The sequence below is a fragment of the Bactrocera tryoni genome, chromosome 5, assembly GCF_016617805.1.
Source record: "Bactrocera tryoni isolate S06 chromosome 5, CSIRO_BtryS06_freeze2, whole genome shotgun sequence".
Classification (NCBI taxonomy): Eukaryota; Metazoa; Arthropoda; class Insecta; order Diptera; family Tephritidae; genus Bactrocera; species Bactrocera tryoni.
In genome coordinates, this window is record NC_052503.1 from 33,476,004 (window position 1) to 33,548,092 (window position 72,089).

At 36.0% G+C, this 72,089-nt stretch overlaps 1 protein-coding gene and 2 non-coding genes across 3 annotated transcripts; 2 read left to right on the forward strand and 1 right to left on the reverse strand.

The window, feature by feature from the left end:
• Window positions 1-764: 764 nt before the first annotated feature.
• Window positions 765-33,392, reverse strand: LOC120777117. Its single transcript, XM_040108255.1, has 5 exons — window positions 33,108-33,392; window positions 9,412-9,518; window positions 1,187-1,296; window positions 990-1,068; window positions 765-870 (listed from the first exon to the last, which is right to left on the reverse strand). The coding sequence occupies exons 1-5, from the start codon at window positions 33,390-33,392 to the stop codon at window positions 765-767; spliced, it is 687 nt and encodes a 228-aa protein (XP_039964189.1).
• Trnam-cau lies at window positions 6,867-6,938 on the forward strand. The gene has a single exon. It is a non-coding gene; the product is annotated as a tRNA-Met (tRNA).
• On the forward strand, window positions 20,150-20,221 carry Trnam-cau. Its single transcript has one exon. It is a non-coding gene; the product is annotated as a tRNA-Met (tRNA).
• Window positions 33,393-72,089: the final 38,697 nt, after the last annotated feature.

Consider the following 72,089-nt stretch of genomic DNA (forward strand, 5'->3'; position numbering starts at 1 on the left):
GGAAAATATCCGTGAAAAGAAAATCGACATATACCACCTCTCCGTCGTTTCTAAAGCTGCTTTTGACAGCACGAAAAGGAGCTGCCTTTATGCCGCGTTGTCTGAATTTGGTATCCCCGCAAAACTAATACGGCTGTGTAAACTGGCGCTGAGCAACACTAAAAGCTCCGTCAGGATCGGGAAGTACATCTCCGAGCCGTTCGATACCAAACGAGGTTCAGACAAGGCGACTCCTTATCGTGCGACTTCTTCAACCTGCTGCTGGAGAAAATAATTCGAGTTGCAGTGCTGAATAGAGAAGGTACAATCTTCTTTAAGAGTCCTGTCTTCTGTCATCAAACAAACAGTTGTCGCACTCACTCCCACGCCACTGTTGACAGTCATAGTTTCGAAGTTGGAAATAATTTCGTCTATCTTAGAACCAGCATTAACACCAACCGCAACGTCAGTCTCGATATTCAACGCAGAATAACTTTTGCCAAAAGGTGCTGACCAACAGGTGCTGGACTAAGCGACTGATTAGGCAATTGAGAACTGAAGTTCTCTCTAGACGAACAAAGACCAAATTCTACAAGTATTGTCTAGTAGACTCTGAACCGACATATCGGTTAATCTGCGCGTCGTCTTCCCAAAAACATTAACTTAATGTTAATACAATCAGTCTATACCTTCTCCTGGCCTTAAAACCCCTATATATATATGTATCATATATTACTTTACTTTAATTAATTTTATTTTATTCTGCTTTATATATATTTTTCACTTTACTGACCTTCTGGGAACTTGAACATGGACTTGAGTGTTGCTTCAGCGCTGTGTCCATCCGCGCTTGGCACGAAACGGGAAATGATGTTATCATCCTTCGGGCAGCTGTGGGCGAATTAAACACAAATTATCAGCATTTAATCACAACTTTTTACAAAGCAGCTAAAGTCATTAAGAAATTAGCAAAAGTAAACGTAAAAACAATAAAAACTCGTACAACTCACCCTCTCTCATCGATCAACTGAATGGTAACATTCTTCTTGTCAAACGCAAAGCAGTTGGCCACGCGTACGCCATAGGTGCCTATACAGAAATGTACACAAGTAAGAAAGAAAATTATAGATTTACGCATTGAAAGTACTATAATAGCAATAACCGTTATGTGTAGAGTAGAGTAAAGTGAAATGACGAAATTAATTACCATTTGGCTTCGTTAATTCTGCGCGTATTTTATACTCGTGTCCATAAACCGTTTCGCGTACGCGGCGCTCATTGTCGAAGAACTTCAAAATGACATGAGAGTTATCATCGCTGTTGAAAAAAAGAAATGGGAGAAAGGAAAAAATTAAATAAAGAAATGTTAAAGATCATATTGAAGATGTGATTAAATATATAATTATATGCCTAAATTTTACTAGCGATATACATAAATATAAATTTTAAGCCGCTGCGCTGACATAAATATTTGAAGAGACCTGCTGTCATTGCTCTTATATCTTTCTCTCCAGTGAGAGATTTTAGTAAAGCTAAGCAAATTGGGGTAAAGCACTTTAGCATCTTTTTTGTGCAACAACAACAACAGTGACATCATATGCAACTGCTAATTAAATATCTGTTATTATGTACAGTTCTATGCGCTTGTTCTGCCACTGCCAGCTGCAGCGACCATTAGATTATTACGTAATATTAGCTCTTTGAAAACGAGAATGCAGCGGGTTAAATGTACTGCAACAATATATGTATATGTATGTATATATTTATATGTAGTCAGGTTTACTATATACCTGTGTCTGATGAATAGTTGAAACCTAAGCAAACGTTGCGGAAGCGCGCATCATAACAAAAACAAAAATGCATACAAACATAAAAAAGCTTAAAATTGCAAAAAGAAAATATTAAAAAATTAAAAAAAAAATAGCAAAATCATGCAATGCCTGCGGAAATGCTCTGTTACGCCGAACAGAGTGCAACGGCTGCGCCTGCGCCGTGCAGCGCATTTTAGCGATTTAACAGAGCATAAAATTTGAATGAAATTGCGTAATAATAAATATATTTTTTTATTTGCCATAAACAACGTTAAAGCACGTAAAAGTGTGCGGCAATTAAGTGGAAACTGAAAAGCAAAAAAAAAAAAACACAAAAGACTTAAGCAACGAACTTGATGGTACACTCATGCTTGGCATATGCATAATAGATATTTTCAAAGCTCTTCGCCGCAAAACATAAATCAAAATCTACAAAACCTAAGAAATGCTGCTTTATTAGAGCAAATATTTCAGTTCAATAGCTTTTCTGCTTGCGCAAGAAAGCGCTTCTTGACCTTGCTTTCAACCTTTTTCGCCAGTTTATTGGCCCTCGAAAAGAAAGCAGACCCAGAATGAGGTGTGTATCTGTGTATGTTTGTCGACATATTTCAACATTTTAAGACTCCAATCAGTTCAGCACATTTGCAAGTAGTAAAGTGTGAAGAATTGTGTGCGCTGACATCAAAGTTATACTTTTGCGTTCGAACGCACTTAATTAAGTGGCAGAAATTCTTTACCCTAATTGAGTGGCCTTGATGTTGTTGCTGTACGCTTTGATATTTTTTTTTCGGATCAGAGCAACTCTACTTGAACGCCCGCGCATAACATTCAGATACTTCTGTACAAATGAGTACAACATACAAATATCTATATGTATTATAATATTGTGTATGTATGTATATATATATATATATATATATATGTGTGTGTAGGAGCAGATTTATAGCTTCTTATGTGCCCGCTTTTTCATGTGTATAGAAGTCAACAATAAAAATTCGCATTAATGTCAACCGTTCTGTATGAAGGTGTTTGATTTTGTTTGCTTTTGAACTAAGCTTGTGCACCACAACAACAACAACTACTTGCATGAGTGCCTGTAACGAAGTGGGTACATATGTAGACATGGCGAGTATGTTATACATATATGCAAGTACTTATCAGCACGGGCATTATTAAATCACTTTTGTGTCTGTCAAAACCCACACGCAGGCGATAAACCAGAAAATGTGTGATTTTAAGTGATTCGCTGCTGATTTATATAACAGCTGAACTATATCGCTAACAAAGATCAAGATTTGCATAGCAAAAAATAAGCACAAAATAAATAATAACATTTTTAAAATATTTTCACCTCATAGCATAAAAATAAAAAAAAAATTATAATTTGATACAAATATAAAATTAACAAAAAATAAGATTAGATGTGACAAATCTTTCAAAATACACTTAGTATTCTCATACATGAAATTATTGTCAAAAGGAAAAAAATTTAATGAAAGCATAATTGAAAATTTTATAAAAAAAAATTAATATTGTAATAAAATGTAAATATTTGAACTAAACAAAACAAAAAAGAATAATAAAAATATTTAAATATTTCCTTTACGCAAAATTTGGAAATTTTTATAATTTAGAAAAAAACTATAACATGTTATAATAGCAATAAAATATGTATAAAATATAATACAAAAAACTTAATACTTTCGAAAAAATATGTGAAAATTTAATAAATATAACGTTTTTTTTAATATTGTAATAACATTAAAATCAAAACATTTTAAAAACTATTTTAGATTTTTCTATGCTTAGTGGTAAGTATATGAAAAATTATAAAACAAAATATTTAAATATAAATTTAATATAATTATCTTATAGCATTGTCAGACGGCAGCGTTAAACCAGATTATTTGCATTTTTCGGGATTAATTCAGGAGTTACCACAGCTAACTCCGTTGCTGAATCCAAAAATAACTCTCAAAATTTTAGGGAGTTTGTGAGATTTTAAAATTGTTAAAAATGGCCAATTTTCATCTATTGTGAATGAAATACAAGCAACCCTGACAGCTGTTTATCAAATTCTCAATATAATATCAATAAAACTTCTATGTTATGATGCAGTTTTAAAAATAATGTGTTGATATGTTTTTGTAATAAAAAATGGTTTGGTAAAAATTGGTCGGCTAACAACCGTAATGTTTATCTTCTACCAATTTTCATTAAAAATATTATAAAAAGAACAATGAGCTGTTTATGAGAGTTTCAAACTCGCATAGCTGCCGTCTGTCACCTACAAATTTGGATCTGATTAAGTGCACAGTTAATCCGGATTAACGCTGCCGTCTGTCAAGGCTATTATCTTCTTATGAATTTTATAACTTAATGAAAAAAAATTATTATGAATGATGAAACTTATAGGCTTTCTTAGATGTGTCAAGGAACCAATTTTTCAGAGTACCAAACGAAAAAAAAAATGCATTGATGTTTGACGATGAATATCTCGAAAACGCTTAACTTAATCGAAAAATCATATGAGACCATTTATATAGAGCAGTAAATTTCCTACAAAACTATGAGTTTCATCCGTCATAATAATTTTTTTTCATTGAGTTATAAAATTCATAAGAAATAAAAAATGTTCCCAAAAATAATCAAACTTTAACTGTTAATATCTTTTAAACGTTTGGGTTTACGAAAAAATCATAATAGACCTTTTTTGTAGAGCATTCAATTTTCTACAAAACCTAATTAACAAGATATTTTTTCAAGTAGTTGGAAGCGAGATATAAATTTTTGGATCTGATAATAAGAAAAAATAGGAAACTGTATGTAGGAGGACCTTCCCGTTACAATTAAAAACTCATGTTTGGAGAGGCTTTCTTGGAGGTGTCTAGGAACCTATTTTTCCGAGTACCAAACGAAAAAAAAATTTGTTTTTTTTTGAATCACTCTAACACATATGCTATACAAGTATATAACTGATACACTGACCGATATATTCGGCATATAGTTAGTTAGAATAACGAAAATCATTACACGTAGTATATGGAAGTTGGTATAGTTTCGACTCGATATTATCTGTTAAGTATTATCATGCCACATATTAAAAAAATGTTCCCTGGGTTTCATTAAGGTAGCTTAGTACCAGGAAAGGATGTCTGTTCAAATTTTCCTTGTAATGGGTTTTTTAATAAGAACGCAACAAAAGTTTTTTTTAAACAAAACAAAAACGGTTTGGGATATTAATGAAATTATTTATTCCTACGAAAGTACATTTGATGTCATTATGCATAGAACTCGATTTCTTTTGCATGGCCTCCACGGGCACGCTTGCAGAAGTCCAGATGTTTAACTCAATTTTCGTGAGAAATCAAATTCACCAAACTTGGTTTTCAATACATCGATAATGACATTCACTGTATGCCTTGTGGGGCCGTCCTGTTAGAACCACACATTGTCCAAGTCTATTTAATCCAATTCGGGCCGAAAACATTCGGTTATCATTGAGCGATAACGATTCTCATTCAAAGTAACGTGTCGGTCTTGATCATCACGGAAGAAGTATGGGCCAATGACGCCACCGGCACATAAGCTGCACCAAACCGTAATTTTTACGGGTTGCAATGGTGACTTATGGAGTACGTGGGGATTGTTGCTTGCCCAATTACGAACATACAACAGCTTCAGTTCTTGCATCAGTTTGATCGTGTAAGAATGTCGGCCAAGATTTTTCACAAATTCGCCACAACGACGTCACAGAGATGCCCAACGCTTGAGAACGACGTGTGACGGACTGATTTGAGTCTTCCTCCATTGATGTGCTAGCGCCAAGGGCACTGGCACGGGAACATTTTGTATTGTGGCTGTGGATTCAAATTTTTCCACTAGACAATCAATTGCTGATCTGACCGGACGATTATGACGACCATAAATTGGATGTAGCGCTCTTAAAGTCGAGGCCACTAACACCGAATTTCAGCAGTAAATTTTAATAATTTCAACTCATTGTAGGTTCGTATATCTTTCCATGATGAAATGGCAAATTCTGCTGAAGAAGAACGTCAAAAGAGCGAAAATATGGCGTCGTTTGCTGTCCCTACCGGTTTACTTTATAGCGTTTCTATTGAAAACCCCGTTACAATTCTCTAGCATATAATTATTTTGATAATTTGCCATAATTTTAGGGAATGAGCTATCGAATTCTCAAGTACTAGTCTGTGATATTTTAATAAGTAAAATTAGATATAAAAAATCAATGTTATTTAAGATATTCTAAAGAATAATTTTGAATACGCTTTGTGTGAAATGTCAAATATTTTAAAGATATAACAACAACTATTGTACAAGTAAGCTGTGGTCTCACTAAGCCGCCCTACTAAAATAGAAGAATGATATTGATTAAGTTTTCTTAATGTTATCAAAGAGTTTTCGGATAACTGTATATGTACTTATTTTCAATAAAAAAACTTTATTCTTGCAAATTAAGTAATCAGTCTTGACTTGGTATTTGTATTTTAATATATAGCTTTGTCGAAAGACCTTTTCTGCATCTTCAAATCGTTTTCTGTAACAGTAAAAACTAAAAAATGCTGCGAACACAGTGTCAACTATCGATACAATTTTAGAAAATGAATTGTTTCAAAAGTCAAAACAAATGTTAACTATTCAAATACGATTTTCAGAAATTTTCCAGCAACAATACAACCCGTTGGCTAATTTATGAATCGAATATCTGAGGGATGGACTCAGGTAGACATCAATTTGAAAAAGAACAAGTAATTGAAAAGAAAGAATCAATAGGAATTTGAATGATTTTCCAAAATATATATTGTATATGATGAAGTAGTTTATTTCATATTCACTTGATCCAGTTATGTACAAAAAAATACTTCAAGATAATAAAATCTGTCTTTTCAACCACATATCACTTGCAGAACTAGTTCCGTAAAATATTTCTATTTGCAGCGAGGATTTTTGAAACATGAATTCTGATACATGCATATTTATTTATGTATGTATGTGTGAATATATTTCTTTCTCAGCGAAAAGCGTTTGTTCTTTTCCAAGTGATAGATAAGCAGCAGAGTGGCGCAGTGGAAGCGTGCTGGGCCCATAACCCAGAGGTCCGAGGATCGAAACCTTGTTCTGCTAATAGCTGTTTCGAGAAATCAGTGATTTATTTTTGCAAAAATATTATTGTAACTCGGCTATAATCGGGTAAGCGGTGTCTACGTCAGTAAAGAAGAAGAAAACGATTATTGTTATATATAGGTAGGTTGGATCAGAATGGTGAGTACTCAATAAGTGTCATAAAAGAAGCCCGATGTGTATAATTAAAAATGTATTAAAAAAATAATAATATGGTTTTTATGTAAAACATAACACAAGGAAAATAAAAGCGAAGAACACGCTTTGACGGTTGTAGGTTTATAGGTTTATATGGTATATCAAATATATCCATGTTATATACGTATATATGTATATGTATTATACGTGAGTTATCAAGGATTCTCTTAAGCAGCGCAAAAAATTATATTATTTTAATTTAATTTAATTAAAACATAATAACTCAATTAGACAACTAAGTGAGCTGAAGGTGCTTCACTTGCGATTCGTTAAGTACCATAATCATATATAATGAGACATTTTCGTCTAAGCAAGAACTGCTTTGATTTCCGGGTGCTTAACAACCAGTTTGACAACCGATTAATTGTTTTGCACAAATTCGAAACTAATTTGCTTGATATGCAATTGGATTTTCTTTGCTGTGGCGGTAATAATGTTAGTGAAATAATTTCTTGCAGCCCGAAATAAATATATGTCTGTTTTTTTTAAATTTATTGCTGGTTGGTAAAACTGTCTGTATGGTACCTTTAAAGACTGTAGCTATTGCTTAATTTTTTTGCTATATTGATTGGTTTTAAAGGTCACTAAATTTTTGTGAGTACTGAGTACAGTGGTTATACCAAATTATGGCATAGTTGTCACGTTTAAATTGGACATCGCTTAAGAATGTTCTTTGATGGTTAAAATATATCGAAATTCTTTTAAAATTTTGCTACAAACAGATATCATTGACGTTTTTTAGACGTGTTGTTTTCAATGAATCAACACTTTTTTGGGAATTGGTCTTTTTCACAACTGTTACTTGATTCATACTCAATTTGGTTTGCCATTTGATAATTAACAGACTTACTTCAAAACAAATCTCGCAAATCTATTACCAAAATAATTGTTCGTTTCGCTCTACACGTCACCGGCTGCTTTCATATTCGGCACCACCAGCAGAGTTGGTAATTCGAGCAACCACGAATTGGTTTGGTACCATGTTTACTCCAGTGGATAAATCGTATCCTCGGAGGCGCCGTACAGAGCTCACAAAATAAACTATTGATGCCGTGGAGTTTATACGCCATGGCGCGCTACAATTGAAGTTGGATTTTGCGGATGAATCTTAGTTTGCGAGCTTACAAAAATCAGCTCTTGCAAGAATCGAGGCTGAACGACGATAAAACGCGTCGCAATTTGACCAAACAAAATGGGCTATGATACCGATTTTCACAGGAGCATTTTGTTCAGTGATCAGCCAAATTTAAGTCGAATTGGTATGTTATTAAACAAAATAGTCGCAATTGAACAAGTCTATTTTTAGATACCGTTATAATCTCAAAGAGGCAATTTTAGGTGTGGTCTATGGGCAGAGGAAATCATTGGTACATATTTATTCAAAAATAAAGCCGGCTCTAATGTTACAGTCAATGGGGAACGTTTAGTACCATGATTAATAAATTCTTCCTGCCTGATTGGGCTTCAGCAAGACTGCGATATATACCATGCACTCAACGAAATAATCCAATAATAATATTAGAGGCTACTTTTGGTGCGCGCTTTGTCTCGCATCGAGGACTGCGCTTATGTGAGGTCGCTTGTTTGCACAGATAAGTCCAGCGCCTTGCAGAGAACTATTTGGAATTATTGCTGACATTTGGCCTCTATAGCTGCAAAAAGTGATCGAGATTGTACGGATATCTTGAATAATAATCAATACTCCTTGAAGACATTTCGTCAAAAGAAAAAGTTTTCTATACTATATATAATTGCGATTGTTCAGTTTGTATAGCAGCTATAAGCTATAATGGTCTGATATCGGCGAAATATCAAAAACTCAGGGGCAAGTACGCTTTCGACTCAGCTCGTCATTCTGATCATTTAGGTATATGTATATTTTATAGGGTCCGATTTTACCTTTTGGGGGTTACAAGCGTTGTGACTAACTTACTATACCTAGTAATGCGACGGTTCGAAGCTGACATAATCAGTAATTTCATGATCTCGTTGCCTGTCGACGTGCACGCCTAAGTTAGCATGAAAAACCAACTTATCACTGGTTACTATTAGCTCTTTATGTGACAACTTCCGTTACCAGTTAACCATAACTAAAAATATGCGTTATTTTCTACACGAAGTTTTTTGAAAAAGCTAAGAGTAACGATAAATGCTTCGTACTCATGCAAACTTTAAATATTACATAAGACAATAAATACTAGTAATTCTCAGTCATAAAATTTAATCCGATTGTGAATATTACTTTTAATAATTTTTGTTGTTGTTAATGTCTACTTACCGTCCAAAACCAGATTTGCCGCATGTGATCACATAAAATTTATCATCCGCCAATTCCAGCGTTTTGTGTACACGCACCGCCAGCTGTATCGAACGCTCCTCGGTACGCTAAAACATAAAAATAGAAAATTATGAGACAAAAAATCAAAGGAAGTGCTTTATGTAAGTAAGGAAATGCTGGTGCAAAATACTACGTCGATTAATTTATTATTGGGTTTCAGCTGAGAAATCGCCGACATGCAACCAAATCAGATAACTTCTTGTTTTAGAAAATCGGGAAAATTATAGGTGTAATTATGGTTTGTCTAAATTGTGCGTATAATATGGGGAGCGGAATTAGTTCTTATTTATGCTATTTTGTTTAATGCTTGTTTATTTGTTGTTTAATATTAATTCCATTAATGATGGCATGACTGTTAAACAAAATTAATTGCTGATTAAGAAAAAATAGTATGTATATATGTAATTAAAACATATATACTTGTAATTGCCAAAATTTTGCAGCTAAGCAGGGGAGGTAGGGAGATTGCTAAAGTACTCTGCTAGTAGTACATTTGCCAGAGGATGGCCAAGTTTTATGGTAGAGGATCCAGTGATGGCAAGGAATGCGGAAAGACGAGGTGCTGAGAAAAGCTGCAACCGCCAACCAAGGAGAGGCTAACGAGTGCAGTCTTGCCAAATTTTATACTTGAAGCGTCAGCAGTCTCAGCCAAGCGACAGAGGTCAGCTGAAAAGGCTAGGCCGTTAGGCGCGGAACTGCATTATCATTGGTGTGCTGGATGAGGGATATCTCGCAGGAGAAAAAAAAGCCCATTAGAAATGAGTGCAAGCTGCACTAACTAATGTGGTGCTGCAGATGCCGGATGGTACCAGGCTCAAATTAAGATGGGAGCTTTTAATGATGAGCGACAACGCCGCAACAGCGAATTTTGTAGAGGTTTAGCACGAAGCTAAGGAAGTAGTGTATATACCATTCCGGATATACCATCGCAGCCGGACCAGATAATATAGCTCATCGGAGCCTGCAACCCCAATCTGTACTGGGAAATGGACCTTTGAAGATCTCGGCGCGGAAAACGAATCGAGCCATCTGGTGTTGTTGACAAAATAATTCTTAGGACCGCGAACGAAAAATATTTTCCCCATTACTATGGATTCATAACAGCGAGGTCTCAAGTCGAACGCCGATTCACAAATACAAGTCGTTCAAGACAAGAACTTGATCCTGAACGGTCAGATTGTATGGTGCTATATGCTATAATGTGCAAATTTCAGTTCGATATCTCAAAAGACCCTGAAAGAGACTAAATAGTTGCCGTATATGCAAACAGACGAATCGAAAAAAAGACAGATATTGCCAAATCGAATCAGCTTTTTATGCATATAGTATATATATTGTACAGGGACTCCGTTGTTTTCTTCGGGATGTTAAAAACTTCAAAACTATTCCACTTACGCGGTTATAGCCGAGCTGGTAACAGCGCACCAGTCGTTTCTAATAGTGAATATATACTTAGCTTAATTGGAACCAGCTTAGAAGGTCTTGATCGACATTTGTAACACATACAACCATATTCCTTTGTTTGATCAAAATTCAATCCTTATGCCGCCTCGGCGCGCATGATTTTTTCTTCCAAATCTTTAAATAATATTATGAGTTATAACGTATCTTAGTTTGGATAACTTTCACAATGTAACATAACCAACAAAAAAAAAAAACCGAAAGTGTATATTTTAGGTTGATTTAGCCATGTCCGTTCCTCAGTTTTTGAGTTATCGATCTGAAGTTTTTACGCGTCCTATTGTGCCAAAGAAGCTTCTCCATGGCGAAGTCGCCAATATCGGACACTACAGCATATAGCTGTCATACAAACTGAACAATCGGAATCAAGTGCTTGTATGGAAGAGTTTTTTATTTGAAAATATATCCTTGTGAAATTTGGAATAAGTTATTGTCCAAGGCATTCTTAAAAACTCCGAATATATTGTTGAAGTTAACGATTTTTCTTGTTTCTAATTGCGGTTATCTTTTCATATATATTTTAATAACAAAAGCTATTATCATGATATATGTATGGGTAATATTCATTCCAATAAAATGGTGGGTAATCTTGCTATTAACTTTCTGAATAAATTGGTGTGCAAATGCAATGTGCACTAGAATTCCAAGAAAGTCAATAAGATAATCAATGGAATAATCAATTTAGTCAACATATATACTAAGACAATTATTCAGTACCGATTTCGCAAATGAATTATGACTCAGAACAGTTATTAAAATTCGAAGGCACGTTACATTACGCAAAAGCAGCAATAACAACAACTGCCGCAATGACCACCTACAATTAATAGCTGCCACACATACAGAGAAACGCTCCAGCTGCCATTCGTAATCATTCAAATATTTCCAGCGCACAAAACAGAGATACAAATAGCCATTACCGCAGCGCTTCCATAGACAACCAAGCGGTCAATCATCATTTCTACGCCTGCCATTTAAAGCATTTGTTTACTTGGCATTCGCTGTTTGTTGCACTTGTGGCACTTTAATTGCCGCGTGCTGCAATGTAATCATAGTAATTCCTCAAAGCAGTACCTTTATCATTATCACCATTAAAACAGTGGTTTGTTGGCCCAGCCAGTTGTTTCATTGTGGAGGTTTTTCTTCATTTACTTTTTCCGTTTATTTTTCGCATTTATGTTACATTGTAAATGTTGAAAATGGTGAATATGGAGAAATGTTGGAAATCTTACTGAAAAAGCATTTGAGGAAATGTTGTAAGCCCTCAAGTGTGACGCTATGGAAGTGCAGTTATAAAAGCATATGTTTGTTTGTACACAAATACGCCATTGTTACATAGAAACTACAAGTTTTTATTCTCGAAAAATTTTTCCGATTTAATATTTTCTTTGAGATTACTTTGGCGGGTTATCCACTTCCTTGTCAGAAAAAAAAGCATTGGTCGGTAATTTTTTTAAAAGCATAATTTTATTTAATAAATAAATAAAATAATGTGCGCTTAGAAAATCTATCTTGTATGTATTTTAATGTTCGGTGATTTTATTTGAAAAGTTTTGAATTTCCTTGATGCTGTTTCCAAAAAAAAGCGTCTGGCAGGGAGGAGAATTCAGCTTAAAATTACCTAATATTTATAGATACATATAATTATGTAATGATCAAAGTAAAAATTTTTAATTTTGACAAAATGTCGGTTTCCGAAAAAATCGAAATTATTATTAAAATTTTTACTCATTTGATCGTTACCGACTAATACATACATATGTCTAAAAAGATTGTGTAAATACGGCGAAATTTTCCACACCGATTTTGAAAATAGGTGGAGGAAGCCTTTAACAGATCAACTTACAATTTTCGGAAAATATTTTCAAATATACGCACGTTCGGTATTGATCATCACAACAATAAAATAAAATAATTGGTGCTTGGGAATCGACGATTTTCAGTCAGTGATCTTACTGGCATCGTTGGAATATAAAAAAGAGCAGTGAAAATCATTGTGGTAGATCATTTAGGCCTAAGGGAGGGGAAAGCATGATTGGTTAAAAAATCACAAAATTTTTAAATGCTTTTCGACCGCAAGGATGTCATAAAACATATTATTATAGGCGCTGAAGCTTGGAACTACAAAGTGCGTTCCAAAGTAAATACTTTTTGAATTTAGCACCCCCTGGTGGCGCCATTTATATGTCGACTGGTGCGTCTGCTATTTTCAACGATTGTCCAGTGAGAATTTCATGACATTTCATTGATTGGAAGTGAAGTTATTGCGTTGTAAGTGTCAGTATGTTTGTGTTATCGGTGCGAAAAGGAGCTTAGAACAAAGAGCCAACATTAAATTTGTTTTAAAATTGGTGAAACATTTACCGAAACATTTCAATTGATGAAACAAGTTTATGGCGATGATTTTCTATCCCGTAGGAGAGTGCAGGGGTGGTTTCAACGTTTTCACAGTGGTCGTGAGGACAGAAATGACATGATCACCGGAAATTCCATCGAAACTGTGCGTGAATTCATCAAAAATCAGCCGAAATCATCATTGAAATTCATAGAAATGGAATTGAACATCTCCAAAATATCGATTTATCGCATTTTAACCGAACATTTGGGCTTACGAAAGGTGTGTGCACCGTTTGTTCCGCACAAATTGACTGACGACCAAAAATTGCTCAGAATCCAAAAATCGAAGAACATCATTAAAGAGGTTTATTTGACCAAAAATCATATTTTAACCGTTAACCACTCCCCGTATTCATCTGATATGGCACCGTGCGACCTCTTCCTTTTCGGAAAAATGCATTTGCCCATGAAAGGAAAGCGTTATGCAGACGTAGAGGCCATTCAAAAGGCTTGCACCGGCATACTGGCGGCCATACCGGCCAACGAGCTAAAACACTAGTACGACATGCTTTTGGGCCGCGCAAAAAGCTGTATTAAAGCAGAAGGAGACTATTTTGAATAAAATAAACTGATTTTGCCGAAAAAACCGTTTGTTTTGTTTTTTATTTCTAAGTCCTGTTTACTTTGGAACACACCTTGTATGCCTACGACCCGGAAACAAACGATCTATCGACCGAATATTATGGCAAAGTTAAGCCGAAGCCGAAAGAAAAACGTTTAAGCAAGTCAAAAATCAAGGTCATGTTGATAGTTTTCTTCGATTACCGAGGTGTGGTGCACTTCGACTACCTTCCGACCTGACAAACTGTCAACAAAGAATACTATTTGAGTGTTGTGCGTCGTTTGAGCGAAGCTATTTGTAGAAAGGGGCCGGAATTAAGAGCCGACAATTTATCATTTTATTGCTCATAGTATTATAATGTTAGACATGTCTTAACTACTCTAGGGCTTATGGTCAAGCTTATAGTCATCTATAAGCCTAGATTGCCTGAGTATGATAGCAATTGTCGCGTCTTTATGGCTTTGTCAGCGGGTGCTGTGTGCAGACAATTATAATTAATTATAATTGATTAATAGAGACCTTTTCAAGTATTCACCAACGATTCTTTCCTTTCAAGAAAATTTTACCTAAGTTGAGTATTTTTTCACGCTCATTTTCAAAAGTAGAGACCGTATATGTTTAAAAAAAATATTTTAAATAATGAAAGGAAAGAACCTTAAAGAAAGTAAATACGACTTCGATAATTAAAAATATATAATTTTCAACTTCTTCTTTTGAAATAATATATATTATTTTGTTTTATGGAATATAATATTATTGTTCTACAACTGTTAAGTTTGTTACATCCATTATTGATTTAGTAATATAACTGCAAATTACGAGAACAAAATTATTGCTGTCAGTAGTTAACCATTTAAAGGTACATACTTTTTAAAAATTATTTACTTACATTCTGCTAATTGACCTGTAGTCGTTAACAATAAAAACTTGTAAAATATTAATTTTTTCTTTTTGGCAACTTTGCCACAATATCGATTATTTTTTAAATGCATCAAAACACATTTGTGTCAAGCGGCGAAGAAAAGGGTAGAAAAAAGCGCCGACGTTGTGCTGCATCATTGAAGGTAGCAATTATCGCTAAGGCAATCATTGCTTGCAATATGATGATAATGATGACAACTGCTGATGAGCTCATAACAAACAACAATTATAGACACAGTCGATTACAATAAAGTTATTTAGGCAACAATAAATTGCAATAACTCACGGCACTTTGAGTAGGTTGTGGATATTGGCAATAAAGCAGAAGAGGAACAAAAAACGAAATACACGCTAAAACAAATAAGCAAATAAAGGCTAAATGTGCTAACTAGAATGAAGCAATGATTGAGGAACGCCTGTGGTTGTGAGCTTGTGTGATTGTGGTTATTAGCAAAGTTTTTCACGTTACTTGGTTGTAAGTTTTTTGCTTGCAACATCGCAGCGACATATGCAATTTTCATATATTTGTTTTATGTCTCAGGCAATTTACAGTATTTGTTTTTGTTTATTTGGCATATAGGCGTAAATATATGAAACTTTTAATGTTGCAAAGCAGTTTTCTGCTCAGCGGAACTTTTTAGTATTTAAGAGACTCCAAACTTTACAGATGTTTGCAATTGCTTATAAATATTTTTAGCAAATGTATATTTATTTATTTACATACTATATGCATTTGTGAATATATTGTTGTGTAAGTCAAAATAAATTAGTATTTGTAAGCAATTTTTTACTAGTTTCATCAAGACCATAGCGTTTATCGAGCACTCAGCAGTTGGAATGAAAACCCATGAGTCTAGGCAGTTGATATATAAAATGTATGTATGTATACTCTTGGTTTTATGCAAATTTATTTGCATTTATGGAATACATTAATTTGTACGAATTTGTTAATGAACATTAAACTGTAGGTAGCTAATTCTCCATGGTTTATGACGAATGCTGGGCTGCACTGTCAAATGTATGTCGACGAAGGTATTCGGAGGGCAAGCATTATACACGCGCATCAGCTACTGATACACTCAAAAATATTGATGATATTTATAAATACTTATGGTGCAAAACAACTACCTATGTAGACTAGACTCAAGCAGTAAACAAAATTATTATGATTTTAAAAAATTTAATTTGTGAATACAATTATTAATATAACTTCTTCTCTTTCAAGTAAAATTAGTATATATACATATGTAGAGTTTTTCAACAGCTTCAAGAGTAAACTAGGGACAGTAAAAGACGTCATATTTTTACCGCTCTTTTGACATTTCTCTTCAGTACAAGACCAAACTGACGCAAGAACTGAAGTCGCTTGAGCACCAGAATCGTCGTATGTTCGTGAATTGGTCTGAGCAACAACTTGAAAATGATCCGGATTTTCATTGGAAAATCATATTCAGCGATGACGCCCATTTCTGGCTGAATGGCTTCGTCAATAAACAAAATATGCATTATTTAGACAATATGTGGTTCCAAAAGGACGGCGCCACCAGCCATACAGCGAATGTCACAATCGTTTTACGAGAACTAAGTTTGGTGAATGTGTTATCTCACAAAATGGTCCAGTCAATTGGCCGTATCTGTCATGCGATTCGACGCCGTTAGACTATTTCCTATTTCTGTGGTCTATGCCAACAAGCCAGCGACGATTAATGGCATGCAAAAGAGAATAAGTTCCGCGCGCTTCGCTCAACTTATGGTCGACATAATCGGCTCACTAAGCATACTATTCGCAACACCATCACCTATTTTGAGACTTAGCATTTATTTACGGATAATATTCGACCGAAGAGACCAAGCCCAGCACGCAGTGAAGAAAATATAGCAGCTGAGATTAGCCTGTTCCATCTTCCCAAGCGACATCGCTTCGATTTATGAAGAATACAAGAAGATTATTTCTGACTCAATGTGTATGTAAACAAGCAAAATTGCCGCATTTGGGACGAAGAGCAACCTGAGGACATTCAAGAGCTGCCATATTATTTTATACAGAAAAAACAACGATTTAGTGTTGTGGAGTCATCGGCACATATTTTTTCAAAAATGATGCCGGTGGGAACGTAACTGTCAATGGCGACCAATATCCCACCATGATAACCGACTGTTTGATACCTGAAATCAAAGCTCGTGATCTCGGTAACATTTGTTTTCAACAACATGGCGCCACTTCTCACACATCGGATCAAATTACGGATTAATAGAGAAAACACTTCGGTGAGCAGATAATTTCACATTTGGAGCCGGTCGATTGGACACCATGAACATGTAATATCACACCATTAGACTTTTTCCTGTGGTGATATGTAAAGTCTAAAATCTTTGTGGACAAATCCGCTTCGATTCAAGCTTTGTAGCAAAACATCACGCATGTGATTCGCCAGTTACCAATCGAGATGCTCGAACGAGTAATCGAAAATTGGACTCAACGGATGGCCCATCTGAAACGTAGGTCAATATTTAAAACGGATAATCTTCAAAAGATAAGCGCTAAAGAATGTTCTTTCGAATGATAATAATTACTCCCTATTAAATTTTAAGTATCTGTGTTTTTTCTTTAAAAAAGTCGGGAAACTTTAAATGGATCAAACTTTATTGTATTCACTAATTCTGTTCTTTTATAACTTTTACGACTGACTAGAAATGAAAAAAATATTTAAAATTTCACCTTTATATGCAATTCACTTAATGTAATAGTTCTCTGTTATAAAAAAATGGAGCCCACAATAACCTTCCGCCAAAATGTACCCGAATAAATTGCTGACTAATTTGGCAAATTTTTACCCAATCGCTTAACAGTAAACACAATCAATGTCACGTAATTACAGAACATGTCTACACCTTCAGTCAATGTTCGCTGAATGCTTGATACCCACTTGATTTGACGACAAGTCTTAAGTGCCTAAACGTTTGTAGGCGCATATGCGCAAATAATCGAAAGACTTAAGCAACAAACTTCAACACACAGCAAATTAAAAGCGCAAATTGACTGCGTCCGCGACTGTTTACACAAATTAACGAAAATAATAACAAAATCAGAATGTGTGCGCGTATTTACATGGTGCGTTGAGGTCAAAAACCATTAAAGTGACAAGAGTTACCGCTTAGTAAACAACAACAACAACAAAACACAAACAAATAGCCAGACAACACAGCGCGGTAATTAAAGTGACAACAGTTGGTAGCCCGGCCGCAGTTGTAATTAGAAAATTGTCTTTAGAAACGCAGCCGCAGCTGGAAATTTGATGCAGAGGTATTTCTAAGCAGTTTTTCCATGAACTAAAACTGTTGGAAATATTGACACAAATACCAAATAGTAAGGTATTCAAAAATATGCGTTTTCCGAAAGAATGTTAATGTGAAAATATTGAAAATTTACCAATATTCTCTTATAATGTGTTTCTTTGTCAGTTTTTTATGAAAATATTTAATTCTTTTTTATCATTTGTAAGCATTTGTGGCAATGTAACTTGGCATTTTAATGAGGTTGAAGCTCTTTAATCTCATTTTTGCAATAAATGGTAAGGATCTTTGATGAAATTGATCATTACAAAAAGTGTGCTTAAAAAAACTTTATGAACTTATATTCATTTATGTAGGTAAGCCAGTGCTAATAACTTCACTTTCGCACTATACATACTATAAATTCCCGTTTAAAACCTACAACAGGCAGTTGTGTGGGAAAACAGTTCTGAAAAATTACGTAATTTTGGAAGTGTTTCAGTAGTTTGAGATTTCTGTACTTAAAACCAATAGCAGCGCAGGGCTCACTTTCAAAAAACCATATTTAACCACAGAAGCCCCTTAATACTGAGATCCCTGCTTGCTTAATTTTATAGCTAAATTTGTGACATAGTTATAACAGTTTATAATTTTTCGCTTTACGTTTTGAGTGATAAAAATTTGTTCTAATCCAGCGTTGAATCTCAATATAAGGCTAACATTCATTAAATATTTTTAAATAATAAACTTGAATATATATTTTTCCGACTTTGCACATGAGTATATATCTTATTGAAAGTTCTTAGAGATGCCGGCTATTTTGAATTCAAAACTCTCCCCAAATTTTCCTATTTAGAGTGACAACCAAGAAATATATTGAACTTAGCGACATCTAACCTGTTAAATTTCAGAAAATTATAGAAATTTAAGGGGCAAAATAAATGTAAAATAATCAAATAAGATTTCAAAAAATATTCCAGCAACAACTACTGTTTGATTTTTGAACCCAAATACTCATATGAAAAACTAAAAATGCAAAATACTTCACGTTTTGTTTTCAAATAGTATATGGTTATGGCTGAAGACAACTTGAACAAGTAAGGAAGGGCTAATTTCAGGTGAAACCGAACATTTTACACTCTTGCAACTTGCAAGAATCAAAGCCAGGGAAATACTTTAAGGTATGAAACCAGTTATATAGAGTAAAGTCAGCCGATATTCGTGCTTACCAAATTTGGTTATTGTAGCTTAAGTGGTTTAGGAGATACATATGTACATTAAACTTGTTAGAGGGCACTCTTTTTCAAAAATATTTCCCCACAGATGCCCTTTGCTACTGCTTACAGCTTTATATCTTAATTTGGAGCTTAGTTACGTTTTCGCTTAATGCCCATCTGTGAACTCGAAATTGTTTTGTATTAAGGAACCCACATACCAAGTTTCATCAAGATATCTCAATTTACAGCTTGCGCGGAGTTACGGATGGACAGTCATGCAGCCGGCTTTCAAATCTTTCGCCATCCTGATCATTTGTACAAAACAAAACTGTAATGCTCTGTAGCAACTGGTTGCAAGAGTATAAAAAGTATAACAAAGAATTTCAGTAAGAAGTCATATTTTTAAATAAACTGTATACAGTATATACGTCATAATTTTTTTAATATTTGTAAAGTCTTGTAAAAAGCTCGTTTCATCCAGAAGAATTTAAAGGGTTTGCTTTACTTCCGAGACTGCATTCAACGATGTTTGCAAATAATTATTTAAATTTATTTTAAAAGGTTTTGGCTCAACTATTTTCTAAAGTCAATTTCAATTAATAATATTTTCCTTTCAATTATAGCATCAAACAGTAAAATCAACTATACCTGTTTGAAAATAAAAGCTCTTTCCATATTCATATGACCTGTAGAATAAATTTCATAAAAGAATTCAAATTGCAGGGATGATATTTGAAACACTCATATATTCCTGTACACCTACATATGTATATGAAAACATGTATATATGCATCTCTTTCTTAGCGGAACAAGACTGTAATTTGCATATACAAGTAGTTCGGTAAGCAGCAGAGTGGCGCAGTGGAAGCGTGCTGGGCCCATAACCCAGAGGTCCGAGGATCGAAACCTTGCTCTGCTAATAAATGGTGTGGGAAGCATCGGATTCATTTATTTATTTATTTTTTTTCGAATAAAATATTGCCAAATAACAATACATTTTTTTCATAGCAAGCTCTCTGAAATCTCATATTTTATTAATCAGACAACAATTACCGCGGCACTATCAGTAGAATAAGACCTCATAAATAAAACTAAACTTTTAATTTTGTAAATTAAAAAAAAATATTTTAAACTATTAAGAAATACTGACTGCACTTACTTAACAATTAGTAAATATTAAATCCCTACTTTAAAAAATAATTACTAAAGATTTGAATAAACTATGAAGCCCTTTTACTACAATTAACCAGTATCCCTATCTTATTAATCCTGGTTGCTACCTTTTAATTTCTCAATTCAAAGTCGTTACAATTCTTTCCGGCCACCCAATCCCTCACAATGCAGTAACAGCGACTTTCGAAAGTCACTATTCAATAGTTGCCACATCTTTCCGTTAACGGGTTTTTAATGACACGCTGTATTTCTTTTTAATTTTTATTTAACTACCTTTTACCTTCACATATTCGTTTATGGCTTGTCAACGAGCGCAGTGCAAAAAATAGAAAAGGGACACAAAAGAGTGGACTTAAAAAATCACCATTCTATTCTCGAAACCAAAGCTTGCGACAAGCCGCAAGTGGAGCTGCAGAGTGGCTTATCTATTTGTGGTGGACACACCCAGAAAGTTTGCAATTAATAAGAGAAGCGCGATTTATTTCCATGGGTCAACCGCAGTCGCTTCGAGCAGCTGCTCGTTTGCTCGTGTGCTTGGGCCAAGCGATAGTCGCCAACCGACAAAGGTTTCACCAAGACACACATACACATGCAGCTGGACACATGTAGATAATTGTATTTAAAATGAAGGCGAATAAGATGCTTTTAATTCCCTTTTATTGTTGCAGCAACATTTTTGCTCAGCGCTTCTTAGAAATTAAGGCGCGCGCGCACCAGTCGTCCTGCAGTTAAAACAATTTATTACCGCGAACATGTGTTCGGGCAGCGCATTAATAGTCAAGCGCTCGGAAGGTTAAATATGGCAAAAAATAGAAGGGAAGATTATCGCTTTTTGTTGTTGTCTTTGCTTGCTTGTGCAGGCAGTGAAACAGCAAACAGCATTAATGTTTAAGTGCAGGAGGAATTCATTTGTCTTTGCGTTGCCACAAATGCGGCCACTTACTCAGGCAGCCAGCCAACTATTTGTCCAAAAATTGATGAATAGGCGACAATGCGCGGTTTGTGTATAAATAAATACTAACATGTGTTTAGATGTCTGCGGATAGATGCTGCAATTAGTTTACTCGCGTGGTGTTAGTGAAGGAAAATAAGTAAGGTGGGGGGATAGTTAGAGTGCAATCGAATGTTAAGGTTAATTAAAGCTCAATTCGTTGTGCTTAAAGCTCAAAGGCTGACTTTCGAATGGAATATTAGTAAGGTGGGCAAAAGTGAAAGTGCGTAAGAATATTAAGGGTATAAACAAAATTTAAGGAGCTTAAAGCTTGAAAGCTTGGACTCAGTAGCTTTTAGTGATGAATTTTATAGGCTTAACTATTACCTGACGTTTGTGTTTAAAGCGCAGTTCAGTAAGCTTAAAGCTTAAAAGCTTAGTTTCACAATTAATATTAGTTAGGTAAGGCAAAGTGAGAGACCAATTGAAGATTCACCTTAGAAAATTTAAGCAGGATTATATATTGCTGAATATCTAATTGATATTTTAAAAGCTCCGTTGAGTAAGCTTAAAGCTTGATTGTTTGAAGTAGCTTTTAGTGATGAATTTTGTAGGTTTAACTATTATTAAATACAGTCAGTTAAAATGTTTTGAAACTTTCTTACGGCTTAAGTATTTAACATGTGATATAAAGGGGTTTTTTTCAAAACGACGCTACAAAAGTTGACTGATAGGAACAGCAAACGATGTGATATTTTTTCCCGCTTTTTTTGACATTTTTCTTCAGTAAGGTTTGCCATTTCATCATGGAAAGATGTATGATCCAACAACGAGTCGACATTTATAAAGTTTTACTACCGAAATTCGGAGTCAGTGGCCTCAACTTTAAGAGACCAACAATTGAGCGTCTAGTGGAAAGTTTTTAATCCACAGGCACAGTGCAAAATGTTCCCGTTCCTGTGAGACAAAGAAGTGCCTGTAGTGTCGAGGATAATGCTGCTGTCAGAGCATCAATTGAGGTAAACCCAAATCAGTTTCTCACACGTCGTTGTCAAGCGTTGGGCATCTCTGTAACGTCGTTGTGGCGAATACTCAATGAGTCGCCATTGCATCCCAAAAAAATTACGGTTATGTGCGGCTTAATGATAACCGAATATTTTTGGACCGAATTGGATGATATGGACTTGGACAATATGTGGTTCTAACATAAGGACGCGAATTTCATAACCAATTTATTGAAAACCAAGTTTATTGAACGTGTTATCTCTCGAAATGGTCTGTTTTCAGTGTTTTTCAGCATCCTTTTTGCAAATGAAAAACAGTTCACTGTTGAACAAGTTTTCAATAAGCAAAACGGTCAATAGATTTTCCAGCAAAATTGTGCTCCAGTAAGGCAAAACTATTCCTGGCTTCATGTCTGAAGATGTTTGGCCGTCTGGAGCTTAGAGCCGTCACTGCTTAAATTGCTTTCCATGCCATCTAGTTCTCTGCATTGCAGAACCTTCTGCTCCGATTGGTTCAATGCTTACACAACTGCGAGGGGTTTGTGGTTGGCGGGAAGTCTTTGAAGAGGGAATGTAGTGAGCTTTTCGGCTCCATCAACATCAAGGTAGCAGTAGATCCACGGTTTCGAAGTGTAACTGCCTTAAGAGAGGTGTGCACTCATTTCGATAGACTAGCGGCTATAATGGCTTTAAGCTCGCTGACTGTGTGCTCCAAACTATTCAAGGAGGACCTCATTAGCACTAGCTTCAAGTATCTTTCATACAATACTTGTATGGGTTAATGCTGACAGTGAAATCGGCGAAAACGAAAACTGCAAAGTCGATGAACTTACGATAGATCCCAATTTCATCCGATTGAAAGCGAGTCGATTTTCCGCTGTGTTTTATGTACTGATGTTGGACTTTTGCACCTTCATAGAGCTCCGAGAGCGCTGGTCAACAACTAAAACTTGTGCGATTACGAGATCCTTCTAACCCAGAGTGAACTGTAAGAGATCCTTCGAATTAATGGCTGTTAGCAAAATCAATCACGCCGCAATGATAGGTGTTTCAGTGGACACTGGCCAATAGGTTCAGACGCTGTGCGGCAAAATATTTTTTCAGACGCTTTTTGACAAAGAGTCAACGAGGTTGACTCATTTTGTCGCTTCTTACTCTCTCCCGGCTTTATTGAAATATCTTGGAAGATACTTTTAGCGAACCTAGCAAAGTTCGTCTATGAGGATATTTTGATCTAGTTTTAGAATTTATGCGTAACACAAAGGACGAATATTTGCCAATGTGGGATCTATCGAATTTGAATCAACGATCTAACCTAACCTAACCTCTATAATAGGCTATGACTACTCTCTCTTACCTTATAAGCAATGCACTATCATATTATGTATGAAAGGAAGGTAAGATGAAAGAGAAGAATCAAATTCAAAATTTTATTTCTTTGGTTGTGAAAACCGCCTCAGTTTTCTTCAGTATATTTGAGACAACCCACAACTACATTTTTTGTGAATACATCATTATTATTTACTTCATGTAATGAGAGAGAGATCTGATATAGTCATTGCGTCAAAAGCTAGTGCCTTCCACTTTATATATACCTTCGGAAATCCTAACCCACTGAAATAACAACAAGTCTGCTATCTACTACCTTGGGGCTAGTAGGGCCCATATAATAACTTCTCACAATCTGAATATTTTGATAAATGTAACTCAACGCCTTTACATTACAACACACCGTTAGAAGAGTAGAGCTATTATACCGTCCCCACGACAGTTGGGTTTACGTAACCGGAACGAACCCGGATTTTTTTATTGATAAGGACTGTCAACTCGGCAGAATTCTGCCACTTGTAAAAAAAACAACAATAACAACAACAACAAAAGTTATTATAAACCAAACCGTACAATTTTTGAGACGGGGTATAAAAAGATATGTTACCTACATACGGATCAATAAATGTGCATATAATGAAGTATACACCTACAAAATATGCCTATGGAAATCTACATATAAACGCCCGACAATCAAACTAACGAGCTGATCGCAAGAAATTAGCATAAGTGCACGCATGCGCGGTGTCCATATGAGCTGCATACCAAACAGCTTAGCGGATGCGGCGCATTGCTTATCCAGTGGGGTCTGACAACACAAATCTCGTATGTGATGCAGATTTCGCGCATGCGTGCATGTTGAGTGGAGCCTGTCTTGCAGGCATACGCATTGACTAGGCATTAAATCATAGAATTGTATGTATGTGCAACGCATTTGGGGCCGACATGAGTGACTGAGTGCGAGCGCCAGCCTGCCCACAGTGGAAATGTGCCGCAGGACCCATATTTCATGCTGCGCCACATTAGTCAGACGCATTGCCATTTATCTGCTCGAATTGTCCGTGTCTGCCTGTCTATCTGTTTGTCCAATCGTCTGGCTGTGTGCGAGGCATGCGCGCGACCAACGATTGACAAGCACAAGACGAGCGCATAGGCGCATAGGTGGAGGCACTAAAAATATGTACATACATACATATTTATGTGTCTGGAGCACTTTATGTGCGTATATATAATTTTATATATATATAAATATAACTTAAGTATATATATATGTACATATTTATTAACAACATAGTGCTGAAAAGAGTCAGCCATAAGTAAGTATAAATTGTTGGCAACCAGCTGCGCGCATTAAAAGCTTCGAAAGCATCGTCGGCGGCTTACCGCTGACCAGCCTGGTTTTCTCAATCGCATTTTTCGTAGCTCCGAGTATTTGCTGCGTTTTTGTTTCTTGTCTCTGGCATTTGGACGCGCCTTATTTTGTGTCGTTCGCTTGTCGCTGATTGACTCGGCCGGGTTAAGTACGCGGCAAACACTAAACAACTCAACATATGTACCTATACCTGTGTTATCCGACCGACGTGTGTGCGCATGCGCAAATGTCTGTCTCGCAAATATTTGGCGCTCGTACGTGTTTTGGCTGTGCGCTTGAGCGGCCTTATTGCGGTGCATTGCCGGCTGGCTGTTGGCGTTGTGTCCACTTCGTGTTGAAATCGCTGTGTTGCACACAAAACAATTTTCAATTCAACACCCAATTCTAAATTGTATACATAAATGTCGTAATTGTTGTTGTTGTTGCCGCCTGTTGTCTTTTGGGTCACAAGCAAATCGGCTTTGTTATTGAAATTTTCATTGGGTTTTGGATGCTGTTTTTTGTTGCTGTCTCTGCTATTTTTAGCTGCGTTTATAATACAATTTTTACGGCAGCATTTTGCCGCTTTAATTTTTCAATTGTCTTACTTTACATTTGTACGTTTTTTAACGTGTTGTTGTCGCTTTGGCGGCGAAAATTCTACTTGCGCAATTTATTATTTTTTTATCTCACAATTTCGTATGGTAGCGTAAAGCTTACGATTAATTGCGTTTATGCAAGCGTAGTTATAAAAGCGTAGTGGAAACGCTATTCGCGAGATTAAGCCAATAAAAGACTTGCGCAGCGAACCTGGTGGACAATATAATTGCAGCACCAACGGTTTGAGCTGAATATAAGTTTTATGGAGCTTATGTAATAACAGCATGAGAGAGTTTTGGTGCTGTGAAAAATGCATACACACATTTTTTTTGAAATTGTGAAAGTAAAATAGTTGATCTGAATTTTGGAAAAAAAAATTTAACTTGGAAATATTGCAAAGTTTTATATAAAAAATGGAAAAAAACATTGATCTTAAGTTACATTGCTTTCAAAATTAATATTTTTATAAAAAACATTGAATTTAATGAAATATGAGAAATAAACAGAAGCAAAATTCAAAAGCAAGCGTATTTTATATAAAACTAGTGGATCGGAATTTACGAATAAAGACAAAAACGTTTTCGGGGGTATAAGATTGCAAGCGATTATACTTGAGGTTTAATTTAAAATTTGTGCATACAAAAAAAAATTCATTGGAAAAATTAACGAATTTAAGGCTGCTTTCTCAATGTCTGGTTATCAGCCTTTCTGTACAGTTAATAGAGTTGTCTGCGCAATGGATTGTACCTAATAAACATCAACAAATTATGGGACCGGCCAATGTGCTTGGTTAATAGAGATGTTCACTTAATAAAGCGTCCATTTAATAGAGCTTTCACCGTATTTTTTATTTATGCATTATTTTTAATATTCCATCTTCTAAGTTTGTTGGAACTGGACACAGTGTGCTAAATTCTGCTAAAACAACGTGACACGTAATATTCATACCATATACTATATATAGAGATTACGAGGGCTGCTATATATATTCTGGCCTAGGGCAACACTAAGTGTTGCCAGGTGCAATCTGACATTTCCATTGGAAAGTTTGACATTTTTTAGCATAACATCACTCTGAACGTTTGTCATTTAATCGTGAATTGTTTTATTTACAGCGAATTAAAAAATTCATCTCGGCCAAAAAGTGGAATTAACTCGTGAACATTTTCGTGCGATCACTTTTCACAACTTTCGATGTGGATTATCACGACAAGAGTGCATCGATGAACTAAAATCTTTGTATGGCTATGAAGCACCATCCTATAGTACTGTGAAAACTGGTACAACGAATTCAATCGTGGCCGACGCTCGCTCAAAGACGAATTCCGTGTAGGTCGTCCAAAAACAGCCGTTGTGCCAGAAAACATCGATGCCGTACGTGAACTGATTAGGCAAGACCGTCATGTAACATACCTTCAGATAGAGGCATGTCTATGCATTTATCCCACCAGCATACATTCGATATTGCATGAACACCTGGCCGTAAAAAGGCTTTGTTCTCGTTGGATCCCGCACAATTTGACCGAGCCATAAAAAGGCTCGTGTGGATTGGTGTAAAGAAATGCTGAAAAAATACGATCGCGGTGCTTCAAAAGACGTTTATAAGATCGTCACAGGTGTCGAATCATAGATCTATGCGTAGGTGCCCGAAACAAAACAGCAATCGACAAAAAATAAAAATAAAAAAAAAAATAAAAAAAAGCCATTTTCGTTGATAAATATGCCTATTTACATTATTAGGCCAGAAATATATATAGCAACCTACATACGTATATATCAAAAGACTTAAGCAACGTACCTGAAGAAAAAATTAATTCAAATTTAAATGCATAAGAGAGTATAAAGCTGCGAATGTGAGAAATATACATATATTTTATGAAACTTATGTAATCTAATTGGGGTTTTTATCACGTTATTTAAAAAATAATGAATCGCTTGAGTTACCATTGACATTATGGCGCCTCCCTAAAAAGCAAGCGTGAAATAAGAGAATGAAAATGTCCAACAATAATAAAAGAGGAAAAACTGCAAACTTCAATCAAAATAATTGCTTCAAATTTGGTAGTATTACATACACTACTTTTTTATTTATATATGAATATTTATGCACCTGTAATTTATTAAGCTTATGCAAATCTGAAAGAGTTTTATTGTTAAGCTTCTTTGAAATTTCGAATTTTCAGATTTAAGGGAGCGAATATTTTTCTTTCATTTAAAGTCTTATTCAATTATAGTATATTACATATACATTTCGTATTTCGGTGGTTACCGAAAATTCAGGATAGGGAGTATATAAAAAATGTAATAAATTTACTTTTGAAAAGAACTGTGAACTTTTTTTTTCTAAATTTGGAGAGTCACTTAATATCAACAAGAAGAGTAATGTCTAACGCTTACTAAACCTTTATAAATTGTACAAATATATGTATGTATTTTTTATCGACCTAAATTTTATATATACTGAGAAATATCAAATATATGTTATCCGATATATTTGGATCAAACCGAATGTGTATCAATGCAAGGTGCATTCCAAAGTAAACAGAACTTTTTTATTCTAGCGCCTTTTTTGTTGGCGCCATCTATATTACGACTGGTGCGTTAGAATCTAATCGATTGTCGATTGTGTGAGAATTTCATGACATTTCAATGATTGGAAGTGAAGTTATTGTGTTTTAAGTGTCAGTATGTTTGTGCTATCGGTGCGAAAATGAGCTTCGAACAAAGAGCCAACATTAAATTTTGTTTTAAAATTGGTGAAAATTTTACCGAAACGTTTCAATTGATGAAACAAGTTTACGGCGATGATTGCCTAGCCCGTAACAGAGTGCACAAGTGGTTTCAACGTTTTCGTTGAGGACATAGATGACGATCAACATGTGGGCCAATCAAAATCCGTGATCACCGGAAATTCCATCGAAACTGTGCGTGAATTCATCAAAAGTCAGCCGAAATCATTACTGAAATTCATGGAAATGGAATTGAACATCTCCAAAACATCGATTTATTGCATTTTGACCGAACATTTGGGCTTACGAAAGGTGTGTGCACGGTTTCTACCGCACAAATTGACTGACGACCAAAAATTGCTCTCTTGTGACCGGTTATTTGACCAAAACTCACATTTTAACCATTAACCACTCCCCGTATTCACCTGATATGGTATCGTGCGACTTCTTCTTTTTCGGAAAAATGCATTTGCTCATGAAAGGAAAGCCTTATGCAGACGTACAGCTGTGTTCATTGAAATAGCAGTGTTAACAAAAAATATTAAAAAAATCAACATAACTTATTAATTAACTCATTCATACTAAATAACATTTTGGTATTGTCTTAATACTTTATTGTGTATCCTTTATTGACTATTACAGCCTTACACCTACGTGGCGTGGAGTCGGGCAAGTCCTGGCAACGCTTAAGGGAATCTACGTCCATGCCTCTCGAACAGCCTGCCAAAACTGCGGCTTAGAAGATAGGGATTGCTTTGAAATAAAACTCTTGACGTCTCCCCATAAGTTTTCTGTGAGGTTGAGATACGGGGATTGAGCTGTTCATGGCACCAAATTTTTTTTTTCTTGGCTGTGCCGATTTTTCACCACTTTGCTGGTGTGTTTTGGATCGTTATCCTGCTGGAGTGTTCATTTTAAGGGCATATTCGAACTGGGATATGGCAGCATAACGTTCCTTAATATCTCCACGTACACATTTTAATTCATGTTCCCAACGATCATATGTATTGAGACCACACCGCTATAAGAAAAACAGGTCCTTATCAAAATTTTAAAGCTACCGCGATTTATTGTCCTGACCGTATAATTTGGAATATACTCCGTGTTTGGGGGTCGACGGACTTACTGTCTACAGCCTGCTCCACAAGACAAGACCATTTTGGACTCATCTGTCCAAAGGATATTGCCCCGTTTTGATACTGGCTAGTTCAAATGGCTTTTGGCAATCGCCAACAATATGTATTTGACTAAACAAAGGCACCTTTCGTGGGCTTCGCGCTTTCAAATTTTCATTCACCAGTCGTCGTCGAATAGTTTCGTCGCTGATCCCCAATTTCCGCTCGGCTTTTATTTCCCTAGATGATGCAAAGGGGTTGTTTTTGCAGAAGAACACTATGTGTCGGTCCTCTAAATTTGTAGTTTTGCGTAGGCAGCACTTTTTTCGGGCTTCAATTCATAATTTCTTTTCTTTTATGGCATTGTATACCATCTCGCCAGAATATTTTAAACGATTTTGTATTTTTTTGTATGTTTTCCCCTCTTTTTTAAGCTCAACAATCAAAAGCCTATCTTTCTTGGAGCAGTGAGGTCCTTTACCCACTAAAATTTAAATTTTTTTCATTGTTATGGTCTATTGTCATTTAACTTACAATAATAAACTTAATCGAACTCACTATTCAAAAATGTAAAATTTTTCTCGGCACTTTTCGTTGAGAAAAATTAAAAACTGCTATTTCAGTGAACAGCCAAAAAGTTGTGGATTTTCGCAAAAAATATGAAAAAAAGCATCAAATACATCAAATCCAACGGAGTTTTTATATTTTTCTATTCTCTATATTCCGTTTTACAAAAACAATGCGCAAGCGATCAACTAACAGGTAGGAGTATGCAAAAAAAACCCTTATATATTTTCGCATCTCTTGCACTGCTATTTCAATGAACACAGCTGTATATGTCATTCTTGTGCAAGGCATAATGGCGGCCATAACGGCCAAGGAGCTAAAACACTGGACTGATTTGAATGAAATAAATTGATTTTGCCGAAAAAACCCTTTGTTCTGTTTTTTTTTAAAGTCCTATTTACTGTGGAGCGCACCTTGCATACGTATGCAAATAAAATGGTCATTATTGTCACTGTCTGATATTTGATTTTCTGTTGATGGTCTTATTCAAATTCAATTGTCTAATTTTTACTAAAATGGTTGCAAAGACAGAAAATTTTGAAAAATTTGTATTTTCAGAGTCTGCTATTAAAAATTATTTTTCAGCCCGGTTCCGAACTTTTATCACAACAAGTCAAAATTAGAAACTTTAAGGCTATTCATGTTATTGATATTAAAAAAAAAGGGCTATTAATAATTTTAGTCTTATCGCACTTTCTGATGATAAGAACCTGCGGCTTTATATTAAATATGTGTTTAAAATATTGCTGGTTGAATAAGCCTTTAGAATGGCGTAAGCAACATTTGGCTGCAACAGGAGAAAACCAAAAGATATCAGTTAGGTGCTAATCTTTTGAGTTACTTATGTTTTTCTGTATAAATTGTAGGTATAACAGAATATTTATTTATCTTTTATTGGTTAAGACTAACCAAGAATCTCATACGTCTTCATCGAATAAACAAAATACCTTGAATAAAAAAATGTGAAATATCAATCGCCAATTTCGGAGGGTGTTTTAGAGTTTCATATAGTCCAATAGTTTCTTCTTCCCTGCTGCCCAAAACGAAATGCCAAATTACCAAAGATGAAACTTGACACTTGAGCCTCCAGCATAATTCTATTGTTTTTTTTGTCAGGAGCCAGCGTCTTTCAAAAGAAGTTAATTAGCATAAAGCACATCTCATATATCCTTAATGCGTCCAATGAACTAATTTAACACATGATTGGTTTGTTTTTTCCCATTTAGGGTTATATTTAGTGGATATCAACCGCTAAGAGAACTGCTATTTAGTTTATGTACATGGAAGGGAGGAGTTTATTTGTGAAATAACTAGTATTTTGGCGAAATTTTGAAAATACTTCTGGTGCAAACGAGTATTGATGGAAGTGATACTAATTGAATGAGAAGAAACTTTTAATACCTGTACTTTATTAGTTTTTCAGGTGTTATGACTATCAAGAGCTCTCAAAGAAAAGAAAATAGACAACACTAAAAGATAAGAAAAAAGAAACCGAATTTACCTTTCTCAGTCTTTATTTAATAAATATTTGATAATATAAGTTTTTTTATATTTGCATTTACATATATAAATTACAAGTATAGATGATATTAAAAGCGAATCGCTATAAGAGCTAAAGGCTAACCTAAAAAGCGAGTTTGAGGAGTGTTTCAACGATTGGACGAAGCGCTAGCAAAACTGCATATTATCGAATGGAGACTATTTTGAAACCGACCGCAGCTAAAGTAAGTAACTAGAAACAGAGTTTTTAAGCCACTGCTGGTTGGCTTATGTCTTGTGAACTGGTTCAGAATCTGGAAAATCCAATGCTTTCCATCCTAAGAACATAATTTTTCCGTAGATTTTTTCGTTATGCTTTTAATAATTCTTCAAAAGTGTAAATTGCTTCATCTATAAAACGAAGACTTTCACTGAAGAAGCCGCTTGTATCTGTTGTTGTTGTAGACGAATGAGCAAATATTTTTACAAAACAAAAAATTAAAATCCCGTTATTGAAACAATTTAATGTTCTTTTTTCGTGGAAAAATTAAACTGCACTGACCTCACCCGGCATTTGAATGAGAATCATAAAGTATACATTAAGTCATAAAACACAAACATTTTTTGAAAATCTCATACTGTTTTTTGTTTTTAATTCATGTGAGTCTATTTGGAAGAATATTTTCAATCTTTAGAAACTGTTCCGAAAGTGCTTATAAAGTGACTGGCTAAATCAAGCAAATACTCCTCTGCATTGCTCCAGTGCAATCCGAAAAGTCATTTAGGCGAAATACAATAACAGTAGCTTTACATAAATGAAGTTGAGATTAATTTAATCGAAAGGAGAGGTGCAATGATCTAACAAATGTACATTATTTCGTTAATTATGTGGATGAAACTATTTATTCTAAACTTAAATCTCCTCCTTAAACAGTAAAATCATTATTTATTTTTTGGAAGTTTATAGTATGGAAACTCAATGTTTTGAAATTCGGATACCGACTCTAAAAATGTTTGGCTTTAAGACAATTTTGTGACGTGAATATAATTCCTATGCCATTTTAGAGTGAAATACAAATTAATATTTAAAGCACATGTTTGCTTTCCTTTTCAGAGAATGTTAAACCTAATCAAGTAACTAACAACAAATATCAATGAATTTAATAAGTTCGCCGAATCTCGATTGCAAGCATCACAACTCAAACCACAAAATGTGTACTCATATCCACAACAACATTCTCATCATCATCTTCATTATCATCGAAGAATCATCTATTGAATTACAAGTATTGACAATCGCAAAAAAAACGAACACACACAATCCGTTCGACGCCGTGAAAACGTGTCGTGAATTTCGCAACAACACCAAGTACACACGTCGATGCATACAAATCGTTGTACAACAACAAATGTCATGTAAACAAGACAAAAAAAAAGTAAGTGATTGCAAAAACAACACGAAATTAGCTTTCAAAGTCAAGTGAGTAAATTAGTGTGAATTAGTATTGGAACAATTGGTTAGCTTACATTGGCACCACTCACGTTGCTGACCAGCACGCCGCAGTAATCGGGCGCACCCTGCTTCGCCAACAGATTTATGCTGAAGCCCACCGCATCGGAGCCGTCGCCCATGGCCATGCAGGCCGCATTGCGATGATCGCGCGCATGTACTGCACCCGTGTAGGGACCGTTGAATTTCACTTTGATATTCATTGTGCCCGATTTGCATGTCGCCGTTACGCGTGGCGCAAATTCATTTTGTGTCGATACTTCTTGTGTTGCCACCTGGAAGTAAATAGAAAATAATAACATTAGAAAAAAATGAGTTAAAGAATTTAAAAGACGACTTAAAGTGCAGAATTTAATTTTAAGGCAATAAAAATAAAAAAAAAAACTTAATAAATAACTAGTGCGACCATTTTGGGAAAAATAAATGCAAAACTTAATTTTGCTGAAACAACAGACTTCTACAGTTCAATAAGGTCGCTCTATGCTCTTAAGCAAACGTTGCAAGGTTGCTTGATGTTTTAAATTTTTAAATCAAAAACAAATAAAACAAACATTATAAACTGAAGAGGTTGCCGTAGTCTTAGAGAATGTCGAGTTTTTTCGAGAAGGGTTGCCATATCTTAAAAAAATAATGTTTTTAAATTTATGATATAAAGAATACAATATGGGTTTAAAAATAATGGTAATTTGGTATGAGTGTTCCAGAATATACATATTTTTGAAAAGTTGTTGCCACCTGTTTAATATTTCTATTAAATAAAAGCGTGAAAGTATATTATATTTTTATATTATACTAAATGCATGACTTAAAAATTTAAAAATAGTTCTTGTCCATAAAATTTTTAAGGGTTGCCAGCTTTTTAATAATTTATGTTGTTAAAACTGAATTAAATATTAATTATTATAAAGTAATAATGCAATATGAGTATGAAATAATGGTATGGTAAAGCATTTTTTTAGAAGAGTTGCCACCTATTTGTAATTCATAAAGTAATATTGCTATAAAAGCTGTGACACTTCCATACAGCATAGATATTGTTGCGCAACTCTGTCCATGAAAGAAAGTTCATAGTTGAAAAATTTTTTGAGAAGGGTTGCCATCTCTTTAAAAGTTTTGTTTAACAAAATTATTGTGACATTTGTATGTTTTATTTATAGTATATGTATGCAAATAAAAGTATTTAAGCAGGCTTACGGCTGATTTTGTTTATGAGAATGATGCCACCTGTTTCAAATTTTTACTCAATTGATTAGATAATGTAAATAATATAATATATTTTTGAAAAACTGGTTGAAAAATGATTTCAGCGCGGGAAATTAAAAAAAGAGTTGCCACATGATCGGAAATTCATTCAATATATAATGAAATAAAGAGAAAAATATGTACTTGTGAAAACTATATAGCCGTGCTTCTAAATGAAAATTTTAACTGTAATCACACAAATGCTTGTATGTGGTGTATTGACGGAAGGGCAATTAAATACATACATACATATGTATATACCTGTATTTATCTTCATTCATCCGCTAGAACATAAATTCCATAAAAAATTAACCTCTAAAACTCACTGCTATTTTGATTCGCGCCTAATGAGGCGCCTATTGTCCCACTTTACACCTTTTAGCCACACTCCAAGCCTCAAAGCAATTTTGCTAAATAACAACAACAACAACAACAGCAAAGAACGTAAACAATTTGTGCTCATCAAAGTAACTTTGAAAAATTAATCAAACAAATTATGAACAAGCAAATGGGCTGACATTAATCACGGCCGCCACGACGCGCGCAGTCACCGCCACATCTTACGAAGCTTACACTCCCAGCCACCTACTTATGACCTCCGGCTTGATTTAATGAGCAACACGGCGCGTCAAGCGCAAATAATGGAAGAACTCGACGAAGCGAATAAAGCAAATGTTTGTTTTTAATGATTACTTATTGGGAAGTCTGCTGCATTAACACAATTTCGTTGGAAGTTCTAAGAACAACAACAAAGAATTTGATCAAAAGTCAGCAGCGAGATAAGTACTAATTGAGGTTAGATAAAAAGATGTAGGTAAAAACTAAGTGGAAAGTACAAAGAGCGCGAGTTATTAAAAAACTACCGTATCGAAATTCTTCAGTTGTTAAGCGAAATTAAGTGAAACGAAATTCTTTTATTTCAATAGCCTGAACGCCCCATGTGTCGGTGCAAATGTCTGTCTGTGTGTGTCTGTGCTGCCCACACGCTAATTGTAAATAACTGTACTATGGCGGCTGTGAGAGTGTAGGTTGTGCGTTTGCGCACAAAAGCACCGAAGGTTGCCCATAACGGTAGAGCAAAATCAATTAATTTTTGAAATAAGTTTATCGACACCGACAGCGGACGTACACTTACACACATGCTTGCTTCTATGTATGTGTATACAACTATTAGAGCGTTCTTTTATGTGAGCACATGTAAATGTAGCATAAATAAATTGGCTAATGACTTACTTAAGTGAATTTGCCAAGTGGAGCATATTATAAAAGTGCTGAGTTGTATTTTGCCGAAAATATTTTTAAAATTTTAATTTTAGATATTTACATTTTATATGAGCATTAGCAAAAATGTAAGAAAATATTTAATTTTTTAAGGTAAAAAGCTTCTTGATAGATGAAATCTGTTGAGGGTTTTCCATTATCACAAATTCAATCGCAGTTTTAATCAAAGCAACGTTTCTTATTTTATTATTATTATATTCATATCCATTTATGACAATGCTTTTCGAGCTCAGTTACTTAAATTTACTACTTATTTATAGACCTGGCTGAAGCCTTTGAAAATGGTAAAAAGTGAAAAAATAATAGTAGGAGGAAACTATTTGGAAAAGAAAGAGAATAAATGAAAAGAAAGGAAAAGAACCCTTCACAATTGCACTTTTTATGGCATAGGGTCTAACAAAAACTTTGTTTCGATTTTATGTTCCAAGATTGCAGAGATGCCTTTGGATAATAATCTTAACCAAATTTCGCGAATATACCTTGCCAAACAATAAAGATTAACACAAGGAATTGAGTTAAATCGCTGAGTTTCTACGGCAGCTAATTCTAAGATAATAATCTCTTCTAAATTTGGTGACGATATCTTGTCAAACAAAAAAGATTTCATACAAGTACTTACGCTCTTCAGTTTCTATGACAGCTTTATGGTATAGTGGTTCGATAACGGCGATACTGACAATTGAACAGATCCTTAGCGAGAAAAGGACTTGTTAAAAATTTCAGGTCGTTACTAAGGTGTTCGCATATATACAGACGAGCAAGGCTAATTCGACTCAGCTCGACACGCTGTGGGCAAAAAATAGTAAGATTTTTAAATTTAAATTTCGCGTGAGAACCCATATTGATTGGTACAAATTATTCAAAGAGAGTCGAAAACGCGTTGACGACGAACCCTGTCCAAGACGATCATCAACATCAACTGATTATCAACACATCAAAAAATAAACGAATTGATGCCTGAGAATCGACAATTAATAGATAGAGATCTTACTGGCATCGTTGGAACATTGGGAGGATCAGTAAAAACCATTTTCAAAGAACATTTCAGCCTAAGAAATGTAAAAGTTCCAAAATCACTAAATTTTTTCAAAAAACAGCGTCGCGTTAACGTCTTTGAAACAATGCTTTCCGACTACGAGGATTTCATGAAACGTTTTACTATATTACTGCCGATGACTCCTGGGTCTATGCTTATGAACCGGAAGCAGACGATTAATTAATTGATGGCAAAGGTAATCCGAAGCTGGAAAAATCACGTTAAAACAGGTCAAAAATCAAGATTTCCTGGATTATCGAGCTGTAGTGTACTATTTGACTGTTATGCATCGTTTGAGCGAATATATTCGTAAAAAGAGACCGGAATTATGGGCCCACAACTCTTGGATTTTCCATCACGATAATGCACTGTCGCATACTGCATTGATTCTTCGTGTGCTTTCAACCAATATCTTGCCACAACTACCGTATTTGCCTGATTTAGCTCCGTGTGACATCTGGCTACTCAAACGACCGCTCCGGGGAAACCGTTTTGAGTCAATTGAAGACATTAAAAGTGAATCGCTACATGCTTTGAAGGCTATTCCGGAAACTGATTTGAAATTTGGGTAATTTTTTTGTCCTATTTATGATTTTTGCCAGTATTGCCCTGCACCAAATACAGCTGCCGGATCTAGCACATATACATATGTACCCAAAAATCCCTACATAAATCAACGAGTAAAAAAATACTCAACAACACACGATTCAGGTCAAAAGACTGCAAAAGCTAAAGTTAATACCTCAACGCTTGCCGCGTGTTCCCTGTCGATATTTAAGAAACCAAAAAACGCTTTCCAACGCCAAGAACGCACCAGCTTAGCTGATATAAGAAGAGCGTGTATGGGCTAAGAGCGCGTTGGATAATTTATTGCCAACACTAATTTTGGCCAACTGCCTGCTGTCGCGGCTGCCAAAGCGATAACGCCAGCGGCGACGGCGAGCTTGACATTGCGGCTATAGCGGTACCCCACGCCAAGCCAATGCATATCACTGCCAAAACGGTGGACAGGCTAAGCCCGCCGATCGGCAGGTAATTGAATTTGTACTTTGCGCCGACAAACAAATCGACTTAAGAAAGCCTTGTCACACACACTCATATCCAGATTTCTTTGCTCCCATTTACATAGCCGTGCTCTTTTGTCTGACCTAAAGCGCTGCGGCTTAAGAGAAACAACTCCTTGGCACTTTGCTTAAGCGAAAGGTGAACGGTGAATTCGATCGCTTTGGCGCATGCGCAGAACGCTGACCATTTTAGCCATGTGGCAGCACTTCAATTGATAGAGTTTTTTGCATGCCGGCGCGTTCTGGCGGCAACGATTGTTGGCAGCCACTGCAATTGCTTGGATTAGTAGATAAATCAACCTTAAGGTTGAGGTTTCTATAGCCACCGTGGCACAGCGTGTGCTTGTACGTTGTATATATAGCATTCTAAATGTTTGGCAATATTTTATTGTGAGCGGTAGAGTTGTTTAGAAATTGGAGCAAATTGTAAAAATTTGATGAATGTGCAGTTTGTCGCTTTTGTTGTTTTGTGCTGTTATAATTAAAGTAGCAGCAACATTATTTGCGAATTTTAAAGTAGGTCACTCAGAAATTCGACTAATCGGTTTGCATTTATCAGATATTTTTGCTGTTAAGAGAACATGGCGGCGCTATTAAGGGCACACTTCTTCTAATTTTTATTTATTGCTTTAATTTTTTTTGATTTCAATTACCTTAATCCCAGCAACAAACTTGCTTATGGTATATAAACATCATGCTTGGCTTTTTCATTTGTTAATTAAAGGAAAAAAATGAATGCTGAAAAATTCAACGAAAAGATGTTGCATCTAACAGAAAGTTTCGAGACCGGAGCTCCCCAAAGTTGATCTAGTGACTGCTGCCTAGAGCATACTAAAATTATGGAGGGAAAACTTCTCAAGCCTACTCAAAGGCAATGAAGGCATAACAACAGGCGATTCCAGTTTTCCAAGTTTTCGAGAGAAAGGTTCTGCAGGAGATTTATGGTCCTTTGCGAATATTGCATACGAATGTGTTATACGATGCCATTGACATAGTTCAACGAATTAAGAGACAGCGTCGTCCGAATGGTTGAAATCACTCCAGCTTTGAAAGTATCCGACACAGTACCCGCCAGGGGAAGCAGAGGAAGAGAAAGACCTCCACTCCGTTGGAGAGATCAGGTTGAGAGAGGCTAGAGGCTGGCTACACTTGGAATATCCTCTATCCTCGCAATAATTTTCCATCATGACAACGGTAGGCCTCATGTTGCAAGACCGGTTAAAAACTACATAGAAATTTTAACTTGATTTAGAAATCAACAGGTAGAAAAATTTGCTTGCTCTAGATTTTGCCGCTTCTGATGACCATTCGTTCAGTATAATGCATAACGACCTCAGGGTATCAAAAATTGGCTTGTTTCATTCTTGTCTTCCAAGTCAGCACAGTTCTGTTCTGACAGTATCAATAAATTGCCGGAAAGATAGAAAAATGTTATAGCTTCAAATGGGCAATACTTTATATAATATGATTGTACATTTTTTTGTAAATAAACGTTCAAAAAATAAAAATTAATTTAAGTAGTAAATCTCCAGGCGATTTGGTTTGGCAGCATCTAATCACTTTATTAACAAATGTACGTCTTACGGAAGATAACTGTTGTTGACATTGATAGCCGTAGAACCGCCTTTGGCTAAATGTGTACTCGAATACTCTATGTGTATATGTATGTATGGATGTGTATAGTAGAGCTTGTACTCGGTAGTAATTCGGCATGCATCACACTCTGCTAATAACATATTAATAAGAAATTGACAAACTGAGAAAGTCAAAAATGAAAATTTGATATGTGAACATGTCGAAAAGCTATTAAGACTACAAAATAAAATATATTTTTAATTTATGCAGGTAAACGTATACTTCATAAACTGCTTCTTGCAGTAAGCATGCTGATATTTAACCTCGTGTATTAAGATTGGCACTGACGAAAACCGTTTATAAATGAAGAGCTTGCACTTTAATGGCTTTATTATAATATTTTCATTTGCAAAATATACAAAAAATCTTTTAAGATGAAACTGCACCGAAAATCGTGAAATTGCAGCAGAATATGTACGGAAATATGTCAGTAAACAAAAGGAGGCTAGATGTAGCTAGTTCTTCTTCTCATGCCAGAAGCAGCAATGAATATGCGTATCTACATACATTTGCTTATACAAATGTAAAAACAATTAAAGCTAATTAGCTTATAGTGAAATATATGTTTTTAAGGAGGGTTGCCACTTGGACAAAATTTTTAGTTCAATATAATTTCTATGATAAACTATACAATAACAAGTAAGGAAGGGCTAAGTTCGGGTGTAACCAACATTTTATACTCTCGCATGATAAAGTGATAATCGAGATTTAATTATCCGTCATTTACATATTTTTCAAATATCGTATTTGTGTAAAGTTTTATTCCGCTATCATCATTGGTCCAAATGTATATATTATACAGAGAAGCCATCCGATGGAATTCAAAATAGCGTTATATTGGAAGAAGGCGTGGTTGTGAACCGATTTCACCCATATTTCGTACATGTCATAAGGGTGTTAAGAAAATATCATGTACCGAATTTCATTGAAATCGGTTTAGTAGTTCCTGTGATATGGTTTTTGATCCATAAGTGGGCGACGCCACGCCCATTTTCAATTTAAAAAAAGCCTGGGTGCAGCTTTCTTCTGCCATTTCTTCCGTAAAATTTAGTGTTTCTGACGTTTTTTGTTAGTCCGTTAACGAACTTTTAGTGATTTTCAACATAACCTTTGTATGGGAGGTGGGCGTGGTTATTATCCGCTTTCTTCCATTTTTGAACTGTATATGGAAATGCCTGAAGGAAACGACTCTATAGAGTTAGGTTGACATAGCTATAGTATTTTCCGAGATATGTACAAAAAACTTAGTAGGGGGCGGGGCCACGCCCACATTCCCTAAAAAATTACGTCCAAATATGCCCCTCCCTGATGCGATCCTTTGTGCCAAACTTCACTCTAATATCTTTATTTATGGCTTAGTTATGAAACTTTATAGGTTTTCGGTTTTCGCTATTTTGTGGGCGTGGCAGTGGCCGATTTTGCCCATCTTCGAACTTAACCTTCTTATGGAGCCAAGAAATACGTGTACCAAGTTTCATCATGCTATCTCAATTTTTACTCAAGTTACAGCTTGCACGGACGGACGGACGGACAGACGGACGGACAGACAGACATCCGGATTTCGACTCTACTCGTCACCCTGATCACTTTGGTATATATAACCCTATATCTGACTCTTTTAGTTTTAGGACTTACAAACAACCGTTATGTGAACAAAACTACAATACTCTCCTTAGCAACTTTGTTGCGAGAGTATAAAAACGGGTATAAAATTAAAAAGTTTTAGCAGTAATTAGAGTTAAAGAAATATTTGTAATCAGAGTTGCCATATTTTTAAAATGTTTACATCTAGAAGTGTATAACATAAACAATACAATAAAAGTGGGTAGCAAATTCAGCAAATCTACATATGTGTTAAAAAATATTTTTAATAAGAGTTGCCACTGGTTTAATATTTGTATGGCAATAAAATTTCAAGGATGAACGATACAATAAACATGGGTATGAAATTGACTGGTTTTAACAAAATTTACGGCTAAAAATATTACTTTAAGAAGGGTTGCCACCTGGTCAAAATGTTTACTTTAATACAATTTTTAAAATAGACTCTCGATATACACTGATATACCAATTATAGTCAAACAAATACTTTTATAAAAGGTTGCCATTTGTTAAAAATTTTTCTTCTATAAAATATATAAGATTGACAATACAAAAAAAATGGGTAGCGATTCAGCAAATCTAAGTGTTAAAAGAGTATTTTTAATAAGAGTTGCCACTTGTTTAATATTTGTATTACAATAAAATTTCTAGGATGAAGGATACAATAAACACGCGTGCGAAATTGACTGACTTAAGCAAAATATACGGCTGAAAATATTATTTTAAGAAGGATTGCCACCTGTTTAAAATTTTAAATAAAATGTCTAGGATGAATGATAGAATAAACGCGGGCATGAAATTTAATTGCCTCAAAAAAGTTAATAGTTGAAAATATATTTACGGAGAGTTCCCACAGTGTTGATCATTTGTACTTCTTATGCCAAAATATATAAGCGAAAATATATACAACCACATACATGCGTACATATGTACTATGTAAGAATATATACAAGTATGTACTATTAATATGAATAGTATAAAAGGCAAAGCAAATAAAGTCAATCAGAAAAGAACTTTTTCAACAACAGCAAAACCAATTGACCGAGTTTATGCCATTGCCTTTATGTTGGTCGTGAGAAAAATTGCCATTAAACTTTGAACTCCCTCAGAATCAGAAAATAAAACTCTATTAAAACATCAATATTGTTTTGAACTTCCGCGCCGCCCCCGGAGAGTCAATCACAAACACAAGCGATCAATTGCCAATCAAATGGAGCGTGTAGTGGAGAACTTTTATTGTCAACCATGCCAAGCAAATAACTGCTTGAAAGACAAATGTTGTTGTAATGCTCCAGTTGTTGCTGTAAAGAAAAGTTGTTGTTGTCGAAATGGAAGAGTTGCAAATAAAAGCAAGCGAACTGAAGCAAGAAAGGAAATTAATGCAAAACCGACAAACGGCAAATTGAAAGACAACAATTACAACAAAAGCAACAACAACATATTTAGTGTGTATATTGTGGACCGGAAAAAACTATAAAGCAATATGCAAGCAAATTCAGTTTTCAGCTGAGCCGCAATGAAAGTAGCACAATCCGAACTGTTACTCTTGTTTGATGGCAGCTGCGACTGCGCCGTGGCGCTAACCCAAAATACCTGCTGCCAATTCGTACGACGACGTAGAACGTGCAACGCATTTGCGCAGTGCTTTCTACCGTCGTTCCGATATGCTCGTAAATTGTTGGTGTAATAGCGATTGCACGGCGCTTTGTTGTTGGTGCAATTGGAACGTGGCTTGAGTGCAAAGTGATCCAGTAAAGGAGAGAAGCATAAAATCGGAGCGAAAAAAAGAACAACTAAATAAACTATTAAGTGCATGTGTCTCACATTTGGGAGTGTTCCGTGGTCAAGTTTGTTTCGCAAAAAAGTTGACTTGCAAAAAATTACAAGAAATACAAAAAAAAAATTGGAAGAGTGGCAGAAATGCTGCTGTGGCAAGCGAAGCGAGAATGCACATAACAATAATACGGACGGACAGCAATGAAAGCAGCATGACGCATGCCACACACAAACAGGCGCACACAAATTGGTTCAGCCCCTTTTTCAACTGGTATCAAGTATCAGAAGACATTTTAGAAAGTAATTTCTAATACTATGACTATACTATATATTCGATCGTATAGTTTGACAATGACAAAAAAGGTAGTGGAAGGAATGAAAAACTGTCTTAAATATGCAATTTTTCGCCGAAGAGAAAGAGTGAAACGATGTGCGAAGGAGCTTGAAATAGAAATGTGGAACTTTGTAATACATAGTTGCCAGCTGTTTAAAGAACTTAAATCAAGAATATTAACTATGTAGAGAAACATGGTACGCAGAGCAACACACGGAGTAAGTTTGAGGAAATTTACAGTTAAAAAAATATTTAAGGAGAGTTGCCAGGTGTTTGTATATTTATATTAATTAAATTTAGTGAATGGACCAGTAATAATGGTTAACAAATTGAATAGTGTAAATAAATCTGACAATAATACACTATTTTTTAGAAAGGTTGCCACTTGTTTAAAAACTTTAATGCACTAAAATGTATAAAAAAAAACATTATAACAAATATGTTTATCACAGTAAATAAATTTGACAAAGCTTACAGTTGAAAAATATTAAGAAGGTTGCCACATGTTTAAATATTTAATTTCAGTAAAAATTTTAAGAGAACGAAGGCATGAATTTGTTTATCAAATGGAATAAACTAAACGAAAATTAATTTAAAAATAAATTAATTATTCCAACAGGGTTGCCAACAGTTTGAAACAATTTTAACAGTTTGAATATTTATATCAATTAAATTTATTTATTAACAAAATGAATAGCGTTAATAAATCTGCCAATAGTACCGTATTTTTCCTAGAAAGGTTGCCACTTGTTCAAAAAATTTAATGCAAAATAATGTAAAATAAACGTTATAATAAGCATGTTTACCACACTAAATAAATTTGAGAAGACTTAAAAAATTAAGAGCTGGAAAAAAATTAAGTGGGTTGCCATATGTTTAAATATTTTAGTTAACTAAAATTTTTTAGAGAAAAAATACATTTAATTATCAAATGGAATAAACTAAACAAAATCTTAGTTTAAAATTAAATTATTTATACCATCAGCGTTGCCATCTACTTAAAACAATTTTAATTCAACTAAATTCATAAGATGAACGATGCGTTAAATATTTATGTATGTATGCCCCTAAATGAGTAGGTGCAACACAGCTTGAATTTGAAAATATATTTTTGGCCTGAGTTGCCACCTATGTAAATGAAATTTCAATAACATAAAAAATATAATATAAACAGTACCGAAAACCCGGATTTCATATAAGATAAGTATAGAAAATCTTAGAGCTAAAAAAATATAAGTAGGGCTGCCACTTGATTAAAATTTTTAAATTAATGAAACTGGTAAGCCTACATAGTTACCAACTTGAATTGGTTTGGCAATGTATGCAATGGAGTTGCCACTTTTTTTTAATTTTAAATCAAAAAAATGTGATAGATAATCTGTATGATAGATAAGGCTTGGTATCAAGTTGAAAGTATCAACAAAGTAACTACGTCAAAATATACATATGTATTTCTTAAAAGAATTACCAACTGTTTAAAAATGTTCTTCATTAAAATTTATAAAACGAAATATGCGATAAACACCGATATAAATCGAATATGCTATGAAGCTAACAGTTTGAAACATACTTTTGAATAGAGTTGCCACCAGTATAAGTTTTTTAATAAAATCGTTTCAACAAATTTCACGAAAGCATGATTTTAAAATTGAATGAAGCAAAGCAAAGCTAACAGTTGAAAATACTATTCTCATTTAGGAGAGTTGCCACTTATTTTGAAATCCTAAATATACATAAACGAATTGAAAATAAGCCTTTTAGCCACCTATAGTTAAAGGCTATGCCTATGACTATTCTATTGCACAAAAAAGAACAACAAATACAGCGCAAACATTAAAAACAGATATTCTAAAAGTTACAGAAAACACAACAAATGAACGTGCAAACATTTATTCGAATCACAGCTGCAACGAACACATTCTACAAATCGTTTAATACATATATACAATATGTATACATGCAATACATACATTAGTTGCAACGAGTGGCCATAAAAGCGTCGAGTAATGTACCAGTAATGGCAACGCAAATACAGATTACATGCCCAACAGTTAAGGCGTTGGCGATGAAATGTCGTCATGGCAGTAAAAATTGAGAAGGAAAACCAAGCACTCAAATAACACTAAACTGATAAGCCAATATTTGCAAAATAATTGCCAGCTACCCTGGCGGAATTTGTTGGGTTTGAATTTTATTTTATTTATTTTTTTAATTATGATCGTGAAATTTCTCTGAGAAAAAAATAGTACTTTTTATTGTCAGTCTATTGAAAAGCCTCAGTTGTTGTTGTTTTTTTTTGTTTTTATTTTTGGAAAAATTTCGACAGTTCTTTTGTGGTTCAAATTTAGTGGTGGGTTAAAATCTGGCACCATTTCAGGATTTGGTTCATATTTAATTAGCCTTTTCATATTATCCGAATGAAATATAAAAATGTTCATCCATGCGCGTGGAATTCCATTGTAGCTATTTATCTGTAATGACAGTTCATCGGATCGTAGAAAGGTTTTACTATATAGTCAACGAAACTAATGGGACATTCCTCTTTAATGTTAAGAAATTGTAATTGATGTAGCCTAGCAAACCTTGGCGGTCGTGCAGAATTCTCATAACTCAAAACTCACAGAAAGTCCATTATCTAGTGAAAATATTTTCATTTAACTAATATTTGTCAGTTTTCCTTCTATATATATTGCAAAATGTTATTTAAGCCAGTTTCATGCAAATGACGATTTTGTTGTTCACTTGAGCTTTTAATAAATTATTTTCTGAAATAATAAACGATGAAAGCGTTTTTCCAAACATTTAAAATAAATTTGATCGTTCTGCATGAATTAAAACTATCATAAAAAAAATTAGTTTATATATTAACTAAATGTTACCTTGCCAAATTAAATACCAGAATCCCCTCCAGACCACTGTAATGTCTTCCAAGCGGAGATCCCAAGAATTGCCGAAAGTCTTTTTGTTCTGACAACAAGTGTGTTCACAATAAGAAATACATTTATTTATAGAGATAGCCAAGCGAATTTGAGTCTCTTAGAGTTTCGTCAAAGATAGTGAAAGAATGCATCGATCCCATAATAGATATATCATCCTATTTCTCGATAAACATGCATTGAATTCCAGCACATGGTGATATCCCTAATAACTGTGAAGCAGATGAACAAACTGAAAGAGGCACCACACTACAACTAGAATCCAAAAAAAAAATAATAATTCTACTTGTAGACATTTAAACGATAAGTATGGTATAGATATACCTTCGACTCGGTGGAGTTAATCCCTAACTTGTTCAACAAGCAGGCAAACGTAGCATGAATGGAACACGACTATTGAAATTCAAAAGGAATGAATGAACGTTGTTGCATAAATTTGTTCGAGCACAATTTCTTTACACTTGCCAATGTGTACGTATATTTCGTATAAAGAAGAAAAACACTGTAAAATGCGATACTTTATTTCAATTTGATCCTAGCGACATCTAGCGATTATGTTATAATTAAGATAAGGTGTTCGATAAGATGTGGCATGAATCCCTTTTATATAAGATTAAAAACATTCTATCTTTAGAATTATATAAAACATTGGAGTCTTATTTAAAAAATAGACAATTTGTGGTTAAAGTAGGAGAACTCATATCCGTTGAGCGACAGATAAGAGCTGGTATACCACCGGGCAGTGTTTTAGGCCCAACTCTATACATCATATATATAGCAGATCTTTCAACAGTTAGTAATGTATTGACATTAACTTTTTTCCGATGACATGACTTTAGTGCGCCATAACTAATGTTACATTATATCATCAAGATTTTTGGCGGAGGACTTAAGTCCTGTCGAAGAATGGCAAGCCAATTGGCGTATAAATGGGAATGAAAAATAACTTGCATGAAGATAAGAGCTGCAAATTTAAATTGATTTTTTAATAAAAACTCTCAACTTAGCTTAGACAACAAAGTGCTTTTTAATTGGGTAGTCGAAAAAGTCTTTTCATATTTTGTCAATAGATGTCGTTACAGTCGTATATCTCCGGTGCTAGCAATCATATTGTGTCATATCATATAGCGTTGGAAAGGTGAGATTGTAAGCTTGATGTAACAAAAAAATTTAATTCGGGGAAGTTGAAAAAAAGTTACAGCTGTTCAAAAATTAGTAAAAATAATGAAGAAATTCGCTATATTTTGAAATTTTTGTATAAAAATGGGAAGAATGCCACGCAAGCCACCAATGAAATTTGTGAAGTTTACGAAGACGCTGTGGTGTTAGTTCGTGTGGCACAACAGTGGTTCGCTCGCTTCCGTTCTGGAAATTTCGAAATTTTGATTTAGACTGCTGAAAGTTTTTTTTGATTAGAAATACGAAAAGACTTTTTCGACCCAACAGAATGTGGTCATTAAGTCGATTTGGATGTACGTCATTCAACTGTGGGGTACGACCTGTGCAATTAAAATAGATATAATACAACGGTCCAATGGAAAATGCTTAGAACAATCACAAGTTCGCCATGGTACATTCGTAATGAAAATACTCATATAGATCTTGGCATTCCTATGATAAAGAATAAAGTAGAAGATAGGAGAATGAAATATGTTTATGTACTTATATCTAAACTTCAAGATCACCCAAACCCATTGACTAATGCATTAGTACATTCCTGCGATCGAAAACAACTAAAACGAAGAGATGTGCCTGCGTGCTAAAGAGCAACGTATCACTACAACTCAATCTCTTGCTTGAGCTTGTCTAGTTTTTAAATAGATTTAAGATTATATAACTTATTGTTAGGCTATAAAAAAGTAGATTCAATAAATAAAGAAATATTAAAAAAAATTAAATTTCAATTACCAAGTTTTCCAATGAGGGCATAAATTTTGCCTAAAACTCGCTGGTCATATTAAGTGTTAGGAATGTTATACACGTTCATTGCGAATATTTCCTGTTGGCTATAATGCCAATTGCTGAGTGTGGCAGGGTTCATTGCGCCATCCAATGCCGTTGAGGGTCGTAATTGGTCAGCGCATTGTTGTGCTAAGCCGCCCGCGCGCTGTCTTACTTCGTTCAACAAGCCAAATGCAGCAATAAAACGCAAAGTTTTTAAAACTCAGCTGCAACTCAAAAGTTGTAAGAATATGGGAACAAATTATTTTAATTTTTGTTCTGATATTATAGAACACACGAACATATTGGCACTTTAAACACGACTAGTTGCAACAACAAATGCTGCTTGCTTTTTTTTACTTAGTCCACCTATTTACTTTGCATTTAGCGGTATTGAGAATTTGTAAAAAATTGAAAAAAACCAAAACAATGAACCTTATATCCGTGAAATATTGCAAAGCTGAGCAATTATTATGTAACACGCTCTAATAACTTTTATGTTACAAATATATTCCATTTTTTTTTGTTTTTGAACGTCAGTAGTCTGTACAAATGCGCAGTTTTAGTAATATGCTAACTAATATTTAAGCATATGCACACATGTGTAAGTATGTATGTGTTTGGCTGTGCAAATATGCATGAAAATAAATTTTCGTGTAAACAACCGCTGTTAGCTTTGTTGTAGTTGTTGTATTTTTGTTCTGTTTTCCACCATTTTGCCATGAACCAAAGTTATTGCTTTGCTAGCTTTGTAATCAGCCTCAGATAAGTTCATTGTGGCTTGTTCTATATTTTTACATACCAATATATGTACATATGTGTGGTATATACATAATATATAAGCATATATGTGATTATATCGCACCATTTGAAATGAAAGTGGCATGTGTTTGCACGATTTATTCAAATTCAACCCGTTAATATTTGTTTTTAGTTCTCCAACAACGGCATAATTGACAGTCACTTTTAGAGTGCCGTGCAGTGGTGTTGAACCTTGAATTAATTGTAGCACAGCTACAAAAAAGAGTATTACATTTTATCTAATAGTTGCTTTAATTAATTAATAAATTGGCATAAACATGCGAGCATATGCATGAAAATGCAGCCCATTAGGGTGTGCATTTTTACATAATATGCGCTTAATGAAAGTGAAAGAATTGTAGTAAAGTTGTCTAGTCAAGCGTCTACTGCATTTCAAGTAGTCTACTTTGCATGAAATATGATTCAGATCAGTGTTTGGTAGGGTCAGTATTGCATCCGGTTCAAGAGCCAGACGCAAAAAGAACGAAAAGTAGTTAGTTCAAAGAATTTGAATAAAATCATAGAAAAATTATATTATGCACAAATTAATTGGTAATTTTGAGTGCAATTAGAGTTGAGTATATTTCAACACAAAAAGTTCGCTGCTTAAGTCTTTTGTGGCAAGTGCAAAACATATGAAAAAAATAAATTAAATTTTTATTAAAAAGAAGTATTTAAACACCGTATGACAAGATATGCGCTTTGGTAATATTTTCTGGGTATATATACTTCAAATTAAAAATAAAATTCTTGATGAATCTCTAAAATCTCGTAGTTTTGCTTTTGAGGTTATATACAGTTAGAATTTACAAAAAAATCGATTTGTTTTTTTTTCTTAATGTACATGTTGTTAAGAAGACACACAGAGTTTCATAACGTTCCGGTGAATATTTTCGAAGTTACACGCAACTTTGAAAGGCGTTTCAGCCAAACTTTAAACGCGTTTTTCTCAAAATGTTGTTTTCAAAGTCGGTGACCAACATTACTCAGAAACGGCTAAGCCGATTATGGTCACATTTTAATACGAGCTTCTTAGATATATTTCTTAGTAATTTATTGAAGATTTTTTCTCTCCGTTAAATATTTTTTTAAATTTAAATAATTTAAATCCAAAATTTTGATAAAAAATCGATCTTATTTTCTTGGAAACCGCCATTTTGTCAAAAAAATTTATTTTACATTATTCTAAATCTGTTTGTTTTTTTCATCATTTCAGAGGATTCAGTTCAGAGTTATAGTTTCCACCGCGAAACGTCCTTTTTGAGTGGAGCTCCCGCAGATCAGCTGTAATAACTTTCCAAATAAATATTTTTACTAAAACTAAATCTCAAAATGTATAAAAATGCAGTTGAAAGATACCATAATATGTGTACAAACAATTTAAAAGTTTTCTTCTGAAAAAATTATAGAAATTTCGCTTTTTCGACCTTCTAACTGTATATAACCCCTTTGATCTACCTACTTGTAATGTTAAGTCGGTACTAAAAATATTTCAAAGAATTTTTTAACTAACTCTAGCTTTTCAAAAGAAAAATTTGTTAAATTGATACATTAATACTACATATAGTCCGTTCAACTCTTCATTACATACATTAAGCCCGCTGAAAAAGAGGACGGTTATGTGCGTGATGACCAAAAGAAGAAATGCTGAAAATGCTAAAACAATTGGAAAAATTGCTGTTTTTAATAAAGATCCATGTTGTGTTAGCAAAAATATATCCAGAAATCCAGACCGGGTAAAACTGATAACGTTTTAGCAAAGAAGAGCTAAGTAGATCCTTATGTCAGCAAAATAAATTATGATCGATTTTAATACAGAATATTTAGCGAATTTGTCTAGAGAGCTTAAATGAAGTCTTGAGGTAAATTGAAATCCACAACATATGGTGATCATGCGCTATCAGAAGCAACATGTAAAAGAAGGTTCCAGTGATTCGAAGATAAAGATTTTGATGTGAGAAATGAAGAAAAAGTTTGAAGACTACGAAATGTAAATAAAAAATGGTTGAAGATGTTACTTTAGGTCAAAATGAAGTGGCAGCGTGTTAAATGTTGCGCAACAAACAATTTCAGATCGTTTGAAAGCTATGGAAAGATCCAAAAATGTGGAAAATGGGTGCCACATGAATTAAATAAAAAAACAAATTGCAAACCGAAAAAAACTTGTGAAATTTTGCTTCCAAGACACGAAAGATAATCAGTTTTGCATCGAATTGTTACTGGCGATGAAAAATGGTTTTACTTTAAGAATCCTAAATGGAGAAAATCATGATAATCTGGGAGAACCATCAACATCGACTGCAAAAACAGATCAATTCGGTAAGAAGGCAATGCTCTGTGTTTGGGGGTGTATAATGAGCTTCTAAAGCCTGATGAAATTATTAAAACTAATCGCTACAGACAACAAATGGTTAATTTTAAACATGCATTGATCGAAAAATTACTAGAATGGGCCAGAAGACACGGCAAAATATTTTTGTTAGACGACAATTCACCTGCACACAACGCAAAATCGGTTCAGGATACAATCAAAATACTTGGCTGAGAGCTGCTCACACGCCGTATTCACTAGACTTGGCTCCTTCGTTTACCATTTGTTTTCATCGTTGGGACACGCAATGGCTGAGCTGCATTTCGGTACCTACGCAGAAGTCGAAAATTGGGTGTCTGAAGAATTTGCTTCAAAGTACGAACATTTCTATTTGCATGGTATCCACAAATTGCCAGAAAGGTGGTCAAAATGTATAAAAAGCATGGGTCAATACTTTGAATAATTTTTTTTTGTTTTCCGTCTTAAAATTAGTATTTCATTTTCTCAAAAAAAAATGCTCATTTTATACTGGTACAAAAAAAGAAATAAAATGAAAAAAATTGTTTTTAAATCCATATCCATATATTAATCACTATTGCAGGGAAATGATTTTATTCAGAACGTAAAGTTAGTAAGGCAACGAAGAAGTATATAAGATGTTTGATTGACCTGCGGAAAGCTGGCATTCAATCCAAAAGAAATTTTATGGAATCAAAAAAGTCAAGGCAATGAAATAATTAAAAACATTTTAAGCATTTATAATTCTTAGTTTAGCAGGTTTGGTATTCAAGCTCAAAGCAGCGATGTCAAAAAATGCTGGAGAACCTTCCTAATGTGAAGAAGTAATAAAAAATGCTTAATTTAGTTCAAAATACTGAAAAATGAGATATCTTATATCATTTCTTAGGCATTTGGATATGTTTATGCACTGAAAAGTGTTTATTACATAGGTTTTCCACAAAATTTTTAACATCCAGTAGTAAACATCGGACACCTTATAATTTATGTATATGATAAGTTATGTTGATTTAGCCGTGCCCGCCTGTCTATCTGCCTGTATATACGCGAACTAGTGTTGAAGTTTTCGAAATTTCGCTCTGAAATTTTGCACACGTTCTTTACTCCCAAATAAACTGCTTATTTCTCGGAACCACCGATATTCGAATACTATGGCATATAGCTGCCATACAAACTGAACAATCAAAATGAAGTATCTGTATGAAAAACTTTTTTAGTTGACAGGATATCTTCACAAAATGTTGCATAGATGATTGCTCAAAGTATCGCTACGGACCGCCGAACAAATTTTTGAGATCAAATTACTATTTGATATGGCTGTCATACAAACTAAACGACCAAAATATATATCTTGTATGGAAACATCTATTTTTGTGTACTCTAGCTTTAGCGGTACCGCAGTTAGCATTTTTTCATGTTGATTTTTTACTTTTTGTAAACTCTTTTCTCTTCTTTTTCTTTTCGCTATTTATGTGCCTTTAAAAAATAATAATAAAACTGTCGATATTAAAATACCACTGAAAAGTCTCGATAATTTTCGCTAAATTCGTAACTGGATTTTTTAATTTCGCCAATTTTTTATTGGTTTCATATTGTACAAAAACAAAAATTTTGACTATAAGAGTGGTGTTAAATTGCTCCTTCAAGCAACCCACATTTTTGTTTTTATAAAGCTGATTTTCCGGCATTTTGCTAAATATAAATAACTGAAAACACATATGTATAGTAAATATGTAACTATATATGTATATAAATAACTAAAAATTTTCCTTAAACAAGTCGGCCAACATCAGCACACACATACTCCCATATATGCATGTAGGCAGATCTGCATAAGCGCGGATATTATGCGACAAATCACATAACTGTTCCAAATAGACTGTAACCAAAATGTCGAATATCTCACAGGCACAGCAGCAACAGCTAACACTTCCATATAAAGAGACAACAACAAGAACACCGACAGTTTGCTAACAATCAGCCAACCAGCCCGACTTGTACACACACACACACACACACACGTCAACTAAGCAGCTCGTAAATTCCATGAAAATTATGTGACACTAACGCTGGCTGACAGTCAGCTGTGAAGCTGCTGCGCGAACGGCAAATTGCACGCACATATACATACATACATATGCATATACACATATTTACATACATATATCTATACATGTATATACTACCTGGTCGGGCTTCAACAGCGCCAATTGCCACCAATTTGCAATCAGTGCTGCACAGTTGAGCAGATTTGCCACACGGCGGTCAATAAGCTGCTTAGGCGAGCGTTAAAATCTCTTTGCCAGCTTTAACATGCAACTCCAACAACAAAAAGCGCGCAACAAGCCGCTAGCAGGCCGCCAGCAAATGGCCAACGCTGTCGTCGCTATGCCGGGTGTCGAGTCAAAGGCGAACTGGCTTATGATATAATTTAGTTGTGGGCCAGTTTCGGCGATAAAGCGCAGTACAAGGCAACAGCAACAACAACCACAACAAGCTAACGGCAATAAAACAGTCACAAGACAACAAAGTACAACAAAACTCGTGCAGCAAAAAGCGAAAACGCGAAATAAAGCGTAAAAATCGCACATAGCGGGCATATGAATGCATGCAAAACTCACACACACACACACACACATGCATATGTGCAAACAAGCTTGCATGTTGACCGCATGCAGTTGGCCACCAGCAGCTCGTGATTGGCAGCATTGTTCAGCGCGCAGCTGCAGCTGTGTGCAATTTTGTCTCAACGAAAATTAGAAAAAAAAAACAAAATCAAAAACATTTATCTCAACTTCATTGCTGTAGATTTGCCGATTGTGTAAATCACTGCGAACACACCTTAAAAAGTTATGCGGCAGCTGCTTGTGCGCAAAGTACAGTTTAACTGAAAATTAAACAAACGGCACAAAATCCATTAGTTGGTACTTAAAGTGAGTCGCTTAAGAGACGCCGCTAGCATTTAAGCAGAAAAAGCAAAACCCGAGACAAAAAAAAACTGTCAAAACACCATAAAAAATATTGAACCGGAAATCGTTTATGTTTCGAGACAGCAAACCAACGCCCTAAAGCCATTCGAACTCACTTACCACACTGAGATCGTTAAAGAGCGGCATGCATACAACGGATATCCATAACGAATTCATTAAAAGTGTTACAGAACGTGAAACCACAGAAGCGTTTCTTATTTTCCGAAGAAAACTGCCTTGCACTTGCGCTTAATTGCCACCGAATGTTGCACTGGAGCAGCTCGCTCACTGCATTTGCAAATTAATCTTTTGTTGTTGTTGCAGACGCATTTTATCTTAAGTGTCTATGCATTTTTAATCCTTGATAGAATTTATTCAATTTAGCATTAATATTAGATTGCGAATGTCCTGAGGTGCAACATTAACATAGACGGTTGATGACGCTCCTTATTCTTCAAGGGAACATCTGCTGCATAGTTTTGAAAATAGAGACTTGTTTTCATATAATATTTCGAGAGGTTATACTCTAAAAAGTACTCCACTAAAATTTAAATTGAATATTTCAAATGCTCTTTGAGTAAGGTTAGGTTAGATGACTGATTCCTCAACAAGGCGAGGAACACACTTGCACTGCTATTCATAGTTGTGAAGCCATACGAAAACGTCCTGTGGTTGGATATCAGCAATCGCAAAAGCGCATTCCATCACAAATCTGTTGAGGAGTTTTTTCTAGTTCTAAAGTGTTTTTGTCTTGAGGTGGCAAAACTGGCGCTTTAGTGAAGGAAGTGCTATGAAGTTTCTATCTCATCTTCTTCCAAACAGCTAAAGCAGCTAGCATGCGGTAAGATGTTCAATCTTATAGCATGAATCCCAAGCGTACGAACTCCCACAACCATTGAAAGGGGACCTTGCTGAGAGCAAAGAGTTCCCTAAATCTCTTACGATTTACTCTAGGCCATAAGAACCTTGCCACTGCACTCCAGAGGGTTCAGTAGTAAACCGTATGAAGCTAAGGAAGGTCCAACTCCTTCTCATTCTGCTGTTATTGACGGCTTCCAATTTCCTGCAATAAAGTTGTAGCCGATGCTAGATATAAGCAAACTAAACATCTTTTTATTAGTCTTGGGCGCATAGTTTGCGAACGGAGGGCTAATATCGCTCCTCTACTATCAGTAACACTATGAAGGAGACTGGGCTTCACCACATTTACGGCAGCCACCTCTGCTTGAAAGAAAGTTTCCGGCAGTGTACTCTGCCACCAACTCTCCCGGCAATCATATTTTTAGAGGATTTCAGAGTGCCCAGATTCACAGTCATCTAAGTACATAGATTTTCTCAATGTGAGAGCAATTTTCGTATCAGGTGGCGTGCACCGATGACATAGATATTAGTTGGCCGTAAAAACCGCGCTAAGCATATATACTTATATATCTCATATGTCACTCATCATCGCCGCCCTGATATATGGTGCAGAGGCATGGACAATGACAACATCTAATGAGTTGACGTTACAACTTTTTTCCAGCTCTGTCTCCAGTAATTGACGCAGTACCCGTCGGGAAAGCAGAGAAAAAGGAAGACATCCACTACGTTGAAAGGACCGGGTGGAGAGGGATCTGTCTACACTTGGAGGAACGACTGTCGCGCTTTTGTAAATTCGGCTATAACCACGTAAGCGGTAGAGGATGCAGCCATGCGTAGAAGCTCACGCAAGTGAGGAAAGTTCTCTGAGTGCCATTCACTCACATATGGCTCAGGTAGCTCACGACTTTCGGTCTTAGGCCCAGTATCCTCTTGGTAGCAAAATCCGTTTGAAGGCGAGCTAAAGTGAGAAAGCGTAACATCCCTCCCCAGGGTTGTGCGCTGGGTGTGGATCCCGCATCGTAAAAAACACGCCCAATGAAAAGAAGAAAATAGCCTCGGATGAGAGAACCCTCTTTGGACGACGAAAACTGCAAACGCATTAAGGATCTCTTTTAAGGACCTGCACCTGGAATGTCGGGTCCCTTAATTGGGAAGGGGACGCTTCCTAGCAGGTTGATGTCCTCGTAAGAGTAAAGGCTGACATTACCGCCGTCCAAGAAGTTTGATGGACTGGGCAAGTACTGTGTGAGTGGTATTTATGGCATTTAGTATAGTTGCCACATAAAGGAGCGAAAATTCGGTGTGGGATACGTGGTGGGAGAGAGACTCCGTCGCTGAGCCCTGGCATTCACCTCAGAGGATAAACGTTTAGCCACAATCCGCATCAAAGCGAAGTTCTTCAACATATCTGCTGATTTGAGCCCACGCCCCACGGAAGAAAGAGACGATGTGACCAAAAGAGATAACTTCTATGAGTGCTTGGAGCGCTCCTATGATAGCTGCCCCAGCCAAGAAGATATTCCATCACCTAATTTATATTTGTATACCCTGAACAGGGTATATTAAGTTTGTCACGAAGTTTGTGACACCCAGAAGGAAGCATCGGAGACCCTATAAAGTAAATAGTATATACGAACTAGTTCCTCAGTTTTAAAGACACCGTTTTGAAATTTTGCAAACGCCCTTTTCTCTTCAAGGAGCTGCTCATTTGTCGGAACTGCCGATATCGGACCACTATAACATATAGCTGCCATACAAACTGAAAGATCGGAATCAAGTTCTTGTATGGAAAACCTTCACATTTGACAATGTATCTTCGCAAAAGTTGGCACAGGTTATTTTCTAGGGCAACAATGTAATCTCCGAAGAAATTGTTCAGATCGGCCTACTATAGCATATAGCTGCCATACAAACCTAACGATCAGAATTAAGAGCTTGTATGGAAAACTACTAAAAGAAATGCACCTGTGAAGGGTATATTAGCTTTGAAGTTGCCAAGCAATTATATGCTCTTTTCTGCCCTTGCAAACTTTAGATTGTTATTACGAACATATAAAATCGTCATTTAAATATGTATGTTGTTGAGTTAAATATTAATATCTTTCTACGTTACAATTCTCAGTACAATTCAGCACCTCCTTAAATAGTTTTAGCGCATAAAATTTGTTCAATCATCTTTCCGATAATTATTAATGAGGCTGTGTGCTAATCACTAACGTAATCTTGACCTCATCGTGATTAATATTCCCAAGCACCCAAATACATAATTTTTATTTTTCATTTAATAGTCATTTAATTCTACGCTTTGTGGTGCAGCGACTGCAGCAAAAAACGCATATTCCCACAACTGAAGTCAAGTTTTGCTTAAGTTCTTTTTCTAGTCCTGAAATTAGCTGCTTCACAATGGAAACATTCAAATCATCGCATTCATCAGCAACCAAAGCAGCCGCGACGGCGATGGGAGCAACGGAGGCGGCGCGAACAAAGTCACCAGAAATGTGCTTAAATATTTATGTTAACCTTAATACTTGAAGTGCAGCGTAAGCATTGTTTATCGCAGCCACGCCAATCTGGCTAGCTGCATTCCCGGCAACGCACACACGCACGCATACTTGCCACAGCGCCGCGATCACATGTATGGCTGCATAAAAAGTGGCGCACCCATTGATGTGGAATTACGCGGCAGCATCAGCGCAACGCGACAGGGCATTTACTCAGGCGCAATGACGTGCTAATTTTACGCTATTTAATAGCATACACACACATACATACTGTAGTGCACATGTGTATCCCAGCTTTCTGGAGTAGTCTTGCACCCGTCTCTCTCCTCAACTCGAACGCTTTGCTATCTGTTTTACTTAGCAATTGTTAGCAGCTGTTTACTAGCCGCTTGTTACTAATATGCTTCAATGCTTGTTCGCCATCTCTAACTGTTTGTTGTTGTGGCATTGCTACTGCTGTTTTTGTTGTTGCTGGTAATTTTACAATGGCAATTATTCTCAATTTTTCTCTAATAACACTTTCAACATTTCCTCCTCTTAATCACACACACATCACTCATGCCACAAACACGCACACACACACATACAAACGCACATATACAGTAGTATATAAGTACAGCAAGTGCAGTGGGTACTCAGCTGCCTTCACTCAGCAAATGGTAATTTTTCTTTTCTTATTTCATTTGTTGCCTTCCTTCTTTGCCGCTGGAAAGTGTCTTGGATTACATTGAAATACTTGTGATTGACGAATACTGTGCTGCTCCAGAATGCCTCTACTCATGCGCATTCGTAGGCAAGTAGTTAGCTGGAGCTTAGATGGCACGAAAGTGTGTGGAATTTAAGATAAGTGCTCCAGTTGTTGTGTAATGTATCTGCACTTTTGCACCTAGATATTTGTAACTGATGCCTTCAATGAGCCGAGGCAAAGGTACATACATACATATGTATGCGTGTTATGTGATGATATGGTAACACTTAAAATATAGAATGAATGATATCGGGTTTAAGCTATCAGAATGCCCATCGACGAACATACATGGTTAGGGATATTCCCATTTAAATTAGTCTACCAGCAACCATTTATGAAAGAATTTATCCACACACATAGTTATTCGCGGTTTTTTTTGACTTGACACTTGTCAAACCATTTTTTATAAGAAATACACCTTAGAGACATGGTGGCTCTTCAAGAATCGAAATCTGGGCCTTTTCTTTAAATTTATGCATTTTCTCAATAAAAGTTATCAGTCTTTTGGATGCTCTTAAGTGAAGCAAGATGGACTTAGTACGCGATAGTTGTGTGCAGATTTAAGCCCAACTGATTTTAAACGCGGCTCTAACTAAAAAGTAAATACAATTTCTTAAAAAATTGTGATTATATATATATCCAGCTATAATTAAGCTGGTTAAAAAAATTAGGCAAAACTCAACTTAGTGCGCCTAGGCTAAGAGTAAACAACTATAGTACGAAGACTGCTATATATATTCTGGCCTAGGGCAACACTAAGTGTTGCCAGGTGCAATCTGACATTTCCATTGGAAAGTTTGACATTTTTAGCATACCATCACTCAGAACGTTTTTTCATTTAATCGTGAATTGTTTTATTTACAGGGAATTAAAAAATTCATCTCGGCCAAAAAATGGAATTAACTCGTGAATATTTTCCTGCGATCATTTTTCACAACTTTCGACGTGGATTATCACGACAAGAGTGCATCTTCATCGATGTATCTTTGTATGGCTATGAAGCACCATCCTATAGCACTGTGAAAAACTGGTACATCGAATTCAATCGTGGCCGACGCTCGCTCAAAGACGAATTCCGTGAAGGTCGTCCAAAAACAGCCGTTGTGCCAGAAAACATCGATGCCGTACGTGAACTGATAATGCAAGACCGTCAAGTAACATGCCTTCAGATAGAGGCATGCCTATGCACTTCTCCCACCAGCATAAATAAAAAAAAAATAAAAAAAAAACCAAAAAAAAAAAAACATTTTCGTTGATAAATATGCCTATTTAGGCATATTATTAGGCCAGAAATATATATAGCAACCTACGTAATAATGCTAATAATAGGATTATATAGGGCAATTACCATGCCCACAGTTTTTATAAAAAAATATTTCGAGAATTTAAAGTATGTAATGCATTATGTTATCGGGTACTATTCAATACCAACACCCCTAAGTATCAAAAGTGCAATCACTAATGGGTGATCCAATAAACGTACTTTTTCCAATATTCACAACATCATCACCCGTCTTGAGACCCAATTCTTTCTCGCCAAATTTTGTACAGCGATAAGGCCCATTTCTGGTTCAATGGGTATGTAAACAAGCAAACTTTTCGCATTTAGGACGAAGAGCAACCTCAAGAGATTCAAGAGCTACGATTTCAACCAGAAAAAAACGGGGTGGTGTGGTTTGAGGGTCGGTGAAATCATCGGTCTATATTTCTACAAAAATGATACCGGTGAGAACGTAAACGTCAATGGCGACCGTTATTGAGTCATGATGACCGACTATTTGATGCCTGAAATGGAAAATGGTGATCTCGGCGACATTTGGTTTCAACCCACTGGCGCCACTTCCCAGATATCGCATCAATAAGTGGATTCATTGAGAGAACACTTCAGTGAACGGATAATTTCACGTTTTGGGTCGGTCGATTGGCTACCACGATTGTGTGATATCACACCGTTAGACTTTCCTGTGAGGATATGTATGAATGGTTTTGATACTTGCCTTGGAACAAAACGTCACGCGTGCCATTAGCCAGTTACCAGTTGAAATGCTCGAACGAGTCATCGAAAATTGGACTCAATGACATTTGGAAGAGATAATCTTCAAAAAATAAACGCCAAAGAACGTTCATGCGAATGATAATAAACATTCCCCATTAAATATGAAGTTTCTGCGATTCACAGATGAAAATTTGGCTCAGTCACATTAAAATGGCTCCAAACGGTTTTTTATGTAATGTTTAAATTCTGGCAAGGATGTTGTGTTTAGTTCTTAAATTTTACTTAATTTTCAAACCGTGAACAGAGTACATTGAGTTTGAAATACGTTTATCACACCCAAAGGAACTGTAACACCATCGGTCCGTATGTTATATCTGCCGTATACGCGAACTAGTCCCTCAGTTTTTACCACCCTAAGGAGCTGCTTATTTGATTGATGATTTGATCATGTATCTTTTTCGGAAAGTTCCAACGTTATTTTTGCAAAACATTATAAATTATGCAATTTTCAATCCGAGACTTTTTAATGTTTCCTGTTGCTCGAAATTACATATATCTTAGAGAGCTCTAGAAAAGCTCTTTAAAGTTATGGCTATGTAAGTCACTTATGCTTGGATAAATATGTATTAATTTCGTGAAATGAATTCATTTTGATAAGAGATTTTGCTCATCTTCCATTTTAAGCTTTGAACTGTGTTCCAGTTATCATTTTGTTCTAACAACCATATAATTATTTCGCTTAAGCTGCATGCATCATTACGCTGCTTACATATCACATGCTTATTTGATATCCATATATAGCAGTTGATTAGATGAGTAATTTGCCAAAGAACATTTCTACTAATCAACAACAATTCCCCTCCTCTTCAAGCCATATCACACGTCCATACACGGCGCGTTAAGTATTGCTCAAGACCTTAAGGTGTCAAATTGACAAAAGGTACAAGTGAATGAAATCCAAATAAAACCGGCTTTCTACAGCTGCAAAACGTTGCACGTGTATGTATGTATGTATATATAAATATTTTAGAACATATGTACATATATGTAACTATATCAAAATTTCGTAGGGCCAATTTGTTGTTGGCTAAGTGCAGACGCAGATTAAGATGTTTTACGGCAAAGTGTTGCTTGTCAGTCGAGCGGTAAATGCAGCATTTAAAGTTGTGAGGCAGGCATGTTGCGGCAGGGTTGCAACAGACCGCAAAACACATACACAAATATCTATATAAATGCCTCATTCACGATTTGGCCAACTTAAGAGTGGCACTGTTTACGCTGCACAAGCTAAAGAGCGACTCCACCGCTGACTGACCGACTGGCATGAGTGACGGACATGAGGTCGACCGAAAATACAATAATAACCGGGGCACCAAATACGCTTAAAGACGTCAGTTGATGATAACGAGGAGCGAAAAGCCGCTACAACAAATAAGAACTACTTGCAACAATGACTCCACTATGTACAGTGCCACTAATAAAGGTATTCAGTGCAACGCGCTATCAGGACATGCTGCAGCTAGCCACAGAGTGTAGCAGTGTCAGCCAGCCAGCCAGCCGGTCGCCTTGTTTACGAGTTCGTTGCGGCGAGATCCGCGAGCCCTGCTTGGGTTAGGGTGTGCTACACCTTTGTTGTCTGCTCTGGCTTGTCCGATCCGTTGTAGTGATGGCGTAGTGATAATAATATTGTTATTTCGCTTATTACCAATTGCGACAGCCAAACTTGGAGACTCCGCGAGGAGGTACACGCGCCGCGCCATATTATTAGGGCTGACAGTTCGCAGTTTGACATGTAAATGACTGCATTTTGTTGGCCCGGTTTCGACGATGTCGACTCTAACCCAACAGCGCGTTCGTCTGCCTGCTAGTTTAACCGTCTGTCTGCTGTTTTTGTCGGCGCGTCGGTTGTGTGTGTTTCTTTCGACGAATTTGTTTTGTAGTGCCTCATTTCGCTTTTTAACATTCGAACTACAAATGAGCTACGGCTCGGTGATGGCTCAGCAAGGTTTTGAAATGTTACTTGTGTAGTTTCGTCGTTGGTTTTGGTTTCAATTTGGTATTGTGTTTTACACGCTGCAATTAGCAATTTTCGCAGTTTTGCTTTCGTTGTTATTGTTAATGCGGCGTTTTTGGTGTTTTTGTTATTTTGGTTGCGGCTGTTGCCAGTGACAGCTCAACATGCGGAAAAACACTTCTGAAAACAAACTAAAATCCCAGACATTTTGATTGACATTTCACTTACAAAGACAACAATTTCGCGATCCGTTAGCCACAAAAACAAAAAAAAAATAGCTCGAACCCAAATTAGTACAGACTGAAGTTGGTGGGTTTTATATTACTTACTGTAGCTACTCGAAGTTTGTTCCATTAGTTTCAGTGATGGTAAGCCCTTATCAGTTGAGAAGGACAAAATTTCACGTTCTGTAAAGAATGTGTTTCGCGCCTTTAGCTCAATTTATGGTCAATATAATCGGCCTACTGAGCGTAGTATTCGTAACACCATCACCCATTTCCAGATTCAGCATTCGTTACTGCAGCACGCAGTGAAGAGAATAGAGCAGCTGTAGCTGAGAGTGTTGTACACGAAGACCGTGCAGATTCGATACGACGCAGTTCTCATCAACTCCGAATGACGTAAGGAACGATTTTTTCGTCGAGATCTTACATTGAAAGCGTACAAAATACAGCTTGTTGAACTGAAGCCGCTCGACCTTCCCAAGTGACTTCTCTTCTCTCTATAAGCTCTTGAAAAGTTGCAAGAAGAATTTTGTTAAGCGATGAGGCCCATTTCTTGCTTAATGAGTATGTGAAGAAGCAAAATTGCTACATTTGGGACGAAATTAAGAAATGGGGTAAGTCCAAAAGCATGTCCCACGGAGTATAAGAGTTTCACTTAGCTATCTATTTTTTCCGTCCGTCTTTTCTGCAAATTAATTGAACAAAACAAAATGGATATCTGAATTAAACTTGATATACATTACTTTAAAAGAAGTATGAATATTATGCCATTAATCGTACCAAAAATTTTGATTTGTTGGTTCGAAGTAGACTAGGATATGTAAGTTTCATTTTCAATATAACTCAAGTAACAAACGATGTCATGACATATTGCTCCTTGTATAAAATAACTCTGGTTCCTCAGTTCGGTTGCACCGAACCTGTAACTTATTTCTCAAGTACAAACGATTCCTTAGAGTTTGTATGGCAGTGCTATAGTGATCCGATCTAAAAAATTTCTTCACAGATAGCATCAATGTCTTGTAACCCATCTAATTAATATCAACGCATGTGTTTTTGACCTGTCATAAGTCCAAAATCCGTTCTGCAGTCCTTTCGAGACCGTGCGAGTAAAAAGCACGCATGATTTCCTTCGGGCTCTTGCCCATGATCTTGTCGATTCTGATTCCTTTGTGGCCCGAAATCCTGTATATCCGCAGCCGCTACATATACTACCGTTTCTAGAGACATTCTCTGACATAATACGATGTAAGATTAGTACCTTAATTTCCGCCTGCCTATTGCCTGCATTGTTAGCTTTCCTAGCTGCTTTGTGAAAATTTGAAGGATCGCCTGATATCCAGCTCCAAAAAACAGTTTCCGGCTCCCACTCCATTAGCCATGTTGAATAGTGGTGACTATGTTTCAGTGCTTTCTACTTCAATGTCTATTGAGTAATATTTCTAGTGCAGCCGTTAGAGTGGTTTATGCTGAGGACAGCGAGTCGCTGTGTCCGCTCCAACGGTTTTCTTTATGAGATTTTGGTGACTCCATTACGTTTTTAACGGTATCATTACAAATTGGACAAACTGATACGCCAAATTGTATAGGGTGTCAAAGTCGGTATAAAAATATATACCATAAAAAATCGCATAAGCTATATGTTTCGATTTAAGGTGTTTAGTTCAAGAAAGGCAGAAATAAATTTTTTACTTATGAGTAAGTGAATACTGAATATCTAGAGATCGCTTTGAGAATAACCTTTTGTATGGTTTATTGAACAGTAAGAATATGATTTCGAATCGTTTTTCAATAAAGCTGGAGGTATTACTAACAGGTTTTTTCAAAAATAGGCTACAAAATTAGATCAAACAGCGCGATATTTTTTCCCGCTCTTTTGAGATTTCTCATCAGCATTTGCCATTTCAACATGAAAAGATATACGATCCAACAACGAATGGAAATTATTAAAACTTACAACCGAAATTCGGAGTCAGTGGCCTCACCTTAAAGAGCGCTACGTTCAATTTATGGTCATCATTATCGTCCTGTCAAATCAACAATTGGTCGTCTAATGGAAAAATTTTAATCCACATGTACAGTACACAATGCTTCCGTGCAAGTTCTGGTAGTGTCGAGCATATTGCTGGCGCTAGCGCATCAATCAAAGAAGACCCGAATCAGCCTCAGACACGACGTTTTCAATCGTTGAACATCTCTGTGACGTCATTGTGGCGAATTTCGCGAAAATAATTTGGCCTTACAAGATCAAATGGATGCAAGAACTGAAGCTATTTGATCACCAAAATCGACGAATGTTCGTGAATTGGGCTGAGCAACAATTTCAAATGATCCGGCATCATTCAACTCTTCAGCGAAGAGACTCATTTTTAGTTAAATGGTTTCGTCAATAAGCAAAATATGCGTTATTGGTCAGGCAGTAATCCACACGTACTCCATGAGTCACCACTGGATCCCGAAAAAAATTGCGGTTTGCTGCGGTTTATGCGCCGGCAGCGTCATTGGTCTGTACTTCTTCCGTGATGATCAAGACCGGCATGATACTGTGAATGGGAACCACTACCACTCAATTATAACCAAATATTTTTGGCCCGAATTGGATGATATGGACTTGGAAATATTGTGGGTCCAACAACAGGACGGCACCACAAGCCACACAGCGAATGTCAGTCGATTTATTGACAACCAGGTTTGGTGAACGTGTTATCTCACGAAATGGCCTAATGAATTGACCGCCTCGGTCGTGCGATTTGATGCCGTTAGACTATTTTCTGTGAGGCTAGGTCAAGTCTATGGTCTATGCCAACAAGCCAGCGACGATTGATGAACTCGTTATGATTATCGAACGTGAAATTGCAGCAGTATCGGCCGATTTATGAAGAGCTCGTTACTAAACCGCTTTTACAAGCGATCTTTAGGTGCTTACACTTATGTGTACATATGTATGTACGTCATAAAGTTTCAATTTATCTAATGTGCCGTTAGACAGCATTAAGCCAACCTAAGGTTGAAAACGTGTCAAAGTCAAAGCTTAGACGGCATTGTAAATACAAATAAATGGGCCCAAGCGTACTTAAAAATTCAAAGTAAACCGGAAATTCGGTAGGATAACAATAAGCTGAAAAGGGTGTGATAAGTAAGCAAGCGAGCCAAGTAGAACGTATAACGTGTCGTTCCATGTTTATGAAAAATGTAAATGAACGGGGAGTCGGACAGCATTAAATATAAACAAAGGTGGTAAGGGGGTGGTTTCGGATACCTCTAAGCGCTTCCCAGAGGGTTGCACTGTTGGTCCAACTGTTCGCATAGTTTACAGTGACAAGTGAAGGTACTGAGTATTATTTTGTTGGTTTACGGATTTTCAATTGACACGCTGAACGCTCGGCGTCGAGGTGAATTTATGAGCAATCAGTGCTGCCGAATTGCGCAAACAATTGACTGTGGGAACAGGAATGTCATACTTATTAACCAAATTGTATCTAATGAATACAAAGGGATATGTGGAGGAACATACATACATAGTATGAGCATACATGTACATATGTACCAAAAATTGTAGAGACTTGTCGCTGGTGGGCTTATTATGTTTGCTTAGTATGACATGTTTCAAATATATATTAACGTTCATTTGTGGAAAAAGTACTATATGTATGAAGCTATGTGTGTTCGTAACGAAAGTGATTTGAGGCGTGGGAATACATTTTATTGCTTTTCAAATTTTGTTTGTTTAGCAATTTTTGGGGTTTTCTTCCTTACCGCAATTTGCCGCCAGTTCGAGATACGAAGTGCAACCAGGCCTTCCTCCACCTGATCTCTCCAACGGAGTGGAGGAAGCAGAGAAAGAGCTTCCCCCCGGCGGGTATTGCGTCAAATACTCTCAGAGTTGGAGTGTTCTCTTCCATCCGAACACCACGATCTACACAGCACATCTGCTGTCTCTTGATTCGCTGAACTATGTCAATGTCATCGTATATCTCGGACAACTAGTCATCCCATCGACTGCAGTAGCGCAAAGGACCTTAAATCGTCCGCAGAACCATTCTCTCGAAAACTCGTAACGTCGACTCATCAGATGTTTTCTTTGTCCATGCCTCTGCGCCATATAGCAGGACGGCAATGATGAGTGACTTATAGAGTTTGGTCTTTGTTCGCCGAGAGAGGATTCAATTGCCTATTCAGTCTGAAGCAGCATCTATAGGTGTTAAGACTGGTTCCAAAATAGAGGAAATTATTTTAGACATCGAAGTTATGACTGTGATATGAGATCGCTCATGGTCGAATCGCAAACGGTGGCGGTAGTATTGACGGTCAGGAAAGTTTACATATGTGTTTGAAGGGGATTGACCATATTTATATAGAGGCCATATTTTTAAATTAAGAGAAGATTTTTGCACTATCAGCACAACTCCAGGCCACACATATCGACTTTGTGGTCCGGACCTGACACCAGGAGATAACTACCTGCTTCTGTTTACGGCGACTGATTTTGCTAGAAATAGCATCAAGCTTCTTCAGTTTTAGAGTCGTTGGAATGGCTTTCCTCACGAAAAGGCAGGCAACTGCAGAATCGATGAGCTAGTCAGATGGCGCATCATTGTCTCGCTCACATTGGAATGTGACCGAGTTGGATCTCCATTGGCGTAATGCACTCTAGTACTGCACCAATGAATCTCGCGTGCACTTACATTTAAAAGGCACTGGTCGATCAGCTCCTGTGCGACTGCTAGATCTTTCTGGCGTCGAAGAACGCAAGTGATCTACTGAACTACCTGCTCTGAGCAAAACTCATCTTGCTGTAATCGTAGAAGTTCTTAACGTACTGGACATTGTCCAATAGGTGTTCATGCGGTAAGGCTTAAAATCTTTCCGAACGCTAGTTGTCAAAGTTGTAATGGCACCTTCGACGAACCGGAAGAGATAGCCACAACAGATAAATTATTCGTTGAACCCAAGAAATTGTTTACATTTGGAAAAGGGTTTCTCCTTCGGCTGAGGATATTTTACATAACAATTTGTTCGAACAAAATGTTTAAGAGTTAATTGATTTGTACTTTCTTATTTGTAGAATACTTAATCATTCGAAAAGTTTTTTTCGAAAAGATCGAATCCTATTACAAATTGCGTTTACTTTTGAGCTTACCTATTATCATGGGTTCCATGGCATAGGGACATCAAAGGAAATGTGATAGCCGAGCTTCTGGTGAAAGAAGCTGGGGCAAAAGATTCGATAGGAGTCGTCCTTCGCTGTGAGCCGTCACACTTTGCGAGAGAAGCTTCGGGAAACAGGAAAGACCGGTATAAAATGCCTTTGGCAACAAGTGCCTGGATTTCGACAGGCGAGGCTGTTTCTAGGGAAGTTTGATTCAAAGATTTAAAAAACTAATCGTTCTTCCCAAAACCAAATTGAGGCAATTTTTGGAATTTTATACAGGCGACCTGTAAGCTGTGGTGTCATCTGCACAGATTTGGGTACTGTGCCACGAATTTCGCTTCTGCGACCAATGAGCAGTGACATCAGAGCACATACTGTTGAATTTCCCAGCAATTGCGAGAAGAAAGAGTCAGTCCATTGGGCAATTAAGGGGTTATATCCACTAGTAATTTTGAAAAAATCAAATTTGCATATATTGAATGTATTTATATTTGTAAATATTGTCTATAAATTTCAAAGTAATCCGGTAAATAGTTTCGGAGTAATGAACGTATTTGTAAAGGCGACTCCGGGCGTTTGAAAGTAGGCGGAACCGTAACCCGGAGTAGCCAAAAATTTAAATGCGTTTTCTCGAAACGATGTTTTCAAAGTCAGTGAGGAATATTTCTCAGAAATGGCTCAAATGGCTTGACTTCAAATTTCCACACATTATCCTTAGATACTTTTGTCAGGTAATGATAAAAATGATAAAGTTTCTGATAAAAATTTCGATTTTTTAGTCACTTTAAAGTGTAAATTTTTATGCAAAAAAGTTTTTTTTTGTTGGGATGCCGCCATTTTGTGTATAATTACAATTTCGACTATTTATTCGATTCATTACCTGTATTTATCTATCTTAAATATCATTCTTTTGGGTTTTTTATTTCAGATAATTTGGATCAAAGATATCTTCTTCACCGCCTAACATCTTTTGAGACTTTCAGGACATTTTTTACAGGAACGACGGAACCCAATATTTCTATTAATAACATATGAATTCTTAGAATACGTTAAATTTGCAAAATGTTCATATACTTTATGTATATATTCAATAAAAAGCTTCTCCAGAAAAAATTAATAAAAAAACATATAGTAAGCGAACACATTAAAACATTAATCCACTAGCATTACTAAGCTTCTATGTTTTGACGAGGTTAAACGAAGTGTTATAATGGTATGGAATATTATCTGAACAAAATATAATAAATGAATACCGTTAATAATTTAATGAATTCAATAAGGACTTAAATAGAAAACTGTGTACAATTTTAATTAAATTTTCGTCTTTGCAGTGAGTTTCGATCGTTATATGCAAATAATTTCCTCAACAGCAATTCTACATATATACAAACCTTAGCAAAATGCTTCGTACCAAACAAATTGGCGCAAATGAAGACCTGAGCAACCTTTAATTTTAGAGATTAGTAACAGATTGAGAAAAAAAATTCCACTCCAACTCAAATATTGACTCTTGTGGTTTCGACTTGTCGCGTTTGGAAAAGGAATTTTTAATAATGTTGAAAAATGTTTGTACCAGATTGCGCATAATGACAAAAGGCGACACGCAATATATCCACCCAAACGTACATAGACTGGTGACACTTTTTGGCGCAGACCCGACGACATAACCATCGTTGGCTAGAGCAGCGGGCGCGTGACAAAGCCTACAACTGAGCGACTCACTTTTTTGTTGCTTTGCGTCGCTGACTTTCGCTAAGTGACAAGTGACATTGCATGTCTTCGAGAAAATTAAGAGAGTCACGCGGGTGAGAGAAACGACATGCCACCAGTAGCAGCTGGCGCCGGTACTGGTGTTGTTGTAGCCGAGAAATGTGAGGCAAGTTGGATTTTCAATTAATTTGGGAAATGCTTCGTTTGTTTGCGTGCAAAATACAAATGTAACTGTTCATGTTTGCGCAAACAAAAGTGACTTGTAGCATAAAAACAAAACACACTGAGACAGAGATACACAAAGAGAAACGACTCGTAAAACAATTAAAATACAACTCTGCATTACAAACTGAGTTGTAAATCCGTTGAGCACCGATTGTGAAGGGGAGATAAGCGTAATGCCGCCGCGCACCCAATAAAGGGCCGATAACGCTGATGAGCCTGTTCTCAGTTGCCGCTAATCGCATTGCAGCGACGCGTTACGACTTTGTGATGTGACATTTTTATTCTCGTAAAAATTAAACCGCGACACGTGTTGCAAGGCGACGCTGTTATGCAACGCAATGAAAATATTAAAACTAATAATTTAATATTAAAGAGCTGTGAGCGAATGCGTCTAATCGCAACGTAACTGTAGGGGCGGCGCACGGCAAGAGCCAATGTAAACACTAATCGCATTGGTCACGTGTCGCCGCCGCCGAAACCGCTGCCCGTGCTGTCACCGTTATCTAACAAGGACACAAGCGCGCTTTGTCAAAAGTACCGTTAGCGCGCAGCGACGCTCACTTTACGCAATGTGAATTGAGCACCAACAGCCGTAAACAAACATTTGCCTACTCTAATCTGTCATTTAAAAGTCACACGCGTGAGAATTGTAAACAAGACATTTTTTTGGTCACCGCGTCACTGCGCGCTAAAGCAAAAGTCGCGACGGTGGCGGTGTGCGGCGTTGGGTGTGCGTAGGTAATACGCAAAAATATAGAAATAGAAGTGAAACAGTTGCCACCCCGAAAAAAATGCGGATTGTGTGTGGTTGCAACCCCTGCCATTAGGGACACTTGCTTGCGAACAGTCGCGCATGGGTCGGTCACCGGAGGATTATTTTAATTTCATGTTTCAATGACAACGCACACACTGGCGAAACAAACACACCGCTACCTTGTTGCTTACATTGAGGCATCAAAGTGGCCAACGCTGCAGAGTAAACATCATCATCGGTGATAATATCGCTGCCGCACTGGGTGCAATACACACTTGCTGCCACAGTGGGCGTCTTTGACTTTCGCTTCATATGCGCATATTCTTCTGCCTTCACAGTAATGTATTTCCAGCGGTCGCGTGCTACTTCAAAGTGGCTGTCAAACTGCCTCTTTCACCGAAGACCACCACTTCACCCTTAGCAGCTCCGTTTGGCAGTCAGTCAAAAATGTTGACATTGCATTTGCCGTTCTACTCAAAGCTAATGTCACTAAATGGCAATATCAGTCAGCAAGTTAGTTGGTTGCAGCCACCGGTTACTTAAAGCCGCAACACGTGGCATACACTTTTCAAATCAGTCTGCAAATATGCCGATGTTTTCTTAGGGTTATCTCAAAATCCATAGGCAATTTATAAATGAAAACAGTAGCGCAGTGCGCTTGAGTAGGTCAGCAATTTCGTAAATGAGGGAGAGGGCATTGACGTTGGTGAGATATCACATGGTATTCTCAGGATACATATGGAACAATATAGACGTCAATGTCTTCTGAATACTTATAATGAAGTAATTAGTTTTTTAGTTTGTAAAAATATAGTTTTAATTAAACGTCTGTAGATAAAATCTAAACGTTATTCAAAATTGTAATTAACAACTGGCAAAAACTCAAGGGCTGCGTGGGAACCGTTGCTCAAAGCTGATGTATTCTAGACAAGATCGCAACAGTGTTTGATCTAAATTTTGTTATAATCTTTCATTGGTATCCTTTTAGTTGGACTGAAGTATTTTCTTTTTTTCATATCCGAAGTTTTACGAAGGATGGTACGGTGGATTCGACTCAGCACTATTCGTGAGGACGTTGCATTCTATATAGCCTGCTGTCATCTAACTTCACTCTACTATCCCATTTTGAACAGATTTAAATTTTCTTAAACTGAAGCAGCTCTACCACTCTCTCAATTACAAAAAAAAACTAAAATTCGAAACTATGAGTACAAAGTTCATCTTCGAAACAGGTAAAGAAGGGCTAAGTTCGGGTATAACCGAACATTTGACAACCTAGCAACTTGCAAGGATAAACGCCAGGAAAATACCTTAAGGTGAAAAACGTCAAGCAATTTTATACATACATTACTCAAACACTGACCGCCACATTTGATACATGGTTTGTTAGAGTAATGAAAGTAATTATATCTAGTACTATATAGGAATTTGTGTAATTCGGAGACCAATTTTATATATTTTTGGCACTAAACAATACGAGTAACATATCCAATTTTATATGTTCAGTTAATTTTGACGAAAGTTTCAAGATCTTATATTCGGTATATGGGAGCTAGTATTGACCCGATTACAAAAAATTTGACAGACCACAAGCTAATAAATTGCTCTCAAGGTTTCATCAAGGTTCTTTACATACAATCACTAAATATGTGGAGTAAAGTCACCCTTAAGTTCGAAAATCGTAATATTGGTTATATGGGGGCTGAGTCAAGTTTTCTCAGTATTTTATCCATTTTAGGCACAAATATACATAGAAATATAGAAAAACACGCTGAAAGTCACCCGGAAGTTCGAAAATCTTTATATTAGATATATGGGGACTCAGGGAAGTATTGACGTGATTTAACCCTTTTTCGATAAACAGT

What these genes read in the sequence shown, in the direction of transcription:
- LOC120777117 (XM_040108255.1), bottom strand. Translation starts at nt 33,392, where the DNA reads ATGTTATTATTTTCTATTTACTTCCAGGTGGCAACACAAGAAGTATCG. An exon ending in GGCAAATCTGGTTTTGGACG is followed by an intron (nt 1,297 to 9,411) that starts GTAAGTAGACAT and finishes TTTTTTCAACAG; the next exon opens with CGATGATAACTCTCATGTCA. An exon ending in CAGTTGATCGATGAGAGAGG is followed by an intron (nt 871 to 989) that starts GTGAGTTGTACG and finishes ATTCGCCCACAG; the next exon opens with CTGCCCGAAGGATGATAACA.